Source organism: Brassica napus, chromosome C7, assembly GCF_020379485.1.
Source record: "Brassica napus cultivar Da-Ae chromosome C7, Da-Ae, whole genome shotgun sequence".
NCBI lineage: Eukaryota > Viridiplantae > Streptophyta > Magnoliopsida > Brassicales > Brassicaceae > Brassica > Brassica napus.
In genome coordinates, this window is record NC_063450.1 from 14,322,664 (window position 1) to 14,394,402 (window position 71,739).

General features: G+C 41.8%; 3 protein-coding genes, 3 long non-coding RNA genes and 4 other non-coding genes across 10 annotated transcripts; 7 read left to right on the top strand and 3 right to left on the bottom strand.

Moving 5' to 3' along the window:
* The first annotated feature begins 24,755 nt into the window (after nt 1-24,755).
* LOC106404140 lies at nt 24,756-25,874 on the top strand. Its single transcript, XM_013844884.2, has one exon. It carries the CDS (start codon nt 24,756-24,758, stop codon nt 25,872-25,874), a length of 1,119 nt encoding a protein of 372 aa, XP_013700338.2.
* A 2,273-nt stretch (nt 25,875-28,147) lies between these two features.
* LOC125590920 lies at nt 28,148-28,254 on the top strand. Its single transcript, XR_007326919.1, has one exon. It is a non-coding gene; the product is annotated as a small nucleolar RNA R71 (small nucleolar RNA).
* Nucleotides 28,255-30,614: 2,360 nt separating this feature from the next.
* Nucleotides 30,615-30,721, top strand: LOC125590908. The gene has a single exon (XR_007326910.1). It is a non-coding gene; the product is annotated as a small nucleolar RNA R71 (small nucleolar RNA).
* Nucleotides 30,722-33,078: 2,357 nt separating this feature from the next.
* LOC125590906 lies at nt 33,079-33,185 on the top strand. The gene has a single exon (XR_007326908.1). It is a non-coding gene; the product is annotated as a small nucleolar RNA R71 (small nucleolar RNA).
* Nucleotides 33,186-42,116: 8,931 nt separating this feature from the next.
* On the top strand, nt 42,117-46,777 carry LOC111207804. Its single transcript, XR_007326444.1, has 3 exons — nt 42,117-43,825; nt 44,872-46,248; nt 46,379-46,777. It is a non-coding gene; the product is annotated as an uncharacterized LOC111207804 (long non-coding RNA).
* Nucleotides 46,778-53,336: 6,559 nt separating this feature from the next.
* Nucleotides 53,337-53,444, bottom strand: LOC125590950. The gene has a single exon (XR_007326947.1). It is a non-coding gene; the product is annotated as a small nucleolar RNA R71 (small nucleolar RNA).
* A 6,442-nt stretch (nt 53,445-59,886) lies between these two features.
* LOC106404139 (indole-3-glycerol phosphate synthase, chloroplastic-like) lies at nt 59,887-61,282 on the bottom strand. Its single transcript, XM_013844883.1, has 4 exons — nt 61,118-61,282; nt 60,828-60,930; nt 60,439-60,614; nt 59,887-59,910 (listed from the first exon to the last, which is right to left on the bottom strand). Exons 1-4 carry the CDS (start codon nt 61,280-61,282, stop codon nt 59,887-59,889), a joined length of 468 nt encoding a protein of 155 aa, XP_013700337.1.
* A 1,472-nt stretch (nt 61,283-62,754) lies between these two features.
* Nucleotides 62,755-65,903, bottom strand: LOC106404693. Its single transcript, XR_001281079.3, has 2 exons — nt 63,627-65,903; nt 62,755-63,057 (listed from the first exon to the last, which is right to left on the bottom strand). It is a non-coding gene; the product is annotated as an uncharacterized LOC106404693 (long non-coding RNA).
* Nucleotides 65,898-67,250, top strand: LOC106404575. Its single transcript, XR_001281023.3, has 2 exons — nt 65,898-66,425; nt 66,879-67,250. It is a non-coding gene; the product is annotated as an uncharacterized LOC106404575 (long non-coding RNA).
* A 2,306-nt stretch (nt 67,251-69,556) lies between these two features.
* Nucleotides 69,557-71,177, top strand: BNACNNG00580D. Its single transcript, XM_013847512.3, has 5 exons — nt 69,557-70,025; nt 70,104-70,249; nt 70,358-70,616; nt 70,694-70,776; nt 70,857-71,177. Exons 1-5 carry the CDS (start codon nt 69,669-69,671, stop codon nt 70,996-70,998), a joined length of 987 nt encoding a protein of 328 aa, XP_013702966.1. The 5' UTR covers nt 69,557-69,668; the 3' UTR covers nt 70,999-71,177.
* The last annotated feature ends 562 nt before the right edge of the window (nt 71,178-71,739 follow it).

A 71,739-nucleotide genomic window follows, 5' to 3' on the forward strand; every position in this document is an offset into this window, starting at 1 on the left:
CATGCAGATGGCTACAGTTCAGCAGGGTCAAGTCCTCAGGTTCAGGTGCAGCATGGTCCTCAGGTTCACGTGCAGCATGGTCTGCATATTCATGTGCAGCAGGCCTCATCGGTTCAGGGAGCAACAGATTCCTGGTCAGCAGCCCCACATTCAGCATGTTTCAGGGGTTTTTCAGGTTCCACCACCACCATCCGCCTTCCCAATGCATGTTCCTGAGTGTGGTGAGATGCTTATCATGGTGATGGGGCAGATGAAGTACGTGGAATTGGAGCATTTTGGTGGAGGGGGGGGGACAGTGGATGTTACTGTTGCTAATGATTAGAAGCATAAATTAGTAAAGTGTCTGGAGACGATCAAGTGCCCGCTACGGCTCTGCCTTAATATCTCTAAGCTATATTTTCGTGGAGATGTAGTGGTATGGTCGGATGGAGCGCGAGGGACTCATCATGGTTCTGGTGATCTGACTTATGAAGATTTTCCCATTGTGTTCGACAGAAAGTACTTTCCCATGGAAGCTTGCACAAGAAGAAGAATGCATTTGAGCACCTGAGACAAGGTACTAGGACCGTCAGACAGTAGGAGCAGAAGTTTAGTCGACTTTGCAGGTTTGTTGGTTATGGTATGTGTTAGGGTATTTTTGTGTATAAGTGATCCGCGCTCAGCTCTACGGTATGATAGGAGGAAGGAGACATGTCGTTGAGTGTATTCTCCTGCTTCGATAGTTGATAAACCAGTAGATCTTGCTCTTAGGATACTACCATATGGGTATGGGCCAGTATATGTCGTTGGTGCCTTAGTAGCAGGAGGGGAGATTGGTCGTTAGGTTGGGGCTGCCTATCGATAGTGAAGATCACAAGGTCTTCTTGATCCATGATCGATGGTTTCGACTACCAGGGTCGGTCCTTGGGTGCCTCCTGATCTGTAGTTGATGGTTCCGGCTACCAAGGTCAGTCCTTGGGTATCTACGCATGGGACCATGGAAGGTGTTTGGATTTATAGCTGCATCCTTAAGTGGGGATTGCCTACGTACCCTTCAGTGAGGGATCAAGCCTTTAGTAGTTCATGTATATGGAGGCGCGTAGCCTAGATGGGCACGTAGGCTTGGGAGCACGTGGCTCTAGTGGGCAAATGGCCTAATGGGCACGTAGCCTTGGGAGTACGTGGCTTGATAGACTATGGATTTGACACGTTTTCATCCATAGTTTATAGGTGTTTTTACTAATATTTATATTATTATAGAGTCTATTTATTATATTTATAAGATCATGAATGTTTTGGAGATAAGTGATGATTTTGGAGCATTTTGGAGATATTTGGAGCAAGCACCCGAGATGACCATCGAGATCGACAATCAGTCGATATTGGAGAGCTATATTCGATCGATACACAAGTCATGGTGTCGATCGATAGCGAAGCGCGCAGAAAGCCTGTTTAGTCACAACCGACTTGAAGCCCAAGATTTCACTATTTTACAAGATTGCCCCTGACGTGTTTTACCCTAATTATATAAGCTTTGCCGCCATGTTAGAGGCAGGGGTGCTTTCTTTGTGTTGCATTGTTTTACTGATAAATAGGAGAGAAGATCCAAAGTTATAATTTGTGATTGGAACTCCATTGATATTTATCTTATTTATTCTATAAAGTTTTTATACCTAACCATTGTTATGAATTGCTTAGCCATGTCTAAGTAGTTCGCTTGTTAGATTTTAGGGTTTAAATAGGTTAGGAGAGATTAGCCCCAACTATAGATTGCTGAGTTGTGATAATCATCTTTAGAATTGTTCATTAATGCATGTATCTAGATTAGCTACCTAAAACTTGCCGTAAGATTGATTGATAAAAGCCATAGCTAATTCTCATCCTGAAAACATTCTAATTAAACTTTGTTTCTTGTTATGAGCAAGGCGAGAGTTGATCTACTAAGCTTAGTAAGCATTCATTCAACCTGCGCATAAAGCTTAACTAGAGCGCGTCGATCGATATCACACTTTAATAATCGATCGACGGTGCAAAAGGTGTATCGATCGATACGCCCATTGGAATATCGATCGACACTTTCTATAGATCAATATAACGAGAGTTGAGATCATAGATCTAGTTAATAGTCAACAAGTCAATGCTCGCAAAGGCCGAAAGACTTGTTGATCAAATAGTTGAGCTTTACATTATCATGCATGCAACTTATTAGGCATCTATAGGATCATAATTCCAACTTTCCTGAATAAAAACCGTAAGTCTAGCTATTTCTTTTTAAGCACCAAAACCCCAAAAACCTGCTATTGAACAAACACTTGTTCAATATAAAACTGCAATTTACTTTTAAAACTCTTAAAACATCATTACTTAACAAATCATATTAGAATCCCTAGGTTCCCTAGCTCCCTGTGAATTCGATCCCTAAGTACTACAACTCGACCTCTTATTTGAGAGAGTATAAATCACTCCTTAGGGTAATTTGAGTTGTATCAAATTTGGCGCCGTTGCCGGGGAGCTTTGATCGCCTATTTTCTAATTTTTTGTTAAGTATTCTGACAGAAAATTTCTTTCTTGGATTTTCAGGTACATGCCCAGTAGTACCAGAAGCAACAAGGAATCCCAACTGCTATTCTCACCAGATCCTGCAAGTTTGGAACGCACGATCGGTAAGGAAGCGCGCTACCTATCGACCGACAACAACAACTCCGTGTCGCTCGATTCTGCTCAACCACCGTCGACCCAGATACGAGTCCCGTCGACCGATTCTCGCTCACCCCTGTTGACCGACAACACAAACCTTCCGTCGACCGATAACCTTCACCCGACATCGATCGACATTCCATCTCGGACATTGATCGATACTGAACCGCGAGCAATAGTTGCACCTTTGATACTTGTTCGGACAACAATGGAGACCTGCATGACCAGGAGGGTCATCTGCGTAATGCAGCAGGTCAGAGAATAGACGCTCAGGGGGCTGCAATCCCTGAGCCTGATGCTACTACTACAGGTACTACCTTAGCTATAGATGAGGCTGCGCAACCCAGGACGTTGGCTGACTACAACCGTCCAGATCGCTACTACACCAACAGATCAGCCATCCTTCCTCCTACCATTGAGAGGGATTTTGAGCTGAAAGCGCAGTACTACACACTTGTGGGACAGTTGCCCTACCATGGAATATCCCACGAGCATCCTATCGACCATCTGGAGAGGTTCGAGGATCTGATTTCTGCTATTAGAGTCAAGGGAGTCTCTGAAGACTACCTATTATGCAAGCTTTTCAGATATTCACTTGCTGGAGAAGCTCTGCATTGGCTCAAGCAGTTACAACTAGGATCTCTTAAATCCTGGAGCGAAATCAAGAATGCATTCTTATGCAATTTCTTTGATGAGGCGCGTGCTGAAGACTTGAGGAGCAAGATTACTACATTCACTCAGGAGCTTGTAGAATCATTCAGAGGCTCTTGGATCAGATTCAAGTCTTACCAGAGAGACTGTCCACACAACGGATTCATTGAAGTACAGCTACTCAGTACTTTCTACAGAGGCATCGCGGTGCAGTACCAGATGGCTCTTGATGCTTCCAGCAATGAAAACTTCAACACCAGGAATCCAGAGGAGGCAGTCAAGGTAATTGAAAACCTAGCATCCAGCAACAGCACCAAGAACACTGATTTTGAGAGGAAGAGATCTGCCACCATCCTTGGGAATGATCAGATGGATGAGGTGAAGGCAAAACTGGACAGTGTTCACAAGCTTCTCAAGAAGCATGTTAGCTTTGTTGAAGATGCAAAAGCTGTAGAGGGTAGAACAGAGGAAGAAGAAGTAAACTACATTGGTGGAGCTGGATTCCAAGGAAACCAGGGTGGAAACAGAAACTCCTATGGAAATAGGAGTAACTTCAACCAAAACTCGCAGTTCCAGAAACCCTACAACAACTTCTACAGCAGCAACATGAATTTTGGAAGTTCCTACTACCAGAAGCCACCGCCGCCTACTCCTGAGAGCAAGATTGAATAGATGCTCGATAGGGTTCTTGAGGCACAGCAGCGAATGACAGTGGACTTCAATGGGAAGATAGATTCTGTCTACACCAACCTGAACACAAAGTTTGAAACTTTGAGTTCTCATGTGAAGAAGATGGAGATGCAAGTTGTGCAGACAGGAGATGCTATTAGGAGGCAAGAAGCTTCAACAAGAGGAGTAGGGGATGATGTGATGAAGCACCACGTGAGTGCCATCATTGAAGATGACATTTGGCAAGTGGTGAAGGAAGAGAAGCTACAAGAAGGCGATTTCGAGGTAGAAAGTTTGATGAGTTTCGGCGGGTTACATTGGTGTCGATCGACACCAACCACCGAGCATCGATCGACATACACCAACCAAGATCGATCGACAGGAGTACCAGAGAATCGATCGACAACACCTAAAGAATCAATCGTATCTTGCAATGCCGTGAAGATTCAAACTCAAGAGGAGTTCGGAGCAAAAAAAAACAAAGTTCCCTTGCTCATAGCAAGAAACAAAGTTCAATTAGCCACCAAGTCCTGTTCGAATTCCCTCCTAATAAATCTCTAATATAATAATACACATATATATATATATATATATATATATATATTTTTTTTTTTTTTATAATCTAAATTTCGAAAATAGAGAGAGAAAGGGTGATAAATCTATATACACAAGGCTTTACCTTCCAGACTTGTTTAAAGAATCCGATCCCATGTATACCAAGCCCCAAGACAAGCAGTTGTGTCAGGTTTAGTGTTGGAGGTCAGCTTTGGTTCCTTCAAAACAATCTTAGCAAGAGTGGATAGTTGACAGGTTGATCCACTTTAGTATCTTTAGTACTATCTGCAATCAGTAGTGGTTAGATATCTAGCATAATCTATAAGTTCATAATCCCTTTCTTGACTCAATAATAACTTAATTTGAAAACATTTTTAATAAGACTAATAAGTAAATAAATATAAGTAAACCTCTCCCCAGACTTAAACTACACTGTCCCCAGTGTAAATTCAGTCGGAGTTATGGTAAAAAAATAAATCATAAGGACTCAATGTAACAAGTAGGAACGATATACAACACCGGAATATATGTCGACCGATTCAAGGATGTTGTTGTCGGTCGACGCAGGGGAGGCAATGTCGATCGATGTCGACTTGTTCGCGTCGGTCGATACAGATGGCAATCGCCTACTCGGATCTTCTTTTTGTTTTTTTTATGACCTGTAATAATTAAAAACCAACATAAATAGTAAATCAATGAAAACTTAATAAATATTACCTAATAGTGGGTTGCCTCCCACTCAGCGCTTTGTTATAGTCATTTAGCTTGACTTTGGAGGTGTTTTGGCTAGTAGTGTGGAGAACTGGGACTTGTTGGAAAACAAGTATCCATCTCCTCTTTGCGCTTGTTGAACCATATACTAGTGAAGTCTCTCATTGCTTCATCCCCTCTGCGCCATTTATCCTTCATTGCTGCAGTTGTGTTTTCAATCCTCTGCAATCTTTCACCAAGACTCTCAAGGTTGAATTGATGTCTGGTAAGTGCGTGGTAAGTGTCAGCTGAGATCTCCTTTCCATGGTAAGGTGTGTTGGACATGTCAGATGTCGTCTTTGGTACTAGCCTGCCCCGGTTTGTATCAATGTCGATCGATGCTGAATGGTTTGTGTCGATCGATTTGTTGATGCGTCTGTCAATCGATATCGATGCTTCTGGTCGACGTGCAATGTATCTCTGAATCTCCACCAACTCCCCTTGTATAGCTTCAACCTTGGAGGTCAATGCACTGATGGTAAGGTCCATTGGAAAATAGATGTCATCACATCTCCCATCAAGCCTCTCCTCTGTAGTTTCCAGAGCTCTATAGATCCCTTCTACCAGCTGGTCTATCTCTTCTCTGGTGTGGAAATCCGGGTGAGACTTAATTGTGTGTGGGCGTGGCGGATTGGTGTCGATCGATGTGGCCAGGCGGTTGTCGATCGATTTGTGATGGTGGATGTCGAGCGATGGTGATTGTCGGATATCGATCGATTGGGGTCGTCTTCTGTCGATTGATGGAGGTCGAGCAACGTCGGCGCGTTCTAAATTCTGGCTATGTCTTGCTTCATCTCCTCCATGCAAGTAGTTAGCCAACTTATACTATCATTCAATGGATAGTAGACCCCATCAAGCTTCATCTGGAAGGCTTATTTGTTCCTATTATGTTCACCACATACTCCATAGAACATCTGATTGATCTCGTCCTTGGTGTAGATCTCTGGTACCAACTTTGTCTGTGAATTGGCTAGCATGTTCAGGAAGACATATGTAGGCTGGCTCATCTTTTGAAGCTCTTTCCAGAAGTCTTCTGATATCCTTGTTGTGAAAAGGGATTGTGTGTCCATATAGATCTCTGGCAAATTCTCGATCATCTCTGTAGACTCCATACTCATCTTTCTCTTCCTAGTAAAATTTCCTATTACCATAAGGATCATAAGCTCTTTTGCTGAATTCTGGCTGTCTGGTGACCGTTGGAACGTCTATGTTGATCGATGGATGGGTTGTATTGCGAGATCGTTGTTTGAAGCTGTTTTCTATGCCACCAGCTGCGTCATAGAACTCCTTTGTAGTCTTCTGTTCGCGGTTGTTGCGTTGATGCGTGAACAGATTTTCTGCTTCATTGGTTGTCTGAAGGATATCTGCAATATCTTCTCGAGATACGTGTAGTGTGCGGCCGTCGATGGCTTTTGCGAAGCCATTGGGGTCCCTGAAAATACCAAACTCGTCTGGGATTAGATACTGGTTATCTAATTTATTTTTTTCGCTTACAGTGGTGTTCGGTATTGGATGGTTGTCGATCGATGTGGTATTGTTGATGTCGATCGATTGTTGAGGAAGCTTATCTATCGATTGCTGGTGACTAGTGTCGATCGATTCGCTGAAACGAGTTCTTCCCCAAGCGGCTTCTGCTTGAAACTGATCTGTATCATCGCGCTTTTGCATGTTGAGCAGCTCCTCGTCTGTGAAGCTATCTTGTAGTTTATCTCCTCCTGGTGTGTAGGTTACTGTGTCTACTACAAAGCTCTCGTGGTGGGGTTCATCTGCCCAACTACCGATCGAGTAGTCTCCTTCTCGCACACGGTTGAAGTCAGTGTCGACCGATTTGTAGTAGGCAGTGTCAGTCGATGCTCGCTTTCGACATCGTTGTTGAGGTTGAGTGTCGATCGATGGCAAGCTTGCCATGTCGAACGATGGTGCATTCCTTTTCCAAGAGGAATGATGTAAGATTTTATCTTCCTCATCAAGGATGGCTCTGTATTCAATGGCTCGTTCCTCCTCGAAGCCTTCACCATACTCGTCTGTATGCATATATTGTCTTGTGTAAGCGTCAATAGTGGGGTTGTAGTAGTCATTCTCCCACTCATCTGGATTACTATCGACTGATTCTTCTTTGTCAGCGTTGGTCGATATCGGGTGGCTTTGTCGATCGATGGAACTGGATGAGTGTTGATCGATTCCGAGCAGTCAAATTCGTGCTTGGTTCCACAGTGGCAAGCTGCAATGATTCCTGGATCATTGATTCTTCTGGAGATCGTCTGTGGCTTCTTGACTGGGATAGGGTCGTAGTGGGCATTAGGATCGATGAGTGTTAGACACAACTGGTTGGTTTGCAAGTTGCACACTGCTCCCACGGTTGCAAGAAGGCTCTCCCAAGTAGTAGAGAAGAGTTCCAGTTTAACTTGATGTCCAAGACATGGAAAACAACTGGAACTAGGGCTTTACCAATCTGCACCTCTAGGTCTCTCACAATTCCTCCTGAGCTCTTCTGGGAACAATCCACAAAAGTGAACAACTCCTGCGAAGGCTCCACCTGCAGACCCAGATGGTCTGCCATAACCCTAGGTAGGATGCTGACTGATGCTCATGTGTCGCACAAAGCATGTGGGAATTCAATACCCTGCACTGTGCATGGTATTGCAAATTGCCCAAGATCACTCTTCTTCTTCAATGTAATCCTTCTCTTCATCTTTTCTCTGGCTTCACAGAACATTCTCCTAATGTCTTCTTCTTTCTCTCTGGTTTCTTTGAAGAACATCCACAATCTGTGGCTGTAATAAGCTTCTTCGAATGGCTTATGTAGAGGAATCCTGAAGACTCTCTTTTAGAAATTTTCATTTTCCTTTTTATTAGACCCCCTCTTCAGATGTTTCGCCACTTTTTCCTTTCTTCTCCTTAGGGTTCTTCCAGTAAAAACCCTATCTTCTTCCATGGGATCATCTCCATCATCTGAAGGTGTCCTGACAGGCTCTGGTGGTTGGTCTGAAGGTTTAGGTTTGGGCCTGAGTGCGTTAAGTCGTGCCACATCTATACTCTCGTCTTCATAGCAATTCATAAGAACGCGACCGACGTTGCTCGGCCTCCATCGATCGATAGAAGACGACCCCAATCGATCGACATCCACCATCACGCATCGATCGACAACCGCCTGAGCGCATCGATCGACAACCGCCTGGCCACATCGATCGACACCAATCCGCCACGCCCACACACAATTAAGTCTCAACCAGATTTCCACACCAGGGAAGAGATAGACCAGCTGGTAGAACGGATCTATAGAGCTCTGGAAACTAAAGAGGAGAGGCTTGATGGGAGATGTGATGACATCTATTTTCCAATGGACCTTACCATTAGTGCATTGACCTCCAAGGTTGAAGCTATACAAGGGGAGTTGGTGGAGATTCAGAGTTACATTGCACGTCGACCAGAAGCATCGATATCGATTGACAGACGCATCAACAAATTGATCGACACCAACGTTTCAGCATCGATCGACATTGATACAAACCGGGGCAGGCTAGTACCAAAGACGACATCCGACATGTCCAACATACCTTACCATGGAAAGGAGATCTCAGCTGACACTTACGCCGCACTTACCAGACATCAATTCAACCTTGAGAGTCTTGGTGAAAGATTGCAGAGGATTGAAAACACAACTGCAGCAATGAAGGATAAATGGCGCAGAGGGGATGAAGCAATGAGAGACTTCACTGGTACATGGTCCAACAAGCGCAAAGAGGAAATGGATACTTGCTTTCCAACAAGTCCCAGTTCTCCACACTACTAGCTAAAACACCTCCAAAGTCAAGCTAAATGACTATAACAAAGCGCTGAGTGGGAGGAAACCCACTATTAGGTAATATTTATTAAGTTTTCATTGATTTACTATTTATGTTGGTTTTTAATTATTGCAGGTCATAAAAAAAACAAAAAGAAGATCCAAGTAGACGATTGCCATCTGTATCGACCGACGCGAACAAGTCGACATCGATCGACATTGCCTTACCTGCGTCGACCGACAACAACATCCTTGAATCGGTCGACATATATTCCGGTGTTGTATATCGTTCCTACTTGTTACATTGAGTCCTTATGATTTATTTTTTTACCATAACTCCGACTGAATTTACACTGGGGACAGTGTAGTTTAAGTCTGGGGGGAGGTTTACTGATATTTATTTACTTATTAGTCTTATTAAAAATATTTCCAAATTAAGTTATTATTGAGTCAAGAAAGGGATTATGAACTTATAGATTTTTCTAGATATCTAACCACTCTTTAGCACCATTCTAGACTTACTGATTGCAGATAGTAATAAAGATACTAAAGTGGATCAACCTGTCAACTATCCACTCTTGCTAAGATTGTTTTGAAGGAACCAAAGCTGACCTCCAACACTAAACCTGACACAACTGCTTGTCTTGGGCCTTGGTATACATGAGATCGGATTCTTCAAACAAGTCTGAAAGGTAAAGCCTTGTGTATATAGATTTATCACTCTTTCTCTCTCTATTTTCGAAATTTAGATTATTAAAAAAAATATATATATATATATATATATATATATATATATATGTATATATATATATATATATGTATATATATATATATGTATATATATATATATGTGTGTGTGTATTAATTATATTAGAGATTTATTAGGAAGGAATTCGAACAGGACTTGGTGGCTACAACCATTTACGCTTGCTTCATAAGAATTTCATAGGTAAAGGATTAGAACAGGACTTGCTGGCTACAATCATTAAGGCTTGCTTCACAAATAATCCTAGGATATAGGTCAAAAAGAAGTGAACATGACTTGGTGGCAACCACCATTAACGCTTGATTCATGGAAGCCTGTCCAATCTTGGTTAATGATCTTGCATATAAGCAGACTTTGACCAAGAGAGAAAATTAGTATAGAGAGAGGATAGAAACTAATGTTTACCTGCAGGTCCAGATACTTGTTTGAAAGTCCTAGAATCCTGTGATCGATACTCCCAAGGTAAAGACTTCACTTTTATTTTATGCTAAGAAATGAGGTTGGTAGAGGGGAATGAAAGACAAGATTATGTTAAGTTGTTGGCTAGATGAATTTGGTTGCTAAGCTAGGATATGGTATGATGTACTTTTGTGATTAGGACTTCTTAGATGTGGATTGCAATATTGTAGAGGTGATGATTCTAAGTTTTAAATCAAGTGAGTCCCTGCTGTTTTTAAAACCTCTTTCAGAGAGACTGCCTGTTTGTTTTGCTTGAGGACAAGCAAAAGGGTAAATCTGGGGGGAGTTGATAGACTATGGATTTGACCCGTTTTCATCCATAGTTTATAGGTGTTTTTACTAATGTTTATATTATTATAGAGTTTATTTATTATATTTATAAGATCAGGAATGTTTTGCAGATAAGTGATGATTTTGGAGCATTTTGGAGATATTTGGAGCAAACACCCGAGATGACCATCGAGATCGACAATCAGTCGATATTGGAGAGCTATAATCGATCGATACACAAGTCATGGTGTTGATCGATAGCGAAGCGCGCAGAAAGCCCGTTTGGTCACAGCCGACTTGAAGCCCAAGATTTCACAATTTTACAAGATTGCCCCTGACGTGTTTTACCCTAATTATAAAAGCTTTGCCGCCATGTTAGAGGCAGGGGTGCTTTCTTTGTGTTGCATTGTTTTACTGATAGATAGGAGAGAAGATCTAAAGTTATAATTTGTGATTGGAACTCCATTGATATTTATCTTATTTATTCTATGAAGTTTTTATACCTAACCGTTGTTATGAATTGCTTAGCCATGTCTGAGTAGTTCTCTTGTTAGATTTTAGGGTTTAAATAGGTTAGGAGGGATTAGCCCAAACTATAGATTGCTGAGTTATGATAATCATCTTTAGAATTGTTCATTAATGCATGTGTCTAGATTAGCTACTTAGAACTTGCCCTAGGATTGATTGATAAAAGCCATAGCTAATTCTCAACCTGAAAACATTCTAATTGAACTTTGTTTCTTGCTATGAACAAGGCGAGAGCTGATCTAGTAAGCTTAGTAAGCATTCATTCAACCTGCACATAAAGCTTAACTAGAGCGCGTCGATTGATATCACACTTGAATAATCGATCGACGGTGCAAAAGGTGTATCGATCGATACGCCCATTGGAATATCGATCGACACTTTCTATAGATCAATATAACAAGAGTTGAGATCATAGATCTAGTTAATAGTCAACAAGTCAATACTCGCAAAGGCTGAAAGACTTGTTGATCAAATAGTTGAGCTTTACATTATCATGCATGCAACTCATTAGGCATCTATAGGATTATAATTCCAACTCTCCTGAATAAAAACCCTAAGTTTAGCTATTTCCTTTTTAAGCACCAAAACCCCAAAAACCTGCTATTGAACAAACACTTGTTCAATATAAAACTGCAATTTACTTTTAAAACTCTTAAAACATCCTTACTTAACAAATCATATTAGAATCCCTAGGTTCCCTAGCTCCCTGTGAATTCGATCCCTAAGTACTATAACTCGACCTCTTATTTGAGAGAGTATAAATCAATCCTTAGGGTAATTTGAGTGGTATCATGGCTCTAGTGGGCACATGGCCTAATGGGCACGTAGCCTTGGGATCCCGTAGCTCTGTAGTGGGTAGGAGTCATCTGTTCTAGAGGGCACATGGCCGGAACATATAATAAACCTGTCGATATGCTGCAGTGAGCATGATGTGTCGATGTGCTTCAGTGAGCATGGAGGGACCCTGCTAATGAGCTGGAGATCGTGGTCTGAACCAACAGATGGAGTTGTAGACGTGCTGCCATGAGCATAGGACTTCATCTGGTTGTTAGTAATCGCCGGAATCACTCGAAGAAGAAGGTCTTCTAGGTGTGGAGTATTGCCTTGGCGGCTCTGGAATTGGTGAGCTCTCGTGATGGACATCTTGGACCTCCTTCTTTAGGTTTAGAAACCTATATTTATAGTGGAAGTCGTGCCTCTTTCTTAGGATTTGGAAATATTCAGTATATCTTTAGATAATAGAACAATTCCATTTTCTTAAGGACGACCACATGTATTGGAATACTTCCTCTTTCTCTTGGGTTTAGGAAGATTCCTTCTTGTGTAAGGCCCTCACCTTTTTAAAGGAAGATTTCCATCTATCCTAAGGAAGGATAAATTGCTCGACCTAGAACCCAGGCCCGGAGCCAGGACCCAGACCCAGGGGCAGGGACCTAGAGGCTGGAGGCAGGAACCCGGAACCTGGAGGCAGGGACTTGGAAGCCGGAAGCTGGAGTAATCTCTTCATGAAATATTTTTCCCCAACAGTTTGCCCCTTATTTTCTGGTTTCATATTTGAAGGCAGGAAATAACATGGTTTTCTTCATAGGACTTTATGAATTCCACTGTAGTATCAAGTTCCTTGTTGAGTTTGGAGTAGGACTCGGCTTGTAGCCTGGGCCATCAAACTTCCTTGTCGGTAGTGCTCAGATTTACTTGAGCTCGGTGTGAAAGGATTCGCAGCCTGATTGGAGATGTCTGACCTGAAGAATGGACAAAAATCCTTGATCCCATGCAGACACGTGGTAGACATGCTTCAATGGGCATATGTTTGGTATGTAGTTGTACCCTTGATTCCGAGGACCTGGAAGTGGATAATCAGGAAGAACCACCATGTAGGACCTAGTAAATGCTCTAAGGGCGGATATTACTGTCGCGCAAGATCAAATTGAGCATGTAAGACTTTCTTCTTAGCCTTTATAAGGATGAGACGTTGCCCCCGTGGTGGGGATTGGTTGGAGTTGGCCGAAAGTTTGATGGAGAAGCCGGGAACGTCTGCATAAAGGGTGATACTTCTGCTCATACCCCAGATGTTTGTGCTTCTCATGTAGCTATACTCGGCCTTAGTTCAGGCAGGACTTCATTTTGCATTTCTTGAGGCTCTCTGGTTCCATGAATCGTGTGGAGGAGTATATGGGTCAGGACCCAAGAATTCTAAGAGGGAGAATCTTGGCGAGACTAAGGATTAGGGGGATGAGGAGGTTTAATAAGACCCCGAAGCCGAAACTGAGGATCCTCATGCTTGATTCTACTGGCCTTTGCTTGCGCCTCTTGAGCTTGTAAAAGCTGTAATGGACTTTCATTCAGGTCTTCGTGCTAGTCTCCTTATTGTTTTTAGTATACTTAATGCTCCTTGAGGTTTTGATGTTGTAGCTGTAGCTTCTTGCCTCATCTCGGGATTGTACCTTGACTTTTGGCAGGGGGGGGGGGCGTTCAGCATGTTCGTCTTGGTACCGTTGATTCTTGGCCACTCTCAACTATGTAACATTGCAATCTGGCCCCGGAGGTAGGCCACAATCAATGCTTGGATGACCTTGCGTCGTGCTTTCATGGAACTCGGAGGATCCCGGGCATGCTCTTCCAAAATCTGAAGGTTTATAAATACATCCTTCTGAAACCCATAGGTTCAGGGATGTGATTCTTCTTAAATCGGAGGTTATATAGACTTTCGTCCAGGAACCCGGAGGCTGGATGGACTTTCTTCAAGGAACTCGTTGGTTGTGTGGACCTTCGTCCAGGAACCCTTAGGTCATAAGGATTTTCGTCCAGGAACGTGATGGTTGTGTGGACCTTCTCGCCTCCGTCGGGTAGACTCTCGTTGATTTCTAGGTATGCTTTTTGGAGAAGTGTCTTCCTTTATCAAAACTTGGGAGCGTCTTCCAATGCGTCGTCCAGCTACTCTTGGGAAGACTTAAAGACGGAACCAGATGTGTTAGGTTTGTGAACTTGGAGTATAGGGATGCATCACATTCCACCGTCCGTAGATAGGTTACTCGTGAATTTTTCCCAAAAGAGAGCATGTCTCTCTTATGGACCCGGAGATTCAATAGCTGGATCTTGGGATCGAACGGAACCGTGGTATTGCTTCAGAACCCGGAGATGTTGTTGGGACCCACAGGTGTCGTTGGGATCCGACGGTTGTTTCTGGAGCCTAGAGGCTGCCCTAGACCCGGAGGTTGAGTAAGGAGCCGGAGGTCGTTTGGGAACCCGGAGGTTCCTTCAGACCCTGAGGTCGTATTTAGGACCCAGAGATCGTTTTGAACCCGGAGGTTGCTCTGGACCCGGAGACCGTTTTGAACCCGGAGGTTTCTTTTGGACCCGAAGGTCATTTTGAACCCTGAGGTTGCTCTGGACACGGAGGTCGTTTTGATCCCGGTGGTCGTTTTGAACCCGGAGGTTGCTCTGGACCCGGAGGTCGTTTCTTAACCCGGAGGTTTCTTTTGGACCCGTAGGTCGTTTTGAACCCGGAGGTTGCTCTGGACCCGGAGGTCATTTTTTAACCCAGAGGTTTCTTTTGGACCCAAAAATCGATAGGTTTAGGGTTTAGGGTTTAGGGTTCAGATAGGTTTAGGGTTGAAAAAACGACCTCCGAATCCAAAAACAACCTTCGGTTTACTGTTTTGCTATTTTTATTTACTGCTTTAAACCTATTAGCCTAGCTTAATCATATAACTATTAGATCTAATTGGTTCCCTAGCTCCTTGTGGATTTGATCCCTAAGTACTAGAACTCGACCTCTTATTTTAGAGAGTATAAATCACTCCTTAGGGTAATTTGAGTGATATCAAAGCTCCTTACGCAGTACTTTGCATGTTATGTAATATGCTCCCTGCCTGAGAGTAAGCGTGTAAGCTCCTCAGGCAGTACTTTGCATTATGTGTAATATGCTCCCTGTCTGAGAGTGAGCATGTGAGCTCCTCAGGCAGTACTTTGAATTATATGTAATATGCTCCCTGCCTGAGAGTAAGCGTGTGAGCTCCTCAGGCAGTACTTTGCATTATATGTAATATGCTCCCTGCCTGAGAGTGAGCGTGTGAGCTTCTCAAGCAGTAATTTGCATTATATGTAATATGCTCCCTGCCTGAGAGTAAGCGTGTGAGCTCCTCAGGCAGTACTTTGCATTATATGTACTCCGTGTCCTGCATGGGAGTAGGCTCTTGAGCTTTCATGCAGGAGTACTATATTTGACCGCATACTATGGCTTTTTCTAGCTCACTCCTGCGATTGTCAAATATTTTCCATACGCCGTATGTGTGGGTTCTCCACTTATGCGCAAGATCATAGGATCTAGTAATCCCTTTCATTGATCCTTAGTCGTCGGAATCTGGGGTAGATCCTTTCCCGTGAAAAAATCTCTCTTATGTATGATCTTTTCCAGTTTACCCGGAGGCAGGGATGGAAGCAGGGGTCGGAGCCGGAGCTTCTACTTGCGGGTATTTAGAGACTAGGGTCCTACCGGGAAGAAGGAGTAATATTTTCCAAAATTATTTACTCCCAATAGTTTGCCTCTTATCTTTCGATTTCATGGGTGAAGTCGGGAGATAACCTGTGCCCTTGAGTCAACTGGGGTTGCCCTATCTCAGCAGGCTTTCCTTTAGCAGGACACCGCTCCAGTAATCCATTTTTCCTACATTCTTCTTAGGCCTGCTGGACCGTGTTTGACTCTAGAAGAGAAAAAAATTCCCCGGGATAGACCGGGGTCTAGTGGACGTTTCCAGATGGTAGACTCACTTAGAGATGACCTGGCGGGATTCAAGACCTTAGTCTTGCATTCCATTGGATGTCAAGACTTATTCATGGGGCTTGTTGCCTGAAGTAATTCTCTCTGGTTGGTGCAAGGCCTGATGGAGAAACGTTCGATGCTTCAGTGGGCATCAACATCGGCTTATCAGTGGCAGGTCCCTTGGGCTTGGCGTTGTCTGAGATATTCTCCGTAAATCACTTCCTGATTCTGGAGTCTGTCTTTTCTTTTTCATGGATGAACAGGACCTTTTGTTGAGGCGTGGAGGCCGATTCTTCTACGTACTACCCTGAGGCGTCGACGCACATCGCGTAGGAACTTGTAGTCCCTGCTGATTCTTCTTTGGAATCTAAGGCTTTGAATGGCTTCATGTTATGATCATGTAGGACCCGTAGATTTATCCTTGGGAACCTGAAGGTTCCAAGGAATTAATGTTATGACATGGGAGGATCTGTAGATATTGCACCCGGAGGTGAATCTTTATTTTGCTGTCTCAAACCCAGAGTCCCTATTGACTTAATACAGCATCGCAATCTTTCTTTAGGAGATGGACCACTCTCGATGTCGATTAGATGTGGGCTGTTGTCGAGATAGCACCCGTTGCCTTCTGAGGAGCCGTTCGGAGTGCCTTCAAGATCTATAGGACAACTTTGTGGTAATAGAAGTTTTGTGGGACGCGTGGTCCTGCAGTTTCTGGTACTCTTAGCTGGTCTCAAGTCTTTCTATTTTGTCTTCTTTGATGTATCTTCTCAAAAACCGGCGATTACGGAAATATCCTCCTGAGGCCCGGAGGTTATGGAATTTATCCTAATGAAACATGGAGGTTCCCGGATGCTGGCGAGTTCCTCCGTCTGCCTTGCCAATGACCTTTGTACCTCGGGCGTATGGAGCAATATGTTTGCTCTTTGCACCAGGACGACACTCCCTGTGTGCTTTTGTTCTTTCAGGTAAAGCAAAAATACTTCTCCGTCCCTGGGTTTGGAGAGTATGGGTTGACATGGTCTCATGTGATCTTGGACCCAGATTGGTCCATTGGTAGGAATTGACCTGGGTTTGGAGCTGGGATCGATTGTTTATATAGCAGGAGTTCACAAGGATGAGGTGATTCTTCTTTTGCTTCACGCAGGGGTTAGCGTTTTCTTAAGCATACTAGGACATGATTGATCATCCACAAATATTTATTTTCTCATATTCCTTGGATTTCCTTCTTTGCAGGCATCGTTCTAGCTGCTCTATGCCCCCGCTTGGGTGAGCCACTCTCAGCGTTTCACGATGTCATTTAACATCCAGGCTGCTCTCTGTTTCCCCTTGGGTGAGCCACTCTCAGCATTTTATGATGTCATTTAATGATGCGTCCAAGCTGTTCTCTGCCCCCGCTTGGGCGAGCCACTCCCAGCTTTTTCTGGACGTCATCCGATGACTCGTCGCCTCGTCTTGAATCTCCTTTGCCACGGGCATGTTGATGGGAGTTGTTGAGTGTATTCTCCTGCTTCGATAGTTGAAAAACCACGAGATCCTGCTCTTCGACTCGAGCTCGGTAGCTACGTAGCGACCGGACAGCGTGCATGTGCGGTAGTAGCGTAATGACCGAGCTTGGTTCGTTCGTGTTCCGATCGTCATACTCGGACCTATCCGTACCCGGTCTGGGCATGTTTCCGATGGCTTATGTTTGATCTAAATAGAATTCAACGAAGCTTTATCTCGGAAACATACGTTGCGACGCTCTCTTGACCGAGCATGATTTGTTACGAAAAGACATACTTGTATTTTTTGGGGATTTGGACGTTAACTTCGTCGCAATCGTTGTCAACCTCATAGAAGGTCAAGATGACGAGGAAGAAGAAGATTACTTCCCGAACGAGAGGAGCTCAATAACGCCAAACTCCTGGATGATCTCGATCTCATTAACGAGCGCCGAGATCGAGCGCTCATCTGAATCCAAAATTACCAACACGCAGCCGAAAAGTACAATAATTCCAACATACGGAATCACAGATTTAATCAAGGAGATCTGGTCCTTCGCAAAGTCTTCCAAAACACTGCTGAACGAAACGCGGGAAAACTTGGAGCAAACTGGGAAGGACCCTATAAAATCGAAAAATTCGTCGGACCGGGCTCCTACGAAATAGCCAACATGCAAGGCATAAAAATTCCAAGGACCTGGAACGCGATGCATCTCGAAAAATACTATCACTAAACAAACCAACTCGCAATGACCAAACTACGAGACTGCTTGATCTCCATAAGGAGTACGTAGGCAGTTTGTCGAAAGGAAAATTCAGCTGTCCCCCCTCATTAAAAAGGGGGGGGGGGGAGTGGATACGTATACTCGTATACTCTCAAATTCGAAAACATCCGACCACGCCTTCGATGTTTCCGACATATCTTAACCAAGAAAATTATTTTTTATCTGCAAAACATTTTCGATATTCGGAAATAAATCAGCCGTAAGGGAGAAGCAGCCTTTGGCATCACGAGACGTCGCAAGAGATGCCTCGAGAGTTACTTCTTCCGAACGACGAAAACAGACACTCCGTAAAAAAAATGATAAACATTTTAACACATATTTTGCGCAAAAACTCCAGACGACGGCATCTGCCGCCAAGTCAGGTGCTGATCACATCGAACTCTCGAACGTCCTAAACAGACATAGCCATCTCACAAAGATGACTCCCATACATCCGACACAAGGATAATAGTGCTATAATAGAAACCCAAAATTTTGGTCCAGCACTTCCGGTTGGCTTAAAAATTGTCTCCGGAGAGATGCTCAATTCATATCTAACAAGTCATGTAAGCCGAGAACCTATCGCGGACTTTAAATCGGTACGAATCAGGTTAAAATCGCGACAGATAAATCGATAGCCGGCTAGTCACCGCATAAAATCTTAAAACCGAAAGTAAACCTAGGTCTTGCCCTAAACACAGCGCACTAGTCTCTAAAATTTTAAGGCATGATATCCAAAACATACGAGATCCCAAAACCATGCCTCTATGTTTATATTCGACATCTTCAGATATCCCACGAAGTCTATATCTCGCGGAAAAACTCCCGAAACGGATCTCGAACAAAACATTTCACATCGAAGAAGGATATGAGACGACAACTCATCACCCTCCTTCCACGCCATACGTAAACTTATGAAAAATGCAACTCGATCATCTTGTCATAAAAAGAAAGCCGCAGAGCGGCAGAGATTCAAAGGCACATACGGCCAGTCCCGAAATATGAAATAAGGCCATTTAAGGCCGAAACATCAAACATAATAAAAATCTTTCGCAAGAGATCTAACCAAAGTCATCCTCAGAACTCACGCTCCCTCTTCACCCGTCGCTTCGTCCAAGCCTGGAGCCGCATCACCTCTGCTTTCTCCGAGCACCGGATCTTTCCCCTCTGGGCCTTCTGACCACGTCGGAAGAAAGCACGCGGATTTTAGGTCAGCTAGGATGAGATCGAAATCTTCATCCACAACTGTCGAATCTCCCTTGCAGCCGGACAGTCGGGCCTCTTTGGCCTCTAAGGTCGGATGAGTCTCACTCTGGAACGACTGAACCACGGCTACCCCGCCCTCAATCGTCGCCAAGGCTAAATCCCTGTTCCGGATGCACTCGAGGGAACCCAGAAAGGCAGAGATCTTCGCCAAGCGAGCCTGAAACTCAGAACGAAGAGCGTCTGTGGCCTCTCGGATCCCGCGGCTTGCTAATCTTGCATCGCCCTCGATCTGACGCTGAAGCCGACACACCTCCGAAGATTTGGCCTTCCTGGCTTTCTTCTCCTTAAGCAGTGAACTCGCCGTCTTCCCGAGGTCCCTCTCGAGCTCCCCTATCGCGACCTCGAGTTTCGACACTTTCACGGAGTGAGAATCCTTGACAGTCGTCAGCATGGCCTCGGTTTCAGACCATCTACCCTGCAGCTCCAGCAACTCCCCGGCAAGACGACTGGTCTCAGAACCGCACTCGCTGATCATCCCATCGATCAACGACATGAACTGCGAAACGAGAAGAAAGTTAGGGATTTTTTGTTTTTTAGAAAAATATATAACAATCAAGAGATTAAGTGAGCGACAAACCTTTCCGCGAAGCCCCGACGCTGTGCTCGAGCCTCCTTGCTGCGAAGATTCCCCGTCACCGCCCTTGGTAAACTTCCTCTTCCGGCCCTTAGGCTGTGCAACCGGAACAACACTAGGAGCGCGCAGCGCTAGAACGATCTCTTTCCTGGCCGGAGGAGGAGGCATAGAGTCAGCAGCCCTCTCCTTATCCTCGACGAGAATCGGAGTCGTGGACGATCCGGCAGGTAGAGCCAAAGCATCTGGAACACCCGAGCCTGCGAGAGTTCACGCGTCTCGCGGAGTTACGACCTCGGTCCCGTGACCCGGAGCAATGGCCAGTGCAGAAGAGGATGGGAACTCGGCGCCAGCTCGAACCTGTTCCTTCTCGGCTTGGCGATGAACTAATCTCTCTCGAAAGTAGAGATGGTCAGCAACGCAAGCCGGCGCTTCGACCAGAGAAGTCGGAATCGGAGCCGGAGAGGTGGCCTCGCCCATCTCAACATCGGAACTTCTCTTGTCACCGTGGGAAGAAGACATGTTGAAGGCAAAAGATTTGGAGCTAGAGAGGTTTTGGAGGTTTGAAGAAGGGAATGTGTGAAGCAAATGAATGACAAGAGCTCACTACTTATAGAAGTATGGGCACGGAATTTTAAATTTTTAATATATACTTTCTCAAGAATTTTCTTTCGCGGAGTTTAAAGTAAACTTCGTCCAATACGCCTAACTTTGCCAAAATCGTCAAACCGCACGCTAGAGTCTTGACTCTAACGAGCTGGGGGGCTAACTGTTGGGGTCAAAAACGGTTACAACGAAGTTTCAAAACGTCCGAAGAAGAAAATGAGAACTTTCTTCGACAAATACTTTTTCGAAATAGATTCTTTCTTACGAAAAGCTTTGCGGAGGAAACACGAGACTTCGGACAAGTGCTCAAAAAAGGTCGCCACGCAACGACCGAACGCGTGTTCCGCTCGGTCGCTACGTAGCGACCGAGCTCGAGCCAAGCTCGGTCGCCACGCAACGACAGAACACGTGTTCCGCTCGGTCACTACGTAGCGACCGAGCTCTTCCGAAACGTCGATACGACATTAGTCCATGCATTCTCGTCTACCCTTCGATGCTATCTCCCGAAGACCGTAGCGAACCCATTTCATGTTTCCCGCCATTCTAAGTCATCGATCAAACTTTACGGTAAAAACAGCGGAAAGTTCGTTCTTTTTCGAAAGAAGCCGTAATAAACGCTCCAATTCAGAAGACGGCCCAAAGGGACCTAAGACATGACTCAAGGCCCAACTTACAATTTCTTAACCAACAGCCCGTAAGCCGCATGACGGTTTACGCTTGGTTCGCAAGGAAAAATAAATGTCAAGTTTCCGCGGATAAATACGAAATTTTGAAGACAATTACAAAGATCGTAAAAAATGGAATATCTCCATTTTTATGCTATGACGGCTTAAGGGCAGAAGAGGAAAAGCGTAAACCAACCTAGGAGACAGTATATAAGGGGTCCTAGGCGAGAGGCATGAGGAGAGACTTTTTTCGGAGCAAACTTAGCACTTAGAGCGATTTAGGCATATTTTCGTTTTTGTTATTTCGAGCTGCGACTCAATTAGGTTTAGCCGTCTTAGGGTTGCTAGAACTAGGAATCTCGCTGACAGCTCTCGAGCCCAGGCTTATACCTTGTTGTAACGCTCAAACACGGATTCAGAATAAGATCTATTTTGCTCTCTTTTTACGATTTTTGTACTTTGTCGTTGATATCTCGTGTTCTGATTGCTTAGCGTGTGGTATTAACAGATCTCCGGGACCTCTGAAAAATTAGGGATTTCCTAGTTTCCTAATTTAAACGAAAATCAACAGTGCGAATTTCGGTTCCCACAAATACTTTCTCTTTCTCTTGGGTTTAGGAAGATTCCTTCTTGTCTAAGGCTCTCACCTTTTTAAAGGAAGATTTCCATCTATCTGATAGACTATGGATTTGACCCACTTTTACCCATGGTTTATAAGTATTTTAACTACTAATTATTATATTATAGAGTCTATTTAGTATATTTATAGGATCAGAAGTGATTGGGAGGAAAGTGATGATTTCGAGCATTATGGAGATATTTGGAGTGTTGGGGTCAAAAACGGCCACGACAAAGTTAACATCCAACTATTCTTAAAAACGGGTAAAAACACTTCTCGGAAAAGTATTTTTCGTAAAGAAACCTTTGCGGAAATATTTTCACGATGAAATTCTTAAAAAGCTTCAAACGAGCCACCAAACACCAATTGTCCGAGAACATCGGACAAGTATCCAAACAGATCAACGCATAGCGACCGAACCGAGCACGGACCAGGTCGAAACGTTGCGACCGGTCCACACATGGACCAGGTCGCAACGTTGCGACCGGTCCACACACGGACCAGGTCACAACGTTGCGACCGGTCTATACGGATCAGGTCGCAACGTTGCGACCGGTCTATACGGATCAGGTCGCAACGTTGCAACCAGACCACACGGATCAGGTCGCAACGATGAGACCAGTCCACGCACGGACCAGGTCGCAACGTTGCAACTGGTCCACGCATGGACCAGATCGCAACATAGCAACCGGTCGCGAGCCAGGCCAGGTCGGACATTGTGACCGGTCCATGCATGGACCAGGTCACGATTCAATGACTGGACTGTCCCGAACATCAATCAACGAGTAAGATCACCACGACATGAATCTGTGCATTCTCGTCTAAATTCCTTAATACTATCTTCTACAGGCCACGACAATACCATCTCTCACTCCCATCGATTGGAGTTATCACTTAAAATTTACGATAAAAATTGCGGAAAGTTAATTTTTATCAATAAAAATCGTGATAAACGTTTCGAGTTAAAAGACGGCCAAAAAAGGTCAAAAACCTGATTAGAAACCCACTTACGATTTTTTAAGGAAAATCACATAGATACTATGGCGGTTTATACTTAGTCCACATAAAAAGATAAATGTCAAGTTTACGCAGATAAATGTTAAGTTTCCGCAGATAATCATGAAGATCGAGAAAAATTGAATATCTCCATTTTCGAGTTATGACGGCTTAAGGGTAGAAAAGGAAAGCTCAAAACGACCTTGGAGGGAGTATATAAGGAGTCCTAGGCGAGAGGCACAAAAAAGGAGGACTTTTCCAGAGCAAACTTACACTTAGAGCAATTAGGCAACTTTCCGATTTTGTTATTTCGAGCTGCGACTCAACTAGGTTCTGCAGTCTTAGGTTATTAGAACTAGGGAACTCGCCGACAGCTCTTGTAGCCGAGGCTCCTACCTTGTTGTAAACGCTCATACGCAAATTCAGAATAAGACTTCTTTTTGCTCTCGTTTTACGATTTTTTATTTTTCATCGTTTTCATTCTAGTATTATGATTGCTCGGTGTGTTGTTTAGGAGATATCTGTTGGGATCAAAAACGGTCACGACGAAGTTAACATCCAAATATCCATAAAAAATAACATGAACGTTTTTACGAAAAGTATTCTTCATAAAGATTACTTTTACGAAAAGTCTTGCGGGGAAATGTTGCGTTAATCTTGGTTCATTCATCAAAACTAAAGAACACGTTCACGAAACGTTGGAAAAAGATACAAACAAGGTAGCCGCGTAACGACCGACCCACGAACAAGCCGGTCGCTACGTAGCAACCGACCAGAGAATGAGTCGGTCGCTACGTAGCGACCGACCAAGCCTCTCGGTCGGTCTCTACGTAACGACCGATTCGCAACGAGTCGGTCGCTACGTAGCGACCGACCAAGCCTCTCGGTCGGTCGCCACGTAGCGACCGATTCGCAACGAGACGGTTGCTACGTAGCGACCGACCAAGCCTCTCGGTCGGTCGCTAACGAGTCGGTCGCTACGTAGTGACAGACCAAGCCTCTTGGTCGGTCGCTACCGATCCGCAATCGAGTCGGTCGCTATGTAGCGACCGACAAAGCCATTCGTTTGGTCGCTACGTAGCGACCGAACTGTCTCGGACATCGATCAACGGGTATGACCCAAATCTGTGCCTTCTCGTCTGTTCCTCAATCCTAGCTCCCATGTACCGCAGTCATATCATTTCTCACTCCCGTCAATTGGAGTTATCATGTAAACTTTATGATAAAAATCGCGGAAAGTTCATTCTTATCGATAAAATCGTGATAAACGTTTCGAATCGAAAGACGGCCCAAATAGGTCCAAAACGCTATTAGAAACCCACTTACGATTTTTTTAAGGAAAAGCCCATTGATACTATGGCGGTTTATACTTGGTCCGCAAGAAAGGATAAATGTCAAAATTCCGCAGATAAATGTTAAGTTTCCGCGGATAATCGTGAAGATTGGGAAAAATGGAATATCTCCATTTTAGAGTTATGACGGCTTAAGGGCAGGAAGGGAAAAGCTCAAACCGACCTTGGAGGGAGTATATAAGGAGTCCTAGGCGAGAGGCAAAAAGAGAGAACTTTTTCAGAGCAAACTTAGCACTTAGAGCATTTAGGCAACTTTCTGTTTTTGTTATTTCGAGCTGCGACTCAACTAGGTTCTGCAGTCTTAGGTTATTAGAAATAGGGAACTCACCCACAGCTCTTGCAGACAAGGCTCCTACCTTGTTGTAAACGCTCATACGCAAATTCGGAATGAGACTTCTTTTCACCTTTTTTTACGATTTCTTATTTCTTTTCGCCTTTAATTCCTAACTTTCCTAATTTAAACTGAAATCGACAGTGCCAATTTTGGTTCCCACAGTTTGGCGCTAGAAGGAGGGGGGGGGGTACGAATCAATCTAACTCTCAGCCGCAAAACGCCCAATCAGATATGACGATTAACGATGGAAAGAACATACGAGACTCGACCGACACGGACGTCATCTATTTTAAGGGGAGAGCAACGGTCAACCAGACCAAACCTCGCAACGACCTCCTTGTCATCGAGTTGACGATCCAGAATATCGACGTCGCGAGAATCCTAATCGATACTGGAAGCTTGGCAAATATTATTTTCAAAAGCACCCTCGAAAGGATGAAGATTGACCCGTCCGAAATCGCGGAAAACCCTAGCCCGCTAGTAGGACTCTCAGGGGAGACCACTTTGGCTCTCGGGTCAATTAACCTCATAGTCAAAGCTGGAACTACGGAAAAAATCACAGAGTTCCTAGTTGCCGACAGACCTGCGTCATACAACGTAATCATGGGCACGCCGTGGTTGAATCTTATGCAGGCAATTCAATCAACGTACCATCTTTGCCTCAAGTTAGCCTCCGACAAAAAAGCCCAAGAACAAGAATCGGCAGAACTCTTCTGGAAATTGCGGAAAGTCGAGATTCTAGAAGAAAAGCGCGAGCCAAACTGCAAACCCGTAATATCAGTATGTCTTGACGAAGCATTCCCCGAACGATGCATCGAGATCGGAGCCAACCTCCATGAACCTTTAAGGACTAAGCTCATAGCTTGTCTAAAAAAGAATCTCCACGCATTCGCCTGGGCTGCGGAAGACATGCCAGGGATTGACATCAACATAACCTGCCACGAGCTGAATATCGATCCAACCTTCAAACCAGTCAAACAGAAAAGACGAAAGTTGGGACCCGAGGGCGCTACTGCGGTCAACGACGAAGTCGAAAAAATTCTTAAAGTCGGATCGATAACAGAAGTGAGGTACCCAGACTGGCTTGCCAACCCTGTAGTGGTCAAGAAGAAAAACGGAAAATGGCGAGTCTGTGTTGACTTCACTGACCTCGAAAAAGCCTGTCCAAAAGATAGCTTCCCCTTACCACACATCGATCGATTGGTCGAAGCAACAGTGGGAAACGAACTCTTATCCTTCATGGATGCTTTCTCGAGTTACAATCAAATTATGATGAACCCTGACGATAGTGAAAAAACTGCATTTATTACAGATCACGGAACTTGCTGCAACTTATCAACGACTCGTTAACCGGATGTTCTCCGAGCAACTCAGTAAAACTAGGGAGGTCTATATCGACGACATGCTTGTCAAATCCCTCCATGAGGAAGATCACGTGTCTCATCTTGAGAAATGTTTCGCGCGACTAAACTTGCACAACATGAAGCTTAACCCAGAAAATGCAGATTCGCCGTAGCGTCGGGAAAATGCAGATTCGCCGAAGCTAATCCAAAACAGATCGATGCACTGATCGAGATGGCTTCACCCAAAAACAAGCGGGAAGTACCGAGATTAACTTGGAGAGTCGCATCACTTAACCGATTCACGATCAATGGACAAATGCTTACCTTTCTACGATATCCTACGGGGGAACCAAAAATTCGAGTGGTCAGAAGAGTGCGAAAACGCTTTTCAACAGCTAAAACGCTACTTGGCCACTCCTCCGGTTCTAGCAAAACCCGTCGAAGGAGAACCCTTGTTCTTATATATTGCAGTATCAGTAACGGCTGTAAGCGGTGTCCTGATCAGAGAAGAGCGCGGCGAACAGAAACCCACCTTTTACGTAAGCAAAACTTTGCTAGATGCTGAGTCATGGTATCCGCAAATGGAAAAATTAGCATACACGGTTGTAACGTCGGCACGAAAGCTCAGACCGTATTTCCAATCCCACATGATATTACGTGTATACGCACACCAATTAACCTAATGTGCACACTACCACAATCGAATGGTATGTTGATGTAGCACTTTAGGATCGAATCCACAGAGACCAATGATTACACTTTATTTCTATAGGATCAATATCAATCTAAAACAATATGAGGGTTTTAAAGTTGATTTCATAACAAGCAAGTAAGAGATTGATTTAAGGTTTTTCAGATGATTAAGAATGCTAGCCTAGGGTGGTTTGATCGGGTGTTAAGCAAGTGTGAGCCAAACAATTATTCAAGTTCAATTAAGAGTAAGTCCAGAACTCGGATCACTCAGGTTGAATCAACCCACTCACATGGTATTGATTCCTTTGCAAGTCGGTCTTGATGCCTAAACTTTCGTTTGGATCAAGACGCGCTAGCAAGCTTTAGAGATCAAGTCCGATATGTTCACAATACACCCTAATATCTACTCTGGCTGACTAGGGATGCAATGCTCATTCATAACAGATCTAGCAACCTATTACACGGTTAATGAACAGGTTAAACCTAGGATCTAACATTAAGCGGCCATTTTAATGCAAGTATTAAGAACAGTTATGAATGAAGACAATCAATGGATTCACTTATCTATGTTTAACTCACGGATCTAACACTCTAACACCTTACACTAAGCAAGTGGATTACTCAGCCATGGACAGAGAAAACATAGAGATAACAGATGAAGAAAACAAGTCTGAATCAATAATAAAAAGCAAAGAGGGTTTAGAAATCTTCTCCAAAGGATGTAGAGATTCTTCTCCCCTAACTAGAGTACAAGTTTTCTCTCTAAAATCTCTCTAAAGTAACATAGAATGTCTAGAATAATAAGAAAATATATATTGCAGGTCTCTGGCGGCTACATGAGAAAAGGGGGTAAGCCCTAGGTAAAATCCCGAAATATTTGAAAACTTCCTTAAAATCGATGTCGCTGGAACATGCACGCCAGACTGCTCCGCATGATTGCTCTCCGTGAAAAAACTCCAAATTGCACTCTTTTTCTCTTCTTTTTCTCCAACTGGTTTATCTCCCATCGAATGGAACTCCAAACCTGTAATGACTCGAAAAGGACTAGGAAGACTCGATAAAGACTTGAAAACCAATTAGAAAACATATATACAAGATGCCAAAAACACCATATATCAATTCCCCCAGACTTAGATCCTTGTTTGTCCTCAAACAATGTCAAGTATTAAGAACATGGACAAATGTTTGAAAGTGTGGGAACTCTCCTATTCTCAGCAACCATACTTTAACCACGAATCTCCGAACCATACAAGCAGTAAAACTAGGATAACACACCCTTACCGGAACCCCACTGACTGCTGTTCAAAAATCGGCTCCATGCTGAAGACGTGCCCTTGGTTATTTTTCAGTAGCTGATCAACCTTCGCAGTCAGCTCATCTATCTTCTGGGTGTCGGAACTGTTCTCTTTCTTGGAGCGATCGCTCTCCTTGTTCTTATTGGCTGAGGTAGTAGCCATTTTCTCAATTAGCTCAAACGCTCCATCAGTGGTCTGAGTCATGAAGTCTCCGTTGCTGGCAGAGTTCATAGCACTCTGAAATTCCCAATCAACTCCATCATAGAAAATTTCCAAGAGGTAGTCATCATCAAATCCACGGTGAGGACATTCTCTGCGATAGTCATTGAAGCGCTCCCATACGTCGCAGAAAGGCTCATCAGTGAGCTGTCTGAAGGAGGTGATTTTGTTCCTCAATGCACCTGTTCTCGCCTTAGAGTATAAATGGTTGAGGAACGCTGAAAGGACCTGTTCCCATGAAGTGACAGAGCCGGTAGGGAGAGAGTTCAACCACCGTGCAGCTCTTCCATCAAGAGAGAATGGGAACAACGTGCACTTGATGTAGTCTGGTGGAACACCATTCGCGCGAGTAAAACTGCAGACTTTTTCGAAGCTCTCAACATGCTCCATTGGAATTTCTGTATAGAGACCAGAGAACACCTTTCTCTGTACTAGACCGATCAAAGCAGGCTTGATCTCGAAGTCCTGCCTGGTGCAGGGTGGGGGAACAATAGCAGAGCGCGTAGTAGGGATGTTAAAAGGAAGGTTTCTCCTTCCGATCGGAACAGTATGTGCCTGCTGTTCCTGCTGCTGCTGAGCAGCTTGTTCCTGCGCTTAAATGGTCTGCTGCAACTGTTGCGTCTGCTGCAGCATGAGTGCCATTGCAGCAGTGAGATCATCCTGATTGGCGTGATCACCCATAGTGGTGTCGATTTGCCTTGGTTGTTGACGATTTGTTCTTTCTAACCTTGCCAGCTCCTGGTTGGTAAGTGTAACCAAGTCTCCCTGTGATTTCTCCGACTATGTCTACTTGTCATGCACCTGGAAAATTAGCTGCAACAAATAGGATAGAGCAAGTTAGAGGTCTTAGACTAAATAAATAACCGAAAAAGAAAGGGAAAAAGATGGTCCCCGGCAACGGCGCCAAATTGATATTACGTGTATACGCACACCAATTAACCTAATGTGCACACTACCACAATCGAATTGTATGTCGATGTAGCACTTTAGGATCGAATCCACAGAGACCAATGATTACACTTTATTTATATAGGATCAATATCAAGCTAAAACAATATGAGGGTTTTAAAGGTTATTTCGTAACAAGCATGTAAGAGATTGATTTAAGGTTTTTCAGATGATTAAGAATGCTAGCCTAGGGTGGTTTGATCGGGTGTTAAACAAGTGTGAGCCAAACAATTATTCAAGTTCAATTAAGAGTAAGTCCAGAACTCGGATCACTCAGGTTGAATCAACCCACTCTCGTGGTATTGATTCCTTTGCAAGTCGGTCTTGATGCCTAAACTCTCGTTTGGATCAAGACGCGCTAGCAAGCTTTGGAGATCAAGTCCGATATGTTCACAATACACCCTAATATCTACTCTGGCTGACTAGGGATGCAATGCTCATTCATAACAGATCTAGCAACCTATTACACGGTTAATGAACAGGTTAAACCTAGGATCTAACATTAAGCGGCCAGTTTAATGCAAGTATTAAGAATAGTTATGAATGAAGACATTCAAAGGATTCACTTATCTATGTTTAACTCACGGATCTAACATTCTAACACCTTAGACTAAGCAAGTGGATTACTCAGCCATGGACAGAGAAAACATAGAGATAACAGATAAAGAAAACATGTCTGAATCAATAATAAAAAGCAAAGAGGGTTTAGAAATCTTCTCCAAAGGATGTAGAGATTCTTCTCCCTTAACAAGAGTACAAGTTTTCTCTCTAAAATCTCACTAAAGTAACGTAGAATGTCTAGAATAATAAGAAAATATATATTGCAGGTCTCTGGCGGCTACATGAGAAAAAGGGGTAAGCCCTAGGTAAAATCCCGAAATATTTGAAAACTTCCTTAAAATCGCTGTCGCTGGAACATGCACGCCAGACTGCTCCGCATGACTGCTGTCCGTGAAAAACTCCAAATTGCACTATTTTTCTCTTCTTTTTCTCCAACTGGTTTATCTCCCATCGAATGGAACTCCAGACCTGTAATGACTCGAAAAGGACTAGGAAGACTCGATAAAGACTTGAAAACCAATTAGAAAACATATATACAAGATGCCAAAAACACCATATATCAATTCCCCCAGACTTAGATCCTTGTTTGTCCTCAAACAATGTCAAGTATTAAGAACAGGGAGAAAGGTTTGAAAGTGTGGGAACTCTCCTATTCTCAGCAACCATACTTTAACCACGAATCTCTGAACCATACAAGCAGTAAAACTAGGATAACACACCCTTACCGGAACCCCACTGACTGCTGTTCAAAAATCGGTTCCATGCTAAAGACGTGCCCTTGGTTATTTTTCAGTAGCTGATCAACCTTCGCAGTCAGCTAATCTATCTTCTGTGTGTCGGAACTGTTCTCTTTCTTGGAGCGATCGCTCTCCTTGTTCTTATTGGCTGAGGTATTAGCCATTTTCTCAATTAGCTCAAACGCTCCATCAGTGGTCTGAGTCATGAAGTCTCCGTTGCTGGCAGAGTTCATAGCACTCTGAAATTCCCAGTCAACTCCATCATAGAAAATTTCCAAGAGGTAGTCATCATCAAATCCATGGTGAGGACATTCTCTGCGATAGTCATTGAAGCGCTCCCATACGTCGCAGAAAGGCTCATCAGTGAGCTGTCTGAAGGAGGTGATCTTGTTCCTCAATGCAGCTGTTCTCGCCTTAGTGTATAAATGGTTGACGAGCGCTGAAAGGACCTGTTCCCATGAAGTGACAGAGCCGGTAGGCAGAGAGTTCAACCACCGTGCAGCTCTTCCATCAAGAGAGAATGGGAACAACGTGCACTTGATGTAGTCTGGTGGAACACCATTCGCGCGAGTAAAACTGCAGACTTTTTCGAAGCTCTCAACATGCTCCATTGGAATTTCTGTAGAGAGACCAGAGAACACCTTTCTCTGTACTAGACCGATCAAAGCAGGCTTGATCTCGAAGTCCTGCTTGGTGCAGGGTGGGGGAACTATGGCAGAGCGCGTGGTAGGGATGTTAAAAGGAAGGTTTCTCCTCCCGATCGGAACAGTATGTGCCTGCTGTTCCTGCTGCTGCTGAGCAGCTTCTTCTTGTGCTTGAATGGTCTGCTGCAATTGTTGCATCTACTGCTGCATGAGTGCCATTGCAGCAGTGAGATCATCCTGATTGGCGTGATCACCCATAGTGGTGTCGATTTGCCTTGGTTGTTGACGATTTGTTCTTTTTAACCTTGCTAGCTCCTGGTTGGTAAGTGTAACCAATTCTCCTTGTGATTTCTCCGAGTATGTCTACTGGTCATGCACCTGGAAAATTAGATGCAACAAATAGGATAGAGCAAGTTAGAGGTCTTAGACTAAATAAAAAACAAAAAATAAAGGTAAAAAGATGGTCCCCGACAACGGCGCCAAATTGATATTACGTGTATATGCACACCAATTAACCTGATGTACACACTACCACAATCGAAGGGTATGTCGATGTAGCACTTTAGGATCGAATCCACAAAGACCAATTATTACACTTTATTTCTATAGGATCAATATCAAGCTAAAACAATATGAGGGTTTTATAGTTGATTTCGTAACAAGCGAGTAAGAGATTGATTTAAGGTTTTTCAGATGATTAAGAATGCTAGCCTAGGGTGGTTTGATCGGGTGTTAAACAAGTGTGAGCCAAATATTCAAGTTCAATTAAGAGTAAGTCCAGAACTCGGATCACTCAGGTTGAATCAACCCACTCTCGTGGTATTGATTCCTTTGCAAGTCGGACTTGATGCCTAACCTCTCGTTTGGATCAAGAAGCGCTAGCAAGCTTTAGAGATCAAGTCCGATATGTTCACAATACACCCTAATATCTACTCTCGTTGACTAGGGATGCAATGCTCATTCATAACAGATCTAGCAACCTCTTACACGGTTAATGAACAGGTTAAACCTAGGATCTAACATTAAGTGGCCAGTTTAATGCAAGTATTAAGAACAGTTATGAATGAAGACAATCAATGGATTCACTTATCTATGTTTAACTCACGGATCTAACACCCTAACACCCTAGACTAAGCAAGTGGATTACTCAGCCATGGACAGAGAAAACATAGAGATAACAGATGAAAAAAACATGTCTGAATCAATAATAAAAAGCAAAGAGGGTTTAGAAATCTTCTCCAAATGATGTAGAGATTCTTCTCCCTTAACAAGAGTACAAGTTTTCTCTCTCTAAAATCTCTCTAAAGTAACGTAGAATGTCTAGAATAATAAGAAAATATATATTGCAGGTCTCTGGCGGCTGCATGAGAAAAAAGGGGAAGCCCTAGGTAAAATCCCGAAATATTTGGAAACTTTCTTAAAAATCTCTGTCGCTAGAACAAACACGCCAGACTGCTCCGCACGACTGCTCTGTGTGAAAAACTCCAAATTGTACTATTTTTCTCCTCCTTTCCTCCAACTGGTTTATATCTCATCCAATGCAACTCCAGACATGTAATGACTCGAAAAGGACTAGGAAGACTCGATAAAGACTTGAAAACCAATTAGAAAACATATATACAAGATGCCAAAAACACCATATATCAATTCCCCGAGACTTAGATCCTTGTTTGTCCTCAAACAATGTCAAGTATTAAGAACATGGAGAAAGGTTTGAAAGTGTGGGAACTCTCCTATTCTCAGCAACCATACTTTAAACACGATCTCTGAACCATATAAGCAGTAAAACTAGGATAACACACCCTTACCAGAACCCCACTGACTGCTGTTCAAAAATCGGCTCCATGCTGAAGACGTGCCCTTGGTTATTTTTCAGTAGATGATCAACCTTCGCAGTCAGCTCATCTATCTTCTGGGTGTCGGAACTGTTCCCTTTCTGGGAGCGATCGCTCTCCTCGTTCTTATTGGCTGAGGTAGAAGCCATGTTCTCAATTAGCTCAAACGCTCCATCAGTGTTCTGAGTCATGAAGTCTCCGTTGCTTGCAGAGTTCATAGCACTCTGAAATTCCCAGTCAACTCCATCATAGAAAATTTCCAAGAGGTAGTCATCATCAAATCCATGGTGAGGACATTCTCTGCGATAGTCATTGAAGCGCTCCCATGCGTCGCAGAAAGGCTCATCAGTGAGCTGTCTGAAGGAGGTGATCTTGTTCTTCAATGCAGTTGTTCTCACCTTAGAGTAGAAATGCTTGAGGAACACTGATCGGACCTGTTCCCATGAAGTGAGAGAGCCGGTAGGGAGAGAGTTCAACCACCATGCAGCTCTTCCATCAAGAGAGAATGGGAACAACGTGCACTTGATGTAGTCTGGTGGAACACCATTCGCGCGAGTAAAACTGCAGACATTTCGAAGCTCTCAATATGCTCCATTGGAATTTCTGTAGAGAGACCAGAGAACACCTTTCTCTGTACTAGACCGATCAAAGCAGGCTTGATCTCGAAGTCCTGCCTGGTGCAGGGTGGGGGAACTATGGCAGAGCGCGTGGTAGGGATGTTAAAAGGAAGGTTTCTCCTCCCGATCGGAACAGTATGTGCCTGCTGTTCCTGCTGCTGCTGAGCAGCTTGTTCCTGCGCTTGAATGGTCTGCTGCAATTGTTGCATCTACTGCTGCATGAGTGCCATTGCAGCAGTGAGATCATCCTGATTGGCGTGATCACCCATAGTGGTGTCGATTTGCCTTGGTTGTTGACGATTTGTTCTTTCTAACCTTGCTAGCTCCTGGTTGGTAAGTGTAACCAATTCTCCTTGTGATTTCTCCGAGTATGTCTACTGGTCATGCACCTGGAAAATTAGCTGCAACAAATAGGATAGAGCAAGTTAGAGGTCTTAGACTAAATAAATAACCAAAAAATAAAGGTAAAAAGATGGTCCCCGACAACGGCGCCAAATTGATATTACGTGTATACGCACACCAATTAACCTTATGTACACACTACCACAATCGGATGGTATGTCGATGTAGCACTTTAGGATCGAATCCACAGAGACCAATTATTACATTTTATTTCTATAGGATCAATATCAAGCTAAAACAATATGAGGGTTTTAGTTGATTTTGTAACAAGCAAGTAAGAGATTGATTTAAGGTTTTTCAGATGATTAAGAATGCTAGCCTAGGGTGGTTTGATCGGGTGTTAAACAAGTGTGAGCCAAACAATTATTCAAGTTCAATTAAGGGTAAGTCTAGAACTCGGATCACTAAGGTTGAATCAACCCACTCTCGTGGTATTGATTCCTTTGCAAGTCGGTCTTGATGCCTAAACTCTCGTTTGGATCAAGACGCGCTAGCAAGCTTTAGAGATCAAGTCCGATATGTTCACAATACACCCTAATATCTACTCTGGCTGACTAGGGATGCGATGCTCATTCATAACAGATCTAGCAACCTATTACACGGTTAATGAACAGGTTAAACCTAGGATCTAACATTAAGCGGTTAGTTTAATGCAAGTATTAAGAACAGTTATGAATGAAGACAATCAACGGATTCACTTATCTATGTTTAACTCACGGATCTAACACCCTAACACCCTAGACTAAGCAAATGGATTACTCAGCCATGGACAGAGAAAACATAGAGATAACAGATGAAGAAACACATGTCTGAATCAATAATAAAAAGCAAAGAGGGTTTAGAAATCTTCTTCAAAGGATGTAGAGATTCTTCTCCCTTAACAAGAGTACAAGTTTTCTCTCTCTAAAATATCTCTAAAGTAACGTAGAATGTCTAGAATAATAAGAAAATATATATTGCAGGTCTCTGGCGGCTGCATGAGAAAAAGGGGGAACCCTAGGTAAAATTCCGAAATATTTGAAAACTTCCTTAAAAATCTCTGTCGCTGGAACAGACACGCCAGACTGCTCCGCATGACTGCTCTGCGTGAAAAACTCCAAATTGCACCATTTTTCTCTTCTTTTCCTCCAACTGGTTTATCTTCCATCCAATGCAACTCCAGACCTGTAATGACTCGGAAAAGACTAGGAAGACTCGATAAAGACTTGAAAACCAATTAGAAACATATATATAAAATGCCAAAAACACCATATATCACCACACGATCGTCATCCTCACGACCTTCCCTCTGCGGACGATTTTGCATAGTCTGAGCCAGTCGGGAAGACTAGCCAAATGGGCAGTCGAGTTAAGTGAGTACGACATAGAATACCGACCAAGAACGAGTGAAAAATCCCAAGTACTCGCAGACTTTTTGGTAGAGCTACCGACGGGAACCATGACTAACAAGAAACCAAATTCAACGTGGGTCCTTCACGTTGACGGATCTTCATCTAAGCATGGATCGGGCATCGGAATTCGCCTCACGTCACCGACCAACGAAATCCTAGAACAATCGTTTAGGCTAAAATTCCACGCGTCAACGAGGCCGAATACGAAGCGCTCATTGCAGGGCTACGATTAGCTCATGGATTGAAGATATGCAACATCCACGCCTACTGTGATTCTCAGCTAGTCGCAAGTCAATATAGCGGAGAATACGAAGCAAGGGATGAAAGAATGGATGCATATCTCAAACTGGTCTGAAACCTAGCTCAAGATTTCGACTGTTTCGCTCTCACGCGAATTCCCCGCTCCGAAAACGTCCAAGCCGATGCTCTCGCGGCCCTGGCGTCAAGTTCGTACCCAGGTCTTAAGAGAGTAATTCCGGTTGAATTCATCGAACACCCAAGTATCGGACCACCAGTGATTATCAACCTCATCGGGGATCAAGACGACGATGTAGAGGAGATCGCGGTACAACCAGAAGAGAGATCAGAACAATCCGACTACGGCTGTGATACGCCATGTATAGAAACGATTCGAGCCTACATCATTAACGGAAAATTACCCTCCGAAAAATGGACAGCCCGCAAAATCCGAACCCAAGCCGCGCGTTACGTGACGGTCGACGGGAAAATTTACAAGTGGAAATTTTCTGGACCGCTCATGACTTGTTTGGAAGGAGAAAAGGCGAGAAAAGTAATGGAAGAAGTCCATTCTGGATCATGCGGAAACCATTCCGGTGGAAGGTCACTCGCAGTGAAAATCAAACGCCACGGATACTACTGGCCAACGATGATCGGAGATTATGAGAAATTCGCACGAAAATACGATAAATGCCAAAGGCATACTCCGACCATCTGACAACCAGCAGAAGTTCTTTCTTCCATCACATCGCCATATCCCTTCATGCGCTGGGCCATGGACATCGTCAGACCCCTTCACAATTCAAAGTGAAAGTGTTTTCTCTTAGTCCTCACTGATTTCTTCTCAAAGTGGGTGCAGGCAGAATCATACGCAAGTATACAAGATATCCGGGTCAAAAAAATTGTATTGAAAAACATTATCTGTAGACATGGAGTTCCTTACGAGATCATGACTGACAACGGATCACAGTTCATCTCCACCCGGTTCGAAGCATTTTGCGAAAAATGGAAGATACGATTAAACAAATCAACTCCCAGAAATCCACAATGCAACGGTCAAGCCAAGACAATCAATAAGACCGTTCTAGACGGACTTAAGAAATGCCTAGACGCTAAAAAAGGCAGGTGGGCGGAGGACCTTGAGGGAGTCCTCTGGTCACATTGCACGACCCCAAGACGAGCAACGCGAGAAACGCCTTTTGCCCTCGTATACGGGACAGAATGCATGATTCCCGCGGAAGTCGAATTTCCCGGGGTTCAAAGAAGATGACTGCCTGGACGAGAAGAGCTCAACAACGCCATGCTCCTAGACAATCTCGACCTCATCGACGTAAACCAGGATCGAGCGCTCGTCCGAATTCAAATTTTCAATACACAGCCACAAAATACTATAACTCCAACATTCGAAATCGCCGATTCAACGAATGAGACTTAGTTCTGCGCAAAGTCTTCCAAAACACCGCTAAACGAAACGCGGGAAAACTAGGAGCAAACTGGGAAGGACCCTACAAGATCATAAAACTCGTCCGACCAGGTTCCTACGAGATAGCCAACATGCAAGGCGTAAAAATTCCATGAACTTGGAATGCAATGCATCTCAAAAAATACTATAACTACACAAATCACTTCGCAACCACTGAACTACGAGACGCTTGATCTCCGAAAGGGGTACGTAGGCAGTTTGTTGAAAGACAAATTCAGCTGTCCCTCTTTCTAAAAAAGGGGGGGAGCGGGTATGTATACTCGTATACTCCCAAGTTCAAAACATCTGACATAGCACTCGATATTTTCGAAACTTTTCTAACGCAACAATATCACAAAACTGCATGATCATCTTTGATCCACAAACTATATTCGAGTCCTAAAAGAACTCGCAAATTCACCAGTCACTATGGAAAAATCAACCTGTGGCATTGCGAGACGTCGCAAAAATGCCTAAGAAACTATTTCCCGCCAGACATCGCATAAACGAAATCCTAGTCTCAAAAATGAAAGAAAGGAACTATCATACGCATTAGCATCTTCTCAAACACATATTCTTCGCGAAGATCCAAACGGTAGAGTCTACCACCAAGTTCGTTGCTGATCACATCGAACTCCCAACATCCTAAACAGACTAAGCCATCTCACAAAGATGACTCTTATACATCCGACACAAGGATAATAGCGCTATAAAAGAAATCCAAAATTTTGGTCAGCACTTCCAGGAGACTTAAAAATTGTCCTTGGAGAGATGCTCGATTCCAACCAGACAAGTCGTATAAGCCGAAAACCTATCGCGGACTTTAAATCGGTATGGAATCAGGTCGAAACTGTAACAAGATACGTAAGTCGAATTATTCATTGCACCCCTTAAAGCCAGAAGTAAACCTAGGTCTTGCCCTAAACCCAGCACACTGGTCTTTAACATCTCAAGGTATGATATCAAAAGATACGAGATCCTAAAGCATGCCTCTATGCTTATATTCAACGTCCTTAGAAATCCAACGAAATTAGGACTTTGCGGAAAATTCTCGAAACGGACCACGAATATAGCATTCCACTTGGGAGAAAGACATGAGATGACAACTCATAAGCTTCCTTCTGCACCATCCACTTACTCACATAAACGCAAACTGAATATCCATTCATAAAAAGCCGCAATGCGGCGGGGACTCAAAGCCACAAACGGCCAGTCCCAAAACATAAACACGGCCATTCAAGGCCGGAGCAAGTATTAATTCATAACATATAGAAAATTTCTCAAGCGAGATCGTAACCTTGATCGTCATCTGGAATCGAAACCTCCCCTTCACCCATCGCTTCGTCCAAGCTCGGGACCGCACCGCCTCCGTTCTCCCCGACCACAAGATCTTGCCCCTCTGGGCCTTCTAAACAAGTCGGAAGGAAACACGCGGACTATAGGTCAGCCAAGATAAATTTGAAACTCCCATCCACGGCTGCCAGATCTCCCTTGCAAGCGGACAATCTGGCATCCTCAGCCTGTAAGGACGAAGGGGTTTCACCCTGGAGAGCCTGAACCACAGCCATCCCACCATCGACAGTCGCCAGGGCCAAATCCCTGCTGCGAATGCACTCGAGGGAGCCTAGGAAATCGGAGATCTTCGCCAAACGGGTCTGGAACTCCACGCGGAGCACATCCTTGGCCTCCTCGACTCCACGGTTCGTCGACCCTTCACCACTTTCGATCCGACGCTGAAGTCGACGTACCTCCGAGGACTTGGTCTTTCTGTCCTTTTTCTCCTTAAGCAAAGAACTCGCCGTCTTCCCAAGGTCCCTCTCGAGCTCCCCAATCTGAACCTCGAGCTTAGACACCTTCGCGGAATGAAAATCCTTGATAGCATTCAGCATGGCTTCAGATTCAGACAATTTGCCCTGCATCTCTGTTAAATCTCTCGCAAGACGACTGACCTTGAAACTGCATTCGCTGATCATCCCATCGATCAGCGACACAAACTGCGAGATGAGATAAAACAATTAGAGATACGGAGAAAAACAGGGTTAAACAAGACCTCACACTCTAAGAATAAAAAGCCAAAGTGAAGAACGAACCTTTTCGCGGAATCCTGACGCCAGATTCAATCCTTCCTGCTGCGAAGATTCCCCGTCGTTGCCCCTGACGCACTTTCTCTTCCGACCCTTTGGTTGAACAACCGAAGTAGCGCTAGGAGCACGCAATGCCAGGACGATCTCCTTCCTAGCTGGAGGAGGAGGCATCTATTCAGTGGCCTTTTCCTTGCCTTCAATGAGAATCGGATGACCCGGTCGCTACGTAGCGATCGAACTGTCTCGGACATCGATCAATGGGTACGACCCAAATCCGTGCATTCTCGTATGTTCCTCAATGCTAGCTCCCATGTGCTGCAATCATATAATTTCTTTCTCCCGTCGATTGGAGTTATCATGTAAACTTTATGATAAAATCGTGGATTCATTCTTATCGATAAAAATCGTGATAAACGTTTCGAATCGAAAGACGGCCCAAATAGGTCTAAAATGTGATTAGAAACCCACTTACGATTTTTTTAAGGAAAGCCCATAGATACTATGGCGGTTTATACTTGGTCCGCAAGAAAGGATAAATGTCAAAATTCCGCAGATAAATGTTAAGTTTCCGCGGATAATCGTGAATATCGGGGAAAATGGAATATCTCCATTTTCGAGTTATGACGGCTAAAGGGCAGGAAGGGAAAAGCTCAAACCGACCTTGGAGGGAGTATATAAGGAGTCCTAGGCGAGAGGCAAAAAGAGAGAACTTTTTCAGAGAAAACTTAGCACTTAGAGCATTTAGGGAACTTTCCGTTTTTGTTATTTCGAGCTACGACTCAACTAGGTTCTGCAGTCTTAGGTTATTAGAACTAGGGAACTCGCCAACATATCATGTAGCCAAGGCTCCTACCTTGTTGTAAACGCTCACACGCAAATTCGGAATAAGACTTCTTTTTTCTCTCTTTTTACGATTTCTTATTTCTTTTCGTCTTTACTTTCGTGTTCTGATTGCTTGGCGTGTGGTTTATCAGATATCCGGGACCTTTGGAAAATTAGGGTTTTCCTAACTTTCCTACTTTAAATGGAAATCGACAATGCGAATTTCGGTTCCCATAATATCCGGGACCTCTGGAAAATTTGGGTTTTCCTAATTTTCCTAATTTAACGGAAATCGACCGTGTGAATTTCGGTTCCCACATGGAGTAAGCACCCGAGGTGACCATCGAGCTTGACCATCAGTCGACATTGAAGAGGAATAATCGATCGATGTTCACATCGTGATATCGATCGACACCGAAGCGCGCAGAAAGCCCGTTTGGTCTAAGCCGACTTAGAGCCCAAGTCTTCACCATTTAACAAGATTACCCCTGACGAGTTTTAACCTAATTATATAAGCTTTGCCAACATGTTAGAGGCAAAGTGTGCTTTCTTGTTTTACTGATTTTACAGCAAAAGTTTTCTAGGATTTTTAGTAGATTGGAGAGAAGATCCAAAGAGATTTATGATTGGAACTCCATTAATATCTATCTATTTATCTATGCAGTTTTTATACCTTATTGTCGTTATGAATTGCTTGGCCATGTCTGAGTAGTTCTCTTGTTAGATTTTAGGGTTTAAATAGGTTATGATAGATTAGCCCCAACTATAGATTGCTAAGTTGTGATATTCATCATTAGGATTGTCATTAATGCTTGTATCTAGATTACCTACCTAGAACTTGCTATAGGAATTGTAAACATAAGCGACAGCTTGCATCTCACCATGAATCCATCCTAACTGAGCTAAGATTGCTAGAATAGGCGAGAGCTGATCTAGGAAGCTTAGTGAGCATATTCAATCCGCGCATTAACGCTTGACCAAGAGCGTCGATCGATATCCCTATCGAATAATCGGTTGACGATTCAACAAGTGTATCAATCGATATTCCTATAAAATAATCGATTGACACTGGTCAATAGACAAACCTAGAAAGCGAAAGCCTAAGGGTTTGTTATTAAGTGTTGAGCTCTATAATATCATGCATACAACTTATTAGGCATCTGTAGGATTATAATCCTGATTTCCTGAATAAAAACCCTAAGTCTAACTATTTCCATTTAAGTACCAAAACCTCAATCAATTAATCGACCAATTACTTGCTCACAAACCTGCAACTTTATATTTAAATCATTAAACAACCTAGTTTAACTAATCTGATTAGATTTATTAGGTTCCCTAGCTCTCTGTGGATTTGATCCCTAGGTACTACAACTGAACCTCTTATTTGAGAGAGTAATTCACTCCTTAGGGTAATTTGAATGATATCAAATTTGGCGCCGTTGCCAGGGAGCTTTGATCGCCTTATAGATTTAATCTTGTTTAATCTAGGTTTCTTCTCAAAACAACTTTCTGACACAAAAAAATTCTCTTGTCTTTTCAGGTACATGCCCAGCAGTACCAGAAGCAACAAGGAAACATAACTCTCGTCAACCACCGTCGACCCCGACACCAAACTCGTCGACCGACACTCACTCATCACCATCGACCGAAGACACTCTTCTTCCGTCGACCGACAACTTCCATCCAACGACGATCGATACTTCAGTCGTTGCGACCTTGATACTTGTACGTGATGAGAGGGGAGACCTGCATGACCAGGAAGGTCATCTGCGTAATGCAGCAGGTCAGAGGATAGACGCCCAGGGGGCTGCAATCCCTGAGTCTGATACTGATACTACAGGCACTACTCTACCTGTAGATGATGCCGCTCGACCCAGAACGTTGGCTGATTACAACCATCCAGATCAGTTCTACCCCAACAGATCAGCCATTCGTCCTCCAACTATTCAGAGGAAAAATTTCGAGTTGAAGACGCAGTACTGCACATTCGTGGGACAGACACCCTACTATGGGTTATCTCATGAGGATCCTACAGCACACTATGATTAGGAACATGATTTGTTCTCTAGGTGCTTTAGGTTTCGTGCTTAATTCATGTTAGAGTTAAATTATTTATATTCGGTGTGCTATGTCCAAGTCTATCGACTTCAGGTTTAGCATCTCATACCTCACTGAGTGACTCTCATGTTACTTACCCCTCTTTCTTTTCCCCTTTCAGGTGAGACCGACGAGCATAACTAATTTATTTCAGATTGGTGCTTAATTATATTTTCTTCTTTTTAGACTTTTGGTTTTATGCTTTTATCGACATTTCAGGGTTTATCTTATTATTGGATTTATGGAGTTGGAGATGACTTTTGAAAAGTAAAAAAAGAGGAGATTTTAGGAGATTATTATTTATTATTTTATTTTGGAAAAATGCTGGTGGTACAAGTGTGTTTTTTGTGGAGAAAGAGATGCAAGAGAACGAGACCACTTGATTATTCTTTGCTTGTCCGTAATCTTATACAGTGTGGGATACAGTGGCAGGAAGGTTACTTGGCTTTCGTATAAACCCTGATTGGCATGACACGCTGAGTACAATTCATGATGGAAGGTTTATCCATGTGGATAAAGTCCTCATACGAATGGTTTTTCAAACGACTATCTATCTTATATGGAGGGAAAGTAATGCTAGGAGACGTCAAAATAGCATACAAACGACATTTCAGTTGATAAGGCTCATAGGCAAAGCACTCAGGAACATGATTTCCTCTCTCAAATATAATGATCGACATATGTTGGAGAATTTGATGAGACGATGGTTTGAATCTCTTGGCACTTAACTATACATGAAAAGTTAACAATTCAGAAGGACCTTTTCTCCTTTTTCTCAGATAGAGTTATATACATCATATCAATATTCTTTTGTACATGAGTCATGATCAATAAATTTAAAATTTCAAAAAACAAATATGCCAAGATTCCATAAACTTACCTCGTTAATAACACTGGTAGGCAACTTCCACCAATATTCTCAACCTCGATCGAGCACCTAAAAAATGGAACATTGTTCAGCCCTTGTCGACCAGAGAACAAAGCAAGAGCCGGCAATAAAATAAAAATCAAACATAATATTTGTGCAGTATCCTGTATCCAAAACTCTTATATCTAATGTCAATAAATTTTTTTCTCCTCTCTCTTTCTTCTTACAATTTGAGTCATTTAAGTCCATATAGAGATTCAAAATGATGGGACAAAAGATATACAAACTAGTATCTTGTTACCTCTTGTTTACGACAAAAGCAACAACCTCAGTAGTGCTAGGTGCTTGGATTCATCCTCAGCATTTTTTATCGGAATTCGGCAAGTACTGGAAGTATGCAAAATTTTTATTGGGAGTTATTCGAAAGATGTTTATTGATAATAAAAGAGACGACTATAGGAGAACTATAAGACTTTATGAGAACTACGACAAATCGGCAAGAACAAGGAGATCAATAAATCCTAATTCTTTTGTTGAAAAGTGTGTATGTTTGAAAATGTCTTTCCTTGATATTCAGCCTCTCTTTGTATAGTAGAAGTCCTTTTTTTTTATCCAAGTCGGCATAACTTTAGCCCGTCTTTTGGTTAAAGTGGGTCGAGTTCAATTATTTTATGGGCCTTGTCCAAAGGATGTAATCCATCTCCAACAATAAGTCCCTTTACGTCATTGCGAGAAGTCGAACTCTGCGAATTTATATGAATAGGTTTGGAAAGTACGAACTTGACATTTTGTCTTTCAAACGAGGTTGAGCTTCCTTCTTGGCGCTCATGAGGAAATTGCAAACCAGTTTTTATAAACCAAACCAAAATTTGGTTCGAATTAGATTATACCTAATCCCGGGTCCCGAGAAGTGGAAGAATTGCTCCTAAGAAAGCGGGAAACGTACCGCCGCATCAGGGAATGGTTCTGTCTCTTCGTTTCTTGTGCCATTCTTTTATAAATAATGAGCTAAGTCCTCAATTCATAAGTTCCACTCGCGATCAAAGGTATCTCCTAAATTTCTCTCTCTTTCATATTTATATTTTCCGATCTGCCACCGTGAAATTGTTTAATTTCTCCAATCTGCATTGTGTTGATTGAAAACATGTCTTCAATCCGTCAATGCTTGAGGAAATCAAAATAGATAATTACTTCTTCTAGCCCATATCAAGATATCTCTTGTTGATCTAGTCATGCTGGGGATTTAGTTAGGAACCATCAACTTGCTTTAAGAGATACTGTCGGGTTAAACTTCAAATAGCTGCAGCTGGTACGCCACGCTGAAGAAGAATTTAGAGCTGATGGAGATGGTCAAACAGCGGAAGATGATCGTACTTAAGAGAGTCCAGTCGTTGATTCTGATTCTTTGAATGAAGAGGAGATTCGATATCTGTCGGATCGTCTTCTTTACCCAATCGATCTTCATCGGAACTGGCGCTTTGTCTACCAGCCCTGTCCAAGGACCAAATCAGACAATCAATATAGTTCAAGGACAAGACCGGCCTGATGTTGAGCCAACATGGTCGGATTTTATGAGTGTGACATTTCTTTTGGATGATCTTAGCGTCTATTCTGGCTTCACGTTTATCATTCCTAGATCCAATCAACGTCTGTGGAACCCTCCTATAGGATATGCCTGTGTATATGAGTTATGGTTACATAATGACGCTAAATTGTGGTTCCCAATAACCAGACTGATCACAGCTCACCACCAAAGAAGAGACATTGCTTTATCGCAATTGATGACGGGATCGATCAGTGTATCCATGGGCGTCAGGATATTTGAGGAGTTGTTTCAAGTACAGTGAAGATGGTTGTATATATCTATGCCAAGATGAAATCGAATCTAAATATCTTGACATGCCATCTCTCAAAAACCCAAAATTGGCAGCAGTTTTAATTTTATGTCAAGATGTACTGAATTTTTTTAGGAACCCCAACTTACCTTCGAGTATTATGGATCCCAAAAATTGGTAGAAATCCGAACAAAAGTCCACCATAAGACGAAAACTCTTGTACTAACAAAGGTTTATCTTTTTTCTTTAATGTGCAGTTCGGCATCTTGACAACATTGCCTATCCTGAGAACTTTTTTCAAAACATGACCAAAGTTTCAACTCTCAGTCACAAAACTTGGCCAGAAAACAGGAGATCAAGGATCCAACAAAGCCTCAATTGTATAGCAAAAGGTAATCTTCCATTTTGCCAAACTTGCTTTACTTCTCGCATTTTTTTATTTATTTGAACTTTCTTCTTATCCTCGGCAGTGGACGACTGGGCTTCTGACATCCCGTGTCTAAAGGACAGATGGGAAAAGCCAAAGGCTATGAAGATGAAATCTGAACCTTTCGCAAACATGGGAAAATAAAGACAGCGGTTCTTGATTATTATAGCATATACGCCGAGGATTATATTGATACTACTTAGAACCCGATGGCAATTCTGGACAATCAGAATCAGAATCAAATGGAGGCGACCGTCCCTATCAAAGTACCATTTTCGGAGGTGTCACCAAAGCCGATCTTGATGAATAAGTCGGCGAAACGTAAAAGAAATAGGTCCGCTGAGAAGGATCAAAGTATTGATGAGAAGATCGCCGAAGAAGGGAAATACCCTGTTGTCCCTTTCATTACTGATGCCCCACTTTATCAGCCTGCCGAGGAGATTTGAAATACTGAAGATCCACCTTTGAAGAGATCAAAGACTTCTATGGATGCAACTGAGGTGACTCCCCCGTCTTGGCCCCCCCACATCGTCGTCGAATTTTTGTATTCTTATCCTATTCCCTTTGTTAATAATCTAGAAGTGTGTGCGGACTTATTTCGCCATGAATAAGTTTGATTTTGAAATTTAAAATATCTCTTTATTTTTGAAATTTAAATAAGTGCAATTATAAGGTAAAATACATTTTTATCCTTTAATAAAATTTATGTTGGTCATTTTCTTCATTAAAGACTATTTTGTGACAAAAACTTAAAAAAAAATTATCCTACGGAATTTCTCTTTAAATAATGTATCATACGTTTATAGACTTGTTAGTTTTAAACTTGCTTATACTTATTTCCTCTTAACATCCATTTTTGAATCATGGAACTAAACCTTGGATAATGAGAGTTGTTTAAAGTTGTTAAGTTTGTGAACTGAAGTAGTAGTAAGCAGAAAATAAAAAAAATTTAATGGGTTTTGCTGCTACTGTTTTAGCCTTTTCAAATTCATCCTCTTGGACTTTTGGATTGTGTGCAGGAGGAGGGCGAGGACAAGGGTCGCCTAGTGCCAAAGTTTGGAGAATGGGATGTCAATGACCCTTCTTCTGCTGAGGGATTCACTGTTATCTTCAACAAAGGTAGAAACGAGAAAAAGGCGTTGGTGGTGGCATATCTGATGAACCTCCTGGATTTAATAAAAATGCCCATGTTCTTGGAAAGCCCACTGTAAGCTCTTCTCTGAAATGCATCATTTATAGCACTTGCTTTCCTGATGTTAATAGTTTTTATCAGAGCTTATTGCTGCTGGTGGCTTATTGGTTCGTTAGTGTCTTATTATTGCTACTGTTTCTTGCAGAAAAATTGGGGTTTGCTGTATACAATCCACTCGCGCAGAAAAAGTGGTCACGTCTTCGTCTTGCAAACGACGTTCTATCTATATCTAAAATTCGTACTGCGTCAACAAGACTGGAGCTTGTCTGAGAAGCAATGACAGCCACTTCTGGACATCTGGTTGGAGTGGTGTCTTTTGGTGACTCCGGTCTGGTGCAAGAATAATGTATTTATATATACTATTGATGTATATATTCTGGTTTAGTGGTTTAGCTAGTTAGCTGGTTTACTTATCCAATTGTATAGCTCACTATATATACTTGTAAATGCTCATTTTAATACACAAGAGATATTTTGATAACAAACTTCTTCTCTCCCAAGAAAGCTTGTTTGTAATATGGTATCAGAGCTATTATTGAGCTTGATTTTTGCTTGATTGATCTTGCACGAGCTCGTGACTCATTGATTTCTAAGCTATGATGGTGTCTGTGAAGAAGATTACTCGTTGATCGACTCGTGTGGCAACTCGTGCAGCTCTATCTCCGACGATTTTTGGTCCGAATTCTCAGGCTTCACGAGCGCTTACCGGTGTTGATCATATGGATTCAATTCACTCTTCGTTTTTTTATGCATACTTCTGATCATCTGATAGACCATGGATTTTACCCATTATTAGCCATGGTTTATAAGTGTTTTAAGATATATTTACTACTATATAGAGTCGATTTAGAGTATTTACAGGTCCAAGTACCTTTTTTTTTTGTAACACACAGGTCCAGGTACTATCTGAAAGGAAATGATGTATTTGGAGCTATTTGGAGGTCTTTTGAGCTTCGCTGGAAGCAAGAGATGATCGACGGTCACCACTCAATATCGACCGACAGTTATCACCAAATATCGACCGACGTTGAGCTCCTCATATCGGTCGATAGTGAAGCCACCCGAGAGTTAATGACAAATTAGAAGATTTCAAGTTTCACAAAAGTCTCAATAATTACATCATTAGTCCATGGCCGCCTGTTAGGCTATTTATTAGGGTTTGTACCATTTTTGAGACAGACTTGCCTAGAGACCTTTTAGACCTAGTTGGGAGGAGGCAAGAAGCCATCATTCTGAAAGAGGAGAGCTTAGGATTGGAGAGATATATCATCTACTGCAAAACATAGAAGATCTTGAACTCCTTTGCTTTCACTATTTCTGTTTACTTTTATTGTTTATTTTATCTAAGTATTATTCAGACCATCATAACTATGTGTTTCATGAATATGTCTGAGTAGTCCTTACTGTTAGATTTACGTTTCTCAAATGGGTTGATAAATGTAATACTGACACAACAATTGTTAGGGTGTTTAGAAATATAGTTCATTCATCTAGTTGTGCTTAAAGCTAAGTTTAGGATTGATCACCCTTTAAACTTAGATCTTAGGATTAATTGGGATCAAGCCATTGCTTGACTCAATACCTAAAAATAACTAGCATGATCTAACTGACTGGATACAGATGAGAGTTGATCTAGTGAGTTAGAGAATATAAATCAAACATGTCCGTAAAGCTTTCTGGAAGAAGTATCGATCGACGCAGCGATAGCACTGTCGATCGATATTTTGAAAGGTGTATCGATCGATATTCATAAAGAATTATCGACCGACACTTTCACGTGATTAACATACGAGAGTTGAGATCCGAGATCCAGATTAGACAATCAAATAGATTATATCTTAGTTTGAATTCAGGAACAACTTATATCAATAAAACCCTAAAAACCCAAATTAAGTTTTACTTATCATACCAGAGAATATACCTGAATCTAGCAACTTTACCCAACTGTTAACAACCTCAAAACAATCAATCGAGCAATAAACTTGCTCACCAATCCATTTACTGCTTTAAAACTTATAAACCATTCGATCTAGATTTATTTCAAGACCATAATCTATTGTGTAATCCTAGAGTCTCTGTGGATTCGATCCCTAATTACTACATCTGAACCTCTTATTTGAGAGAGTAATTCACTCCTTAGGGTAATTTGAGTGATATCAAATTTGGCGCCGTTGTCGGGGACTCTTTCTTATTACCATTAGATTAAGTTTAGAATTTAATCTAGATTTTGTTACTAAATTTGCTAAAAGTTTTCTCTCATTTCCTGCTAACACAGGAACTTCAATATGGAAGACATGGATTTCGGCCAGGCATCGATAGACGACATTCCAAAAACATCGAGCGACGAGTCGACAGAAATATCGGTCGACACCGCACATCAAACATCGATCGACAACACCCCGCCGGAAGCAGGTAAGTTTTCTCTTACCTATAATACTAATGAGGGAGTAGTCCTAGGAGAACCTAAAGGTCAACTAAGCAACGCAAATAACCAAATTATAAACGAACAGGGGACTGCAATCCCTGTTCAAATAAATTCAATCTCAAAAAGAGATCATGAATGGAAATTGCCTTTGCAAGACTACTTAAACCCTGGCAGGACCTATTCCAATAGGTCCGCCATTAAACTACCAAAAGATGATACCAAGAAATCCGGGGTTAGCCTCGAATACTTATTCATGGTACGTCAAAACCCTTTCCGTGGGACCATCTCAGAGCATCCACACGATCACATCGAGTATCTAGAAGATATGCTGGATGACGAATACAATCGTTGTAAACTCTTTCCATTCTCCCTAGAAGGCGACGCCAGAAAATGGTTAGACCAACTACCAACAGGATCGTTTACTTGTTGGAAGGAGATAAGGAGTACCTTCATCAATCAATTCTTCGATGAGACGCGCTACTGGGATGTAAGGAAGAAAATCTCCACTTTCTGTCAAGGTCCACGGGAATCATTCAGAAACGCATGGGAGAGATTCAAGAGCTACCAACTTGAATGTCCCCATCACGGCTATTCAGAGCCACAACTCATTAGTACCTTTTACAGAGGTATTAACTTGCATTACCAAATCACGCTTGACACAGCCAGTGAAGGGAGCTTCAGTACCAGGAACCCTGAAGAGGCAAGGCGTCTGATCAAGAATGTAGCTACAGGTAGATCCTACGAAATGATGGACGTAGAGCGAGGAAGGAGAGTTGACTCAATTGATGGGTCACCCTTAGCCAAAATCAAAGAATCTATGGATTCTTTTCATTCCGCTCTTGAGGGACAGAACCAATTTGGGATTTACCAAATTGACGATGACACCCTATCTGAATTAGAACAACAAGTAGATTTCATAGATATCCAAACTTCAAAAAATAAGTACCCTATACCGATAGCTTTACCCAAAATTACGATGCTACTGTTAAATCACGCAGAGGCAGAGCGAAGTCTAGGCTAAACCAAGCTTTCACGGGAAATCGCAAATTGGCTAGTGACCTTAACGGAAAGATAGACATAATGTACAGTGAGCTAATGAGGAAGTTCGACGCTTTAAGTGAACACATTAAGAGACTGGACGGTCAAGTCACGGAAAACGCAACCACCATCAAAAGAGAGGCAGGACGTCTCCCTGGGCGGACTGACGCGAACCCAAAATGTCAGGTTAATGCCGTGTTACTAAGAAGCAGAAAACGTCTAATTCCGAGCATGATAAAAATCGCCAACGCAGAAAAACGTGCTATAGTTGAGGAAACCGGAGAAAATAGGTCACGCCCGATAATCCTCGATGATCCCAATACCGAGTTAGAAACACCTCGAGAGAAAGAGCTGCCCAACACTGAGGAAGCGGCCATTGACCTCGAGGAGGAAGAAGAAGAGTTGGAAGAAGACGTGGAAATCGATCGACAAGAAAGAACCAACGTCGATCGACATGCTACAGTAAATATCGATCGACATCCTAGAAACAATGTCGATCGACGCTCGACTTCTGCTGAACCAGCCATGGAAAGAGTGTATAGGACTCTACCACCATTCTCTCCTAACAAGACGCAGACTAAGAGCGAGTTAGATAAAGCGATCTGCAACAAAGCATTCGATAAGATCATGTTGGAAATGCCATTGAGTGATGCCATAAAAGTATCATCTTCAATTAAAAAAATATGTAAAAGACATGGTATCCAACAGCTTTCCAGCCTCTGAGCGCAGCATCATGATGGTTTCAGAGGAAGTAAGTGCAATAATCCAAGGCGAAACTCCGATCAAGAGACCCGATCCGGGTAGTTTTGTTTTGGATTGCAATATACGGAATAAAAGCTTTCCTTGATCCCTTTGTGACCTAGGTTACAGCATAAACCTCATGCCACACTCTATGGCAATATCCCTAGGATACGATAAGTTCAAACCTACCAAAATAACTTTAGTTCTGGCCGATAGATCCGTTAGATTACTTGAGGGAGTGCTTGACGACGTGCCAATAAAGATTAACGACTATCATGTCCCAACGGATTTCGTGGTGCTGAGTTACCAAAATGAACCAAAGGAGCCCCTCATTTTGGGTAGACCATTTCTAGCTACAGTAGGTGCGATAATCGATGTCAAAGAAGGTAAAATATGTCTAAACATTGGAAACATTCTGATGACCTTCGATATGGATAAGCTGATAAGACGACCCTTAATCGATAAACAGACTTCCTATGTGGATGATATTTGTGAATTGACTGAAGAATATTTCGAAAACCTGTGCTCATATGATCCCCTGGAGAAAGTACTCACATCTAGTGAAGAAGAAACATTTAGTGTCGACAGTAGAGCTGAGGAATACACACGATTAATGGACCCAAGTATGGAAATAGCGAACGTTGATGACATAGAGGATGACAATTCGGAAATCAACGTCGATCGATATTTAATGAAAGCCGTCGATCGACAACCATCTTCCTTGGAGGAATGGGATCCCGAAAAGGCACCAAATATTGAGTTAAAACAGCTGCCCGCTGGACTCAAATATGCTTTTCTCTATAAATATTATTACCCCATAATCGTGAACGCCAACCTGACCAATGGAGAACTTGCGATGTTATTAAATAAACTACACAAATATAGGAAAGCCCTCGGATACTCTCTCGAGGATATTCCTGACATTTCTGCAGATCTGTGCATGCACCGGATTCTCCTAGAAGACGGTTCGAAATCGTCAGTGGAACACCAAAGGTGGCTGAACCCGAACTTAAAAGAAGTTGTTAAAAAGGAAATAATTAAACTTCTAGATGCCGAAGTCATTTATTCGATTTCGGATAGCAATTGGGTTAGCCCCGTGCCTGTTGTACCAAAAAAGGGCGGAATCACTGTAGTGAAGAATGACAAGGACGAACTCATTCCCACGCGAACTGTCACTGGACATCGAATGTGTATCGATTATAGGAAGCTAAACGCTGCCACCAGAAAAGATCACTTCCCTTTACCCTTCATTGATCAAATGTTGGAAAGATTGGCAAATCACCAATAATATTGTTTTGTTAACGGATACTCTGGATTTTTCCAAATCCCTATACATCCTGATGATCAAGAAAAGACCACCTTTACATGCCCTTACGGAACATTTGCATACCGTAGAATGCCATTCGGTCAACCATCCTGTGTTGAATCTAATTTGTCATGCTAGGACTGCTAGAGAGATGCTAACCGCTGATCTAGGAGACTAGTGAGCATTATCAACCTGCGCCTAGGGTTTAGCTAGAAGCATCGATCGATATTGTCTTCTGACAATCGATCGATAATGCGAAAGGTGTATCGATCGATATCCCTATAGGATCATCGATCGACACTTTCTTGTGATCAAAAGACAAAAGTTGAGATCCAAGATCTAGTTAGTTAACCAGTGAAACATTCTCATCGCTGATCACTGTGATTAAGGAGTTGAGCTTTAATATATCATGCATGCAACTGTTAGGCATCTATAGGATTATAATCTCCAACACCTGAATAGAAACTCTGCATCTAATATCTTCCAATAAGTTACACCCCCAATCATCTTGTTAGTCGAGCAATAGATTTGCTCAATTAGGATTGCTATTTACTTTTAAACCATAAAACAACAAACACTTAGAATTAATAATTTGACTAGATTTAATAGGTTCCCTAGCTCCTTGTGGATTTGATCCCTAAGTACTGCAACTGAACCTCTTATTTGAGAGAGTAATTCACTCCTTAGGGTAATTTGAGTGGTATCAAATTTGGCGCTGTTGCCGGGGAGCTTTGAACGCCATTAGATTTAGTGTTATTAATTTTTATTCTTTTCTCTACCCCCATTCTGACACAAAATTTTTTCTTGTCTTTTCAGGTGCATGCCCATCAGTACCAGAAGCAACAAGGACAAACACCTGCTATTCTCAGAAGATCCTGCTCACTTGGAACGAACGATCCGCAAAGACCAACGTTCCACATCGCTCGACGCAGCAGCTTTCACTTCGACCGATTCTCACACCCAACCGTCGACCGACACCCGACCTTCATTGTCGACCGATCTACATCGTTCGACATCGATCGATACTACACCGCGTACATCAATCGGTCATCAGTCGCGAAACATGGTTGCGATTGTTATTCTCAGACAGGACAAGAATGGAAACCTGTATGACCAGGATGGTCATCTGCGTAATGCAACAGGTCAGAAACTAGACGCTCAGGGGAATGTAATCCCTGATACTGATGCTACAGTAGCTGCTCAACCTGTAGAAGAGGCTGCTCGACCAAGGGCACTGGCTGACTACAACCGTCCAGATGAGGACTACGCCAACAGATCAGCTATTCGACTTCCAGAGATTCAGAAGCAGAATTTCGAGCTGAAGCCTCAGTACTACACATTCGTATCGCAGATACCCTACTCTAGGTTACCGCACGAGCATCCTATGGACCATCTAGAGAGGTTCGAGGATCTTATCGCTGCTATTCGTATGGATGGAGTCCCCGAGGACTACCTATTGTGCAAGCTCTTCAAGTATTGTCTGACTGGAGAAGCGATGCACTGGCTTAATCAGCTACCCACAGGATTTCTAACATCCTGGACCGACATCAAGAATGCTTTCTTGCGAAACTTCATCGATGAGGCACGCGCTGAAGACTTGAGAAGCAAAATTGCTACATTCGCGCATGAGACTGGAGAGTCTTTCAAAGATGCGTGGATCAGATTCAAGTTCTTCCAGCGAGACTGTCCACACCACGGATTCAATGAAGTGCAATTGCTGAGCACTTTCTTCAGAGGTATCACCTTGAGGTATCAGATGGCTCTTGATACAGCTAGCGAGGGAAACTTCAACACCAGGAATCCGGTGGAAGCTTTGAGACTGATAGAAAATCTAGCAAACAGCAGCAGCACCAAGAACACTGACTTTGAGAAGAAGAAGTCTGTTGCATCCCTAGGGAAAGAGTAGATGGATGAAGTTAGAGCAAAGTTAGATGTGGTTCATGAGCTTCTTAGGAAGCAGGTCTGCTCAGCTGAAGGAGAAGTAGCTGTAGACATGGAAGGAGAAGAAGATGTGAACTACATTGGAGGTACTGGATTTCAGAGGTCTGGAAACCAGGGTGGAAACAGAAACTTCTATGGCAATAGTCAGAGGAGTAACCAGAGTTCACAGTTCCATAAACCTTTCAGCAACAACAGCAGAGGCTATGGAAACTCATTTTACCAGAATCCACCACCACAGACTCAGGAAAGCAAGATTGAAGCAATGCTTGACAGAGTTCTGGAAGGACAGCAACAACTCACTGTGGACTTCAATGGGAAGATAGATTCCGCCTACAACAGTCTGAACACAAGAATTGTGACCTTAGGGACTCAGGTGAGGAAATTTGAAATGCAAGTGGTTCAGACTGGAGACACTGTAAAGAGGCAAGAAGCCTTGGCTAGAGAGGCAGGAGTTGAGAAAGCAAAACACCACGTAAATGCCATCATAGATGATGATTTATGGCAAGTGTTGAAGCATGAGATGCTTGGAGAAGGAGACTTCGAAGTTGAAAGCTCCATGAGTTTCGGCGGATCACTTTGGTGTCGACCGATGTCAATGGATGCACATCGCTCAACAGACCATGACGAAGATCGATCGACGGATTACTCTAACCATCGATCGACGTCATATGCTAAATCGACTGCAGAGTGTAGTGCAGTTCGGATCATGACTCATGAGGAATTCGCAGAAAAACATCCTCACCCACCCTCCCCTTTCTACGTCAAAATCGATCAACGGCATGAGCCAGCAGTCGATCGACAGAGCGAGACTGATATCGATCGACCCTCCTCACCTCCCATCGATCGACGGGCACCTCTCACCTACCGAGTGCGATTACCATCTATTGATAGTGACCGAATAAACGCACTCAGACCACCACCTAAACCTTTAGCAAACCCACCAGAACCAACAACCAACCCTTCAGACACTACACCAGAGCCTATGAAAGTTGATGAGGCAACTGAAGGAATAAGGTTAAGGAAAAGAAAGGAGAAGATTCCTAAGAACCTTAAGAGGGAAGCTAATGAGAAGGAGATGGATGGTTTCACTAAGAGAGTCCTCAGAATCCCAGTGGAGAAACCTTTTAATGAAGTTTATTACACACACCGGTTGTGGATGTTCTTCAGAGAGACTAAGGAGATTGAGGAGGACATTAGGAGAATGTTTCATCATGTCAGGGAAAGGATGAAACTAAGGATCACATTGAAGAAGAATAGTGATCCTGGGAAGTTCGCAATACCATGTGTGGTGAAGGGTATTGAATTTCCCCACGCACTTTGTGACCCAGGAGCATCAGTCAGCATACTACCTAAGGTTATGGCAGACCAGTTGGGTCTAAAAATAGAGCCTTCATAAGAATCTTTCACCTTCGTGGACCTTTCAGAAAGAAGCTCTGGAGGCATCATAAGAGAACTTGAGGTACAGATTGGTAATGCCCTTGTCCCAGTAGAATTTCATGTCTTGGACATCAAGCTTAACTAAAACTCTTCACTTCTGCTTGGTAGAGCTTTCCTGGCTACAGTAGGAGCTGTATGTGACATGAACACCAACAGATTGTGTCTGACACTGATAAATCCAGACGTCCACTATGACCCAGTTCGAGTTGTGAGACAACAGGTCAACCTCGTGGAGCTTGGAAATGATCTTGGCTACATTGCAGCATGCCATTGTGGAGCAGAGTACGATATAGAGTACTCAGAATCGATCGACACTCACACTGCTTCATCGATTGATTCCAATGAGTCACCGACGACCGATGAACACTATCCTGCGTCGCTCAACAGGAATCAACCGGTAGACCACTTCACATTACCAGATCAGTGTTATACATACTTTGCCTTTCAACAACCCAACAAAAGAGGATGTGATGACTATTCAATAGGCAGTTGGACAGACAGTGGATTCCATGAAAGTTTTGCAGTAGAGACTGTAATTCCTTCATCCAATGAGGATCCTACTGAGGAGTATGATGAGGATTACTGGAAGGAAAGAGCTATAGAGATTGCTATGCAGGATGAAAGATATTCAAGCCATTCCTTCAACAACACGTCTCCACCATCGATCGACAGAGTCTACTCAGCATCGGTCGATACCCACCCTCATCCAGCAAAATGATCTTATGCATCGATCGATACCACACCAGGTACATCGATCGATATTAAAGCCGCCACCTTTGAAAAGGAAAAGGGGAATATTCCAATTCCAAGTAGGTTTACCAATACCTATATAAGGAGTTTTGCACCCCAGATTACTTCTCACGACACCATAGCAGAAAAGATGAATGCTCCCACAAACAAATAAGAAGGAACATCAAGGAAGAGCATTCGATCAAAAAACCCTAATTCAGCAAACAAACGTCTACCATCGATCGATACTCCAGTATCAACATCGATCGATTCTCATTCTAAACCTAAACTTTCTTTATTTACTCAGAAGAATATGAGTATTGATTACGGTTTTCTAACTCCTGATGAATTTGGTATTTTTAGGAACCCAGATGGCCATGCAAGAGCTATGGATGGGAGAATTCTACAAGTATCCAGAGAAGACATAGCAAATATTCTTCAGTTGGCCAATGGACCAGACAACTTGTTTATGCAGCAACGCAGCATTCCAGACAACATCCCAGCTGTTCCAGACGAACATCCAAGGGCCAACACAACAGAAATTGGTTCACACCAATCGTGCCAACCAGTAGGCCAAACATCGATCGACAAGGATGCTCTTACATCGTTCGACAGGGCACCTCCACCATCGATCGACAGACGTTACGAATGTGGACGTCGCGCTTATGACATCTATGGAGCCAGAAAGTTCAGATGGGATCAGAAGGACGAATATGGTGTCTACAGAGATGAGTCTGGATATGCAAGGAGCGTAGCTGGTAAGATGATCCCTGTTACCAAGGACAACATCAGAAAAATTCTGGAGAGAGCATCACTATTTGAGGAGAGTCACATATGTCTTCCAGAACATGCCACTTCTTTCACACCTACAAAACTGGCACCAGAGATCTACACCAAGGATGAGATTAATGAGATGGTGACTGGTATTTGTGGAGCTCAGGAAAAACTAGGAGATGAACTCAAGACATTGGTAGATGACATGCATCAATCGATACCGCGTCTACACCAGACGCCGAGCAGCTGATACAAAACAAAATGAAGTCAATGCATGAGGAACTGAATGAGCTATCAGCATACGCCTACGACAAGATAGGATGGCATCAGTTCATCATTGAAAACACCCAAGAAAGGCTACAGAACATCTCAACTGCAATACATAAGATGGATGAGAGATGGACCAGAAATGATGAAGCCACAAGAAGTTTCATTGCAGCTTGGTCCAGAATGTGCAAAGATGAGGTGGATGCTTATTTCCCAACAAGTAGTTGTCTTTCCACCAACTAGCCACACACCTCCACAGTCAAGCTAAATGACTATAACAAAGCGTTGAGTGGGAGGCAACCCACTATTAGGTAATTCTATTTGGTTTTTTTAGTTACTAGTATTTACTTTCGTTTTCATTCTTTCAGATTTATTGCAAGACCCAAGTAGGATGATCACCATATCGACCGTGGACGAGACGTCGACATCGATCGACCTACAATCACATACGACGATCGATGCATACCGATGCACATCGATCGATTCCCACTCCGGTCAGGTTTATCTTCCTAACTTGTTACATTGAGTACTTATGATTTAGTTTCCACCATAACTCCGACTGTGTTACACTGGGACAGTGTAATTTAAGTCTGGGGGGAGGTTTACTGATATAATTTATTCTGATTCTTATAAAAAGATTTTTAATAAATTATGCTTAGCTATGTGAAAGGGACTATGATCTTATTATTGATTTATACTTGAATGTCTAACCACTCTTTAACATCATTCTAGATTTACTTATTCCATATAGTACTAAAGATGCTAAAATGGATCAATATGTCAACTATACACACTTGCCTTGATTGTTTGAAGGAACCAAAGCTGACCTCCAATACTAAACCTGACATAATCGCTTGTCTTGGGGCTTGGTATACATGGGATCGGATTCTTCAGACAAGTCTGGAAGGTAACGCCTTGTGTAGATTCATTTATCACATTTCCTCTCTCTCTTTCGACCCTAGAGTAGTTAGTTAGTTAAAAAAAATCCGAAATTTATTACTTAATTAGGACTTAGGATTTAGTTAGAAGGAATCTGAACAGGACTTGGTGGCTAAAACCATTAAGGCTTGATTCATAAAGATTCCAATAAAAGAATTCGAATGGGACTTGGAGGCGGCAATCTTCAAGGCTCGCTTCACAAAGAATTCTTGGATATAGGTCAAAAAGAAGTGAACAGGGCTTGGTGGCAACCACCATTAAGTCTTGATTCATGGAAGCCTAGCCAATCTTGGTCACTGATCTTGCAATATAAGCAGACTTTGACTCAAGAGAGAAATTAGAGAGAGAGAATTTAGGAACTAACTTTTACCTGCAGTTCCAGATACTTGTCTGAAAATCCTTGCATCATGTGATCGATACTCCCAAGGTAAAGCATTCACTTTTATATTTATGCTAAGAAATGAGGTTAGTAGAGGGGAATATCAGACAGGATTTGCTGAGTTGTAGACTAGTTGAATTTGGTTGCTAAGTTAGGATAATGCATAATGTGCTTTTGTGATTAGGACTTTTTAGATGTGGTTTGCGAAATTGTAGAGGTGATGATTTCTATGTTTTAAATCAATAAGTCCCTGCTGTTTTCAAACCTCTTTCAGAGAGACTGCCTATTTGTTTTGCTTGAGGACAAGCAAAAGGGTAAGTCTGGGAGAGTTGATATACCATGGATTTGACCCATTTTCATCCATGGTATATAAGTGTTTTACTATCTATATATTATATATTCTATCTTATTAGGTATGTTTTCAGGTTCAGGAGTATCTTGGAGTAAAGTGATGATTATGGAGCATTTAGGAGCTTAAAAGAGATTTCATCTGAGCTGACCATTAGAGGTCGATACAAAGAAGAAGCAATCGTTCGACGCACATCCAGTGTCGTCGATCGATACAGAAGAGAAGCCTCAACGATTGAAGATTATGATCGATCGATGTACATCCTGTACCATTGATCGATGTCGAGACGCGATATGCGTGACTTGGTTCCAGCCGACTTTAAACCCAAGGCTTCACCAAATTATAAGATTACCCCTAACGAGTTTTTAACCTAATAGTTATATACTTGTCTAAGTGTTAGGAGGCAAGAGAGCTTTTGGCCATCATTGTATTCTTATTTTCAGCAGGGAGTTTTAGGAGAGAAAATCATAGAGAGATTTGTGATTGGAACTCCATTGATTCATCTATTCTATTCTATGCAGTTTTTATCTATATTTTGTGTCATTAATTGCTTAGCTATGTCTAAGTAGTTCACTTGTTAGATTCAGGGTTCAAATAGGTTAGGGGGATTAACCCCAACTATATATTTGCTAAGTTTTGATATTCATTGATTGATTGTTCATTAATGCTTGTTTTAGCCTTGCTAACTAGAACATGAACCTAGGAATTAGCATGAGTCAAGCATCCTTGACCATCATGTCATGAATCTAATCTGTCATGCCAGGACTGCTAGAGAGATGCTAACCGCTGATCTAGGAGACTAGTGAGCATTATCAACATGCGCCTAGGGCTTAGCTAGAAGCATCGATCGATATTGTCTTCTGACAATCGATCGATATTGCGAAAGGTATATCGATCGATATCCCTATAGGATCATCGATCGACACTTTCTTGTGATCAAAAGATGACAGTTGAGATCCAAGATCTAGTTAGTTAACCAGTGAAACATTGTCATCGTTGATCACTGTGATTAAGGAGTTGAGCTTTAATATATCATGCATGCAACTGTTAGGCATCTATAGGAATATAATCTCCAACACCTGAATAGAAACCCTGCATCTAATATCTTCCAATAAGTTACACCCCCAATCATCTTGTTAGTCGAGCAATAGACTTGCTCAATTAGGATTGCTATTTACTTTTAAACCATAAAACAACAAACACTTAGAATTAATAATTTGACTAGATTTAATAGGTTTCCTAGCTCCTTGTGGATTCGATCCCTAAGTACTGTAATTGAACCTCTTATTTGAGAGAGTAATTCACTTCTTAAGGTAATTTGAGTGGTATCAATAAGCTTGAGCAATCTCGACCTGTCACCAACACAGCAAGATGAATCATGAAATACCTTTCAGGTCTGCATATAAGAACAAAGTTGGTCTATTTCCCAAGGCCAAACTGCAAATTACAAAGACTACAATTCTTCTTCGACTTCTTTATCTTTTTTTTAAACGCTGATTTATTATGATCTTACAATTATGATATGAAAAAGATTACATAGACAATTCGACAACCGACAATACTACCTTCCTCATGAAGACCTACGCCTAACTGCATCACCTGAGCCGTCCTATGAAGATCCACGCCTGAAAAGATTTACTTGCACCATGTTGAAGATCTCTTGTAAGCCTTTCTTCCGTAGTCTGCATAATTGTTTAATAAATCGCTCTCTCCGGGACTTGAAACCTGGATTTTCTGTAATCTGCAATAAATTGCATAGTCTGGGATTCGAACCCCAGACTTAGGTGTAGAAGCCTTTAAACCTTAACCATTAGGCTACGGTGCTTCCACAACTTCTTCTTTATCTTTACGGAAAGAAACATGAGACAAGAATCGCATACCGGGTCAAAATTCTCTTTCAAGATTCCCCTACTTGGAGAAGCCTTCTTTACCTCAGCGATCAAAGCAGGGAAGCAAGTTCTTTGATGAGCCATCCTAAGCGCACCAAGGAAATCTCTAGTAGGAGGAGCATTCTCTACAACTTTCTTTAATGCCTCAAGTGGGTTCGTTCCTTCATCTGAAAAGGACAATCCCCATTAACAACTCACAGAAGCGAAAAGTGGTTGGAAAGAGAAAGAAATAAACTCTTACCTGGGAAACCTCTTGGTCTTTGAACCATGTAATCTCCTCCAAGATATTAGTGGGAGAATGAGCATTACGCAATCTCAACTCAAATGTCCAGAATAACCCAATGGAGCCTTGCTTGGTGGTTTTCTCCTAATCCTAATACCTTGGCTGATGGCTACTTCATTCTGATACATGTCTACTTTCCATTCCTTGATTCTAACATCATTTTCTACTGAAGAAGAAGAAGAAGCAACACCTAAGCTTTCCTTCACAAGAGAAAAGGCAACTACATTCAGCAATAGATCGAATTAGTCGAGATAATCACGAAATCGAGCATGAGAAAATGCAACAGATCAGACAAAATCAATCAAAAGATGCGAGCTTTGTTAATGGGGTTTTCAAAAAATAAAAAGGACAGAAGAAGAAGAAACAAAGTTTAATCACAGAGGCCACCTGTTGAGCACTGATGGCGAATTCCGACGGAGCTCTAGAGTTGATCCTCCTGTCCATGGCAAGACCTGAAACCGAACGTCTGATGGAGACATAACCGATACGCTGATACAGAGAAGGTGAAACCAGTCTAGCCGGGAGTCTTTGAACCAGAACATGTCCTTCCATTGCGGTTCAAAGTCGAAAAATAATGACTCCGGGATGATCAAACTATAATATTTCCAACATAATTTGATTTTATTTATGAATATATTCTGGTAGTTGGGTGATTAACACGTGAGTTAATAGAACACCAACATAAGACGGCGAGGTCTTGGGATGGTTGGTGAAAGCTGAACACATTGTTATTAGTCCTACACTTGTGACAATATGGAATATGCATCTTTGTACATTTTGGGATAAGTTTGGGAATCAACTGGTTTTGGTTGGTCAAGAAGAGCAATGGCCCATTTAAAGTCGGTCCACCCCGTAAGGAACACCTAAACACGCAAACTAAAATGATTTAAATAGTGAGTTTACAGCCGTTCGTAGCTGATGGTAACCATTCCTATATGCAATAAGTGCAATGATGGTTACCGAAACGACTCCTTGGCACGAGAGGAGAGAAAAAGGAGGTCTATAAGTAAGGCATTGAGTGAAGGAAGAAAGCCATAGAGAGCGAAACATAAAGACGACAAGCTCAAGAGCAATTGATTACATGTTCTCATTTTAGATATTCTACTTTGTATTTTTTTTCTGTGACGGCTTAAACGCTTCAATAAACAGAATATTTGGCCTTAAATTTCTCTTATTATTTGATTAGCCTATAAACTAGGATTCAAAAATTGGCGTCCACTATGGGCCTTGATATTCCTAACACACGAAATATACACACAAACGTGAAGCTAAAGAATGGCTATGTCCTCAACTAGAGTTGTGGGATAGCCTCCAACCAAAACAATCAAGTGCAAGAATTCTGGAACCCCGACATAAGGCGCAATAGATTCGGGAAAATTTAGCCAAGTCACCAGTGGAAACACGCGGCTGCCTCCCTCGACCGCCATCTATGCCCTGCTTTCTAGCACCAGAAATGCTTCTGTAACATTCTGATTTCTAGTATATGATGAAATGGTCAATAAAATTTATTTGATTACCTATGTCATCAAAATGCACTTACCTATTCGGGCACATATCCGTTTAGAACTCCAGAGTTAAGTGTGATTAAGCTGGAGTAGTAGAAGAATGTGTGACCTATCGGGAAGTGATTCCCGATATCGTGCGAGTGAAGCCAAAGCACGGAAAATATCATATTGTGATTGCAGGGTCAGTAAACCACTACAGGAAATATGGGTAGTAATAGCGGACAAAAAATGCTATGAATTATGTATAATAGTGCTTCCTTAGCCGCTCTGACAGCGCCTATTATAATAGGTCAGACACTTTTAATAGCGGTTTTTTTTAATGTTATAGTTAACTATACAATAATAGCATCAGTTTGTATGCAATTGTTAATATTTATAATAACATGATACAAATGTTATTAAAACTCATCAATTTGATTTTTCCAATAGCAAAGATAACGAATGTTTGGTGTTATTAATTTGTTTTTTAATTATCTAAAAATTTATTAAAAATACAATTCATAATTAAATTATTTAAAATTAAATCAAACATTAATTTATAATTAAAAATTAAATTTTAGTTATTGATTAACATCAGTGTACAAATAACTAAAGAACACACTAAACAAAAAGCAAATTAAAACATTAAACCAAAACATAATTAGCCAAAACCTAATCCTACGCCTCCAGCCTCCAGAACATCCGCCTTCAGAGTGCTGTCGTCGCATCACCTAGTCACCGGAGTTGACTTCTATCAAGGCCTCTGCTACATATATCAGAGTTTCTCTGTCGCCTTGTCTTCCTTGTCTGCTCGATACCATCCTTCAAAGCTTATGTTCTGGCCTGTAGTTTTTTTCAAAACAAAGCAACATCCTTTTTAGAAAATCAGAGATTAATATCCATTCTATAAGCAATACAGTAATCAACAACTCAGTACGAACTCAGGCAAATAAAAATGATGGTAAGAGACAAATTCAATGGTTACCTACCATGACTTGTTGGGACAAAGCGCTGAATCCAAAACCAGAATTAGAATCTATTTTCTAATGAAAAGAAAACAAGAACGAATCTAAGTCGATGCTTTCCAAGCTTGTAGCTTTACAAAAAGATAAGGCAAATGCATTGAACACTCAAATGTTGTTACTCTTTACGCTTTTTCAGACATCAAATTAAAAAGTACTAATCTCTTGTTTTTGTCAGAAAGATCAACTCTTTATTCCTCAAATCCTCACAGATTTCACCAGTAGAATTGGCTTAACTAACATGTCTGATAACAAACAGAGATCCATCAGAGCTTATACACAATCATCTAAACAGACAGATTGAAATCAAAGAACCAAATCGAAAGCTCTTTTCACCAAAAATCAACAAAATGAGAGAATTTTCAGCTAATTATAAACAAAGCATCTAACCGTCCACCGTGGTATGCGCTGGTGAAGGTACAGATTCCGGTGAAGAAACTTCCGAGAAAGCGAAGGGAAGGAGCATTCTGGCGGCTGCGATGGAAATCACCTTTTGGCTTGTGCGGCGGAGAAGGAGCCGAGGTTTGCTAGGGCGTCGAGCTCCCTCCCTCCCTCCCTCCCTCAAAACAAAATCAGAGAGAGAGAGATGGCGGATGAGAGATATGGCGATGGTGGTAACGAGCTGGTGGTGGCGGGATAACGAGCGATGGTGTCAAAAGGAGTGGTGATGAAGCTTCAATCGAGGGTGACTAGAGATGAATCTGAGAATTTGAGGAAGTCAAGCACACCGCTCTCATTTCTTCGTATGGAGAAGAAACAGAAAAGAAAGAAAAATAAATAAAAATTAAAAACTAAACTATTTTGTATATAAAGCCTGGTCAAATATTAAGTATTTTGATTAAAATTTGAGATATTTAACCCTTACGATAGCGTTTAATTTTGGATCTGAAATGGTAAAGCGCCTACACTTGGTAAATTAACGCGGCTAAATTTTTTTATTTTCCCGTGATAATAAACATAGCGTTTTAAATTTATAAACGCTATTAAAAAAGCCATTGTTGGTATACAATAGCAGAACCGTCATAAACACTATAATCTGATGCTATTAATATCCACATTTCTTGTAGTGAACAATACGTTCGGTCCTTGAAAAAATTAACGCACCATCCGTTGCACGGGATGGGGTTCACGGGCCGGTTGAGCGAGCGTTGGTGGCTCATTAGCCGTGGACGGTCGGAGCATTACAAGTGGTATCAGAGCTGGTTAACCATCCTAAGAGTGGTCTTGAGACCTTCCATGGTGTGCAACGTTGCGCTATGTGAGTGAATGTGAATTGTAACATCGCCAGAAAGTTTTCCTATGCATTCTATTTTCGCGAATATGGATTATTTGTTTTGAAAAATTAGCTCTCACATAAATGATGCTTAGTTTGCATGGATACTTTGGTATTGATAGAGACCCCATGAATATGTTAATGTTAGCACAAACATAGGCAATTATTTGGAAGGAGGCTCAAGAGGTACAAATGCAACATGTGGACCATACATCACCATCCCAGACCAAAATAGGAGAATCCAATTTCGTCTCAAAAGATATGGAGGTGGTGTTTTACAGACGACTGATGGAAAGATGAAGAGGCATTCTCTGGTCAAAGGTGGTGCAATACATCTGAGGGTTTTGATGGCCTGATGGACACGACGAATATTAGGAATTGTCTTTCTCCACTACATGCGGAATTCGAAAATTTTATATGGGTGATGGAATATATAAAGAATCTTCGACAATTTTAGTTGATGTTTGCAACAGATTGTTCTCGGTTGGTGAAAATGGTTTGAAAACCAGAAGAATGGTATGCTTTTGCAACCTACCTAGAAGAAATTGAACGGATCTGAGGAAGCTTTGCAACTTTCAAGATCACACACGTTTCAAGGACTCTAAACAAGCGAACAGATAGTTTGACACAAGCTGCTCGCAATCAATCGTCTCGGTTCGTCTTCATAGACTTTAGTTAATAGAGTATTAATTGAGTTTCTTTATGTTTTTTTACAACAAATGGCTATTCTATTACTCAAACTTGAGCTAGTGTGGGTAACCAAACCGGAATAGAACAACCAAAAAATAAAGTTCCCTATAAAAAGACCTAGCGGTCCTAGCTAAAGAATCTGAAATCTGATTTTGCGCGCGTGAAACATAGGTGATCTTGAAGTCCGGGAAGCATATATGCAGAGTCTCAATCCTTTCTAATTATGTTGCAAATCTCGGCCATGCACGAAGCTCCTTGATCATAGCAATCAGCTCCTTGCAATCTGTCGAATGTTGAAGCATATTCTCCATCGCCCATCGCAGTGCTTCTATTTCCGAATGCAAAGATTGAGTATGTTTATGTTGATGATAAAAAAAAAACTCATTGTTATTAAAAATATTGAAACTATAGATTTTTAAAGTTTTCAACTGATTTTTTGAATCAATTTTCTTAGTTAAAACAAAAAAATTTTAGATCATTCTAGATTGATATAACAAAAAGACATATTAAACTCTCCAATCATATTAAAACCTACAAAAACATATAAAACTCATTAAAAATCAAATAACGTCAGACCTAAATTTATATATACAAGAAAAAGGGTTTGTAAGTATTATAAAAGAAAGATTTACACTATGAGTCACTTTTCTAGTTTTTTATTAAAGTGTAGGTCACTTTGTTCTCCTAACACACTTTTTCTGACCAAGCCCACTTGTATTCACTAACTTGGTTTGTTTCTAGTTGATTTTAGGCGAGATGTTACCACAACCATTGATATATTACTGATCCAATGGTTCATATTTAACCCACTCTTTTTCATAGATTTCTTTTTTTTTTCTTCAAATATTTATCAGATCTTTTCTGCAGTGAAAACCTTCGGCCCTCTTGCGTCAAAAACCTTCTTCTACCTCTCTCCTCTCTCATATCTTACATTCTAGATATCAAATTGAGAAAGTTTTAACCTGTGTGTGAGAGAGCTTAATTGCAGAGAATAATTTCGAGCTTGCATAAATCTAAAATTGGAAATAAAATCGCTGCTAACCGGGGAATCTCGTCGTCTCCAGTGAAAACCATTCCCCATGTGTTTCTAAAAGATGCGAGGAGAAGATGAAGGTGAGAATAATCTCGTCAGATAGCTTCAGTGTCTTGGGTCGGTTCGCTCCCAGTTCATTCCCGGTGCGAGTTGAGACGGCAAAGCTCAGAGAAGACATATGATGGTGAATTTGGTGAGGAACCTGTAAGAGAGATTTGTTCATGACTCTCATGATGATGAGACCAATAAATTATTATTGTTACAATAATTGCAGACTCATTTCAATCTGTGTTAGGATGCAGTGTTTAGATTTGCTTGAATCTTCTCTCCTTGTGTTCTCCACCAAAGAGTACTAAATGCAGCAGCAAGTCTTTTTCTCGAGAATTTTCAAGAACAACACTTTCTGGATCAGAAGCATTTGCTTTTTTGTTTGGCTCTGTTGAAAATTGTGACTTGTTAGATGAGTGTGTGGTTTGGAAACTTAGTCAAAAGGAATTTTGTAAGAAGTTAGTTACGGGACTACATATGTTGTTACTGTAGCTGATAAGTTGCTAAAGTTTGTATTTGGTTTTCTTTTCTAGAATTGTTAAGATATTGTCACTTGGTAATTGCTTGATGATTAATGGTCTTATTCATGTGTTTGCAGAGACCAAATGATTTGGTCAGGAACAAAATACATCTTCACTTACCATCTTGGGATTTGTTGGGCTCTCCCTCATGTCCTGACTAATCATGGTATCGTTTTTGAGCCAGAAGGAAACTGTGGTGATGGCTCCTCTTCCTCTAGCAACTCCCACGAAAGGAAGAATATTGTGTCTAGCTGTTACCTCTGTAAGCTAAGAGAGATACATAAACTGGACATTGGTGCTTTACTTGGGATGAATTTCTCTTCTCCTGCAGCTCAAGAATAGTGGATTTTACTGTTAATTATTGTACATGTATACTGCAGCACAACTTTATCGTGTGAACAATACAATAAGGATGTCGTCAGATTTTATAATTTTCGGTTTCTGTAGAATTTTTCCTAATTGACAGAGTGAGGTATCTCTGATATGAAACCTGAACACAATGAATTTATTATTGGACTTTCTCTAAAAACTCACCATGCGGACATTACAAAGGTGTACATGAACAAGGGTATCCACAAAGACATTCATATTGTATATATGGACACTACTTTTTTTGAGCAACCATTATGGACACTAAAAAGTAGAAAATTTAAAGTATCCATGTGGACATTACAAAAGGTGTACAAGAACCAAATTATCCACATAGACGCTTATATTGTGTACACCAACCATATTTAAACATGAAAGAACCAATTCACTTAGACCAGCCACACACTCACGTTATAAAATATTTAAAAATATCTTTATGGGAACCAAATAATCAATAATGCTATAAATTAATTAATAATTTATTAAATAAGGTTGGTTATCAGAAAGAGTACATTGAGTTCATTGTTTTTTGGGTTTTTTTATGGATTGTTTTTGGATGGTCGTGTTATGAGGATAGAGATGGTTGTTTGTTCATGGACAGGAGGCAGAAGTCTTCATTTCTTTGAATTATAAAATTATATGCATGTTGATTTAATGGTACGAGAAAAACACTAAGAGCCACTGCGATTTGAGGTTGCTCAATAGTTACAAAAGGCCTTTATGGTTGGTAGGTTGACTTTTAAATTTGAGAAATGACACTATTTAAAAATTGTTTGCCTCGTAGCTAAAGAATATGTTAGGTATAACGTTTTGTATTTAATATGACATAGTTGTGATTTTTCAATCAAGAAGCTGATATGTCTTTTTATCAATGAAACAACTGGTTAGTGCAAAATGGGTATCATTAGAGATTATATTAGATTACTTTACTCTTAAAGTTAGATGGTCATGCTAGTTTAAATTTACTAATGTTCTTACATGTGAATATGTGCACACGATTGCAATATAGTGTTTGAAAGAAATAGTGTAGTTTGATTTTATACTGAAGATGTACATCTTGGAAGAAGTGCATATTGATCACTCTTAACATGTACACGTGGATCCCGTCAAAATTATGTACATGTGGATACAAATTTTTTTGTACACTTTTGAAACAAGTAAATGTGTGTACTAGACCAAAAAAAGAAGTAAATGTGCGTCAGGGCCGGTCCTGGGCAAAGCCGGATGAAACATTCGTCTAGGGTCCTCAAATGTTTTTAAAAAAATTACATATACATAGACCCCCAAATTTTTTAAAAAGACCCCCAAATTTTTTCAAATTTTTTTTTTCAATGAAATCTTTACAAAAATCGCCTAAGACCCCCAAAATCTCAGGGCCGGCCCTGATGTGCGTACTAGCTATGCAAATGTTGGAGTAGTTGTGTGAAGGTGGTCACTGTATCATGGTAAGGTGCTCATTTGGATATTTTGTATATTAGATTTATAAATGTATATGGGGTCATTGTTTGGTGGTACATGTGTACACATCAATTTTTTGTGTACATGTGTACACATCAATTTTTTGTGTACATGTGTACACATAAATTTTTTGTGTACATGTAAATTATGTAAAAGTAAGTTCCTTTACAAACTTTCCAACCCCACATGATTCACATCGCCTGGTTCATCTGCGGCCGAGACGGAGATTGACTCGGCATCAGAGTTACATTGACGGTGGAGCTACATCGGCGTCTTGGGTCCTCAAGATCTGACACACCACTCTCTTCTCTATCCTCACTCTCTCTTATCCTCACCAGAGCGACCGGATCTGACACACCACTCTCCTCTCCATCCTCACTCTCTCTTATCCTCACCAGAGCGACCAGTGCATCTTCTCGCTATATACCAACTACACATGAAACCACCGTATACATCTCATCATCTCCACTACAAAAAAGCCGTGTTCATCGCAGAATCACCATCTTTGTAGAACAAGATCTTCACAAAATCGCTGTTTTAGTGGGACGAGCTTCATCATTTCCCTCGACAAAATATGTGACAAATATTACTCAACGAAATAATTTAAGGAAAAGAAAATCATAATATCTATGATTAAAATGCAGATTTATAAAAGTAATTGTATCAATAAAAATGAAGCACGAGAGAAGGAAAAAAAAAAAGAAAAAGAAGTACGTCCTATTAATTATTATTTAGTTTGTATTTTTCTTAGTTGGTCAAACACTCTAACCAATCTAACCAAAATATAATGTCATTTGACTAAAATATCTATTCTGATTTCACTTTTTGTAGGGACAAAAGACCACCAAAAAAATATTTTGGTAGCACAAAGTGATCTTTGAGTGTTATAAAAAGTCATAAAGTAACTGCTACGAAAAAAACTCATTATAAAATCATGTTTAAATGTTTGGTGGAGACTGAAGAGGAAAGTCTTTAACTATTGAAAGGATCTGGGTTAAGGCGTTTCATGTAAGCCTTATCGTTGGAAGAGAAGAAGAAAAATGTGGGAGAGTATTAACCTCCCTATCTCCTGCAACTTCTCTAGCTTTCCTCATCTAAAACCCTCCAGAAAAGCCCAATCCCTAAGCCAACCCCGAAACCTCACCCTTGTACAATCAAGAGCTCCTTTGCCTTTTCTGAAACCCGATAGAATTCTCCTTCGCAACAACAACAGTCAATTCTTGAAACACGAGAAGAAGGGTCTCTTCCATGTGTGCAGAAGCTCACTAAACAACCCAGATCCAGACAAAACTGAAATTCAAGATGAAGGAAGAGACTGGACGAGCTCTGTATTGCTTTTCGCTCTCTGGGGTGCGCTTCTTTACTACTGCTTCAATCTTGCTCCTGATCAAACCCCAGTAATCCTTCTTCCTCTCAAATCCAATTTCTAAATGTGATAATGGATTGTGTTTTCAGTTATTATGTTTTTTATGCAGACACAAGACTTGTACTTTCTGAAAAAGCTGTTGAATTTGAAAGGTGATGATGGTTTTAGAATGAACCAGATCCTTGTTGGGTTATGGTATATAATGGGTTTATGGCCTGTTGTATACGCTATGCTCTTACTTCCCACTGGTCGAAGGTAAATAACAATCCATCATCAATCTTTCAAGTAGCTTCCATTGTTGCTGAGTTAAAAGAGTTTAATTCTCATAGCTAATGTTGATGGTCCCTTTTGTTCGTTTGACAGTAAAACTCAGGCATGGCCTTTCGTTGTTTTTTCCTTCTTTGGTGGCGTCTACGCTTTGCTACCTTATTTTGCACTGTGGAATCCTCCTTCTCCTCCCGTTTCCGAGTCTGAGCTTAGACAATGGCCTTTCAATGTTCTGGAATCAAAAGTGACTGCTGGGGTTACTCTTGTTGCAGGCCTGGGTTTAATTCTTTATGCCTTAGTTGGTAACGCCGGTGACTGGAAAGAGTTTTATCAGTACTTTCGAGAGAGCAAATTCGTAAGTCCATCATCTCTTTTCTTCTTCTTTATAACATAACAATAACTTAGTAATCCTTGTTAAAAAATAATATGCAGATACATGTCACGAGTCTAGATTTCTGCCTACTCTCTGCTTTTGCTCCGTTTTGGGTTTACAATGACATGACCGCCAGAAAATGGTGAGTTCTACCGCGTTTTGCTTTAAAAAACTGTTTCCATTTGTTATTTTTTTACCTTTAACGCACTGCTTTGTTTGCAGGTTTGATAAAGGCCGTTGGCTGTTACCTGTATCCGTGGTGCCATTCTTGGGACCTTCTTTGTATCTTCTCTTACGACCAGCATTGTCAGAGACTACAGCTCCCACAGATTCTTCTGCCTCATCTTCTGACCCAAGTCAATAGCAACATCACGATTAGATTGATGGTCTTTAGTCCCTTCTGTTGCCCTTTTGTTGATGGAGTTAGAATGAGAAATATTTGTATAACAAGGGAGAGAGAACTAACAAAGTTTTCTATAAATGTTAATGAAAGGTAAGTCAAACACAAAATTGTCAAAGTAATATATATTTTAGGCATTCATCTTTGAACTTGACCTTTATTTGCTCTCTGTTACTGACTTTGCTGTCCACGGCTGGCTCCGGCAAGCAACTCAATCTTTGCTGGGATTTCAAACTTCTCCACCTTTGGGGCCTGATATAATTAACTCATTTTGGAACACGTTTAGCAGGTGTTGTAACTATGAAATAAACAACTAGAAAACAGCTATTGAAATACAATTCTTGGTAAGAGATTGTTGAACTTGCTTAACTGCATCATCACCGTATTTGACTCCCACTTCGCCTGCCCATTTCTCTAAAGATCCGTGTGACGGGAACCATAAGAGCTACGCAGTAGCTGCTCATTGGGTCTGCGTGTTCCATCATTTCGCAAAGTAATTGCTTATACGGTTATACCCAAAAAGCTGCCTCCATTCAATGGAAAGGCATAAGGAGATTTGATCATCCCATCCTTTACGTGTTTTTTTAGCCCCACCCCTTCTAAATTATTACTCACTGCTCTTTATTAACGACTTTTTGTTAGGTGTTATCTTCAAAGTTAGACGGTCTCAAACAAAATCAGTTGTGTAATGATTTAGCGTTTGGA

Coding starts and splice junctions, on each gene's coding strand:
- LOC106404139 (XM_013844883.1), bottom strand. CDS start 61,282: ATGGAAGGACATGTTCTGGTTCAAAGACTCCCGGCTAGACTGGTTTCA. Junction 60,615..60,827: donor TGAAGTAGCCATCAGCCAAG/GTATTAGGATTA, acceptor TGTCCTTTTCAG/ATGAAGGAACGAACCCACTT. Junction 59,911..60,438: donor TGAAAGAGAATTTTGACCCG/GTATGCGATTCT, acceptor TGTTGGTGACAG/GTCGAGATTGCTCAAGCTTA.
- LOC106404140 (XM_013844884.2), top strand. CDS start 24,756: ATGACGATTAACGATGGAAAGAACATACGAGACTCGACCGACACGGAC.
- BNACNNG00580D (XM_013847512.3), top strand. CDS start 69,669: ATGTGGGAGAGTATTAACCTCCCTATCTCCTGCAACTTCTCTAGCTTT. Junction 70,026..70,103: donor TTGCTCCTGATCAAACCCCA/GTAATCCTTCTT, acceptor TTTTTTATGCAG/ACACAAGACTTGTACTTTCT. Junction 70,250..70,357: donor TTACTTCCCACTGGTCGAAG/GTAAATAACAAT, acceptor TTCGTTTGACAG/TAAAACTCAGGCATGGCCTT.